We start from the raw sequence: 54,924 nt of genomic DNA on the forward strand, positions 1-54,924 counted from the left end.
TATATATTAATTTAACAATTTTATACCCATAAAAACTATAATAATTATATATATAATTAAATATTAAAAATTGGTGACCATTGGATCGGCTTAAATATACATATCATTCAATTTCTTAAGTGTTATACGTACAAAATAAATAAATTTAAATCTACTTAATAAATATATATATATATATATATATATATACACACACCATTGAACTTGATGGGATACGAATTCTACGAAACTAATTCCAACGATCCAACCATCAAACTTATTTGTATATGCTTCGAAATCGCATCAGCAAAAAATCTCAAAATATAAACATTCAGAGATCAAGTAACGGGACAAAACTTTTCGATGGCTATCAATGAAAAATCACGATTTAACGGTTATTTTAACTCCAATTTTGATGATTTTTTTACAGCTACACTCCTTGACCCTATATGAATACAATGAATGAACTCGATCTTCAATTTAAAATATTTACACTATCGGATACCACAAAATCTTATGTTATACTTAATGAAAGTATGAATAAACTCTTAAGTATTATTGAATATATTGTTTTGATGGGATATGCATTTTACAAAACTAGCTTCAACAATCCAACCGTCAAACATGTTTGTATATACTTCGAGATTGCATAAACCAAAAATCGCAAAAAACAAACATTCAGAGATCAAGTAACGGGACAAAACTTTTCGACGGTTATTAACGAAAAATCACGATTTAACGGTTATTTTAACTCCAATTTTGATGATTTTTTTACAGCTACACTCCTTGAACCTATATGAATACAATGAATAAACTCGATCTTCAATTTAAAATATTTACATGGATACCACAAAATCTTATGTTATACTTAATGAAAGTATGAATAAACTCTTTAAGTGTTAGTGAATCTATCATTTTGATGGGATACATATTCTACAAAACTAATTCCAATGATCCAACCATGAAACTTGTTTGTATATACTTCGAGATCGTATATGCTTCGAGATCGCATAAGCTAAAAATCGCAAAAAACAAATATTTAGAGATCAAGTAACAGGACAAAACTTTTCGACGGTTATCAATGAAAAATCACGATTTAATGGTTATTTTAACTTCGATTTTGATGATTTTTTACAGTTACACTCCTTGACCCTACATGAATACAAAGAATGAACTCGATCTTCAATTTAAAATATTTATACTAGTGGATACCACAAAATCTTATGTTATACTTAATGAAAGTATAAATAAACTCTAAGTGTTAGTGAATCTATCGTTTTGATGGGATACGCATTGTACGAAACTAATTTCAACGATCCAACCAAAAAATCGTATACGCAAAAAATCGCAAAAAACAAACATTTAGAGATCAAGTAACGGGACAAAACTTTTCGACAGTTATCAACAAAAAATCACGATTCAACGGTTATTTTAAATCCGATTTTGATGATTTTTTACAGCTTAACTCCTTGACCCTATATGATTACAATGAATGAATTCAATCTTTAATTTAAAATATTTAAAATCTTATGTCATGATGATCGATGAAAATTGAGGATTTTGTAAAAAGAATAACTGCAAGCTTTGAGTTCCATTGGCAAGGTTTAAACTTTCGAGAAAGACTTCACAACCTTGAAAACAAGAACTCTTTCATTTTGCATATCCTTGCATATTTAATATTTTGTAATAGACTAGTAGTGTATGGATGCTTGTTTATCAGACTCTTATTTTCAAGTGTAGATGTAGTACCTAAACGACAAATGTGTTTTAATGTTTTGAAGTAATATTTATGTGGCAATGTGTGGTATATGCAAATTTAAGAAAAAAAATATATTTTTCTTAATGGGTCATAACGGGTGTGATACGACACGACCTATTAAGATAACAAGTGTTACACGAACACGACAAACTTTGCAAATGGGAAGTGTGGTCCATTTTCTTTCCATCATAGGCCTCAAACTTCAGCAGCTGTTAAATCTCTGGGACGGTACCTGGAGCATGAGTTCAATACATAAGAGGATTCGGTTAGTGATCAATGTGGCCATGTAATCTCTGCATATGCGTCTCCAGATGTCGATGTTGGTGCATAACCTGTTTTGACCTAGGAATGTTCATTCTATGCATATGTAAAGGGAAATGGTTAAAGTGTAGTCGTTGCAGATTTTTTAACAGGTTATCTGCAATTTCTGTTGTTTGAATTTTTGCCCAAAATGAAGGAATCTATTCCTTTTTTGGTTCACCTTATCTTCGATCTTAAAAAATTCCTATCACGTTGAAGTTGTAATGTTCTTCACATTTACTCTTTGGTTAAACGCTCTTGCTGATTAATGGGTGCTTTATGATTAAGTTTGTTGAGCTGGCTATTAATTGTTGCAGTAAATATATCGACATTCATATTCCATCATACCTTGAGAGGCAAGTAATTGGTGCTACAAACTTACTCTTTTCATGTCCTTAGATAACCCAAACCCAAAAGATGAAACTTTGGGGGCAGAATCCAACTTTGCATTTTTACTTTTATTCAACTCCGCCTAGCCGTCTAGGCACTAAGCCCTAACCCACCACCCGACTAGCGTCTAACATCTTTTAGAATATTGTCCCCATCTCACATGTATTTTGGGGCAGTAAAGTTGTAATGCTGTGATTTTTAACAACTAGAAGAAAAAGGGGGAACCAAATGTAAGTCCACTATGATCACAATGAGATATGTGACTGGTATTTTGATCTGTAATCGGTGTTTGGAGCTGTGTTAGTAATTTTCTTTTTCTGTACGAAACAAATTGTCTGCAAAACAATTCTTCAGTTCACACGAAATCTTTCATTAGACCACAAGATGCAATCTGGCACGGTATACTCAGATGGCATCGTACAATTTTTGAGTACTTATATGAATTTCTGGGGAAGAGATTTAAAGAAGCCGAGAGATTAGGCACGGAGTTTTCCATTTAAATCAGTAAATGGAAATTCACTGAAATACAATCTTTGTGTACAGAATGCATTCGCTTATACTGGATAAACTCATTCGTTAGAGCATTAGTCTACAGCTTCAGAAGGCCCTCCCATACTAGATGAGCATCTCTCCTTCCCCCTTTTCGCTCTGTATTTCCGCTAGCACTAGAACATACATTGGCAGCATGCAATCGAACGATTGGAATGGAGCAAATACTGGTATCAATGGATCATTACGCATGTCAAGCCGTGTCACATTATGGGAAAGGAAACTCAACTATTGTCTTGTTCTGCAGGTCTACTTTGCAGGGTCTTATATACCTTCCACTTGAAAGTTTCATTGAACATTCGTGAAATCCGAACCGGGAGAGGAACTGTTTACATTCTGCTTGCTGTACGTTGTGTTGGTGATCCAGTTGAGTAACCTTACTGCGTTGTCACAAAAGCGCATTTTACATAAGCATTCACAAACGAGCTATGACAAGAAATAATTTAGAGTTGCTATGAGGATAAGAAACAATATGGGTATATTTTGCTATTTTTTTTCAATTAAGAAAATTAATTAATCCAACTCACTATGTGTTACTAATAATAATCTTCTTGTTATGAATATTATTTAGTATATGTGATTGTGCAAATCCTAAATATATTAGATTTTAAAGTACCCATTATTGTTGTAATTCTTTCCTTTTGAATTTATTCTTATTTTTATTCTATTAAGAGAACCCTTCTTATCAACTTTTTTCCTCCCTTTTTCCTATTTTGCCCTCACTTGTGATATACATTATTGACAAAAGGAGGGCAAAATAGTATTTTTGTACATTTTGACAAAATGACAATTATATCTCTATTTTTCCTATTTTACCCTCTTTTTTTAGGAAATGACAATCATATGCTTATTTTTCCAATTTTATCCTCACTTTTGATATACAATATTTACATAATGAGGACAAAACAGTAATTATGTAATATTAAAAAAAATATGCGCTTATTAAGAGAAATTGAATAAGAGAAATTGTTCACACACACAAAGTTGTTGCTCTCTACTAGTTATATTTACTTGAAGACAAGTTATTCTTTCCTCAAGGGGCACCATCTCTCTTCCCCTTAGAAAATTAGCCACAACACATTATCTTCACGCTCCTACGTTGCACTACGGAATCTGAAAGGAATTTACATAATATGATATATTTTGGGGTAAAGTACAAAAAATTACCTCAACTATTGGGGTCACGACAGTTTCATACCTCATCTTTTAAAATTGACAATGTCATACCGCATCTTACGAATTTGTGACAATGCCATACCTCTGTCAATTTTTCTGTTAGTTTTTCTGTTAAATGTTGACGTGGCAAGAGACGAGGACCACTTTCTATTAAAAAATTATTAAAATTTATTAAAAACTAAAAAAAATATTTAATATTTTTTAAAATATTAAAATAATAAATAAAAGTAAAATTAAAAAAAAAAAGGTAAAGTACAAAAAACTACCTCAACTATTGGGATCACGACAGTTTCATACCTCATCTTTTGAAATTGACAATGTCATACTGCATCTTACGAATTTGTGACAATGTCATACCTCCGTCAATTTTTTTGTTAATTTTTCTGTTAAGTACTGACGTGGCTTGATTCGAAACATACTTTCTATTAAAAAATTATTAAAAACTAAAAAACAATTATTTAATATTTTTAAATATTAAAATAATAATAAAAAGCAAAGGAAAAAAAAAAAAAAACCATCAGTTTGTCCCTCCCCTCCCCCTCCCCCTCCTCTCTCTTCTCCCCATCTTCATTTTCTTCCCCCCACCTGCAAACCCAAAAAAATAAAAAAAATAAAAAAAATTTGAAAACCCAACAACCCCCTGCGGAAGAACAAGAAGGAGAAGGAGGAGGAGGAGGAGGAAGAAGAAGAAGAAGAAGAAGAGGAAAAAAAGGAGGAAGGAAAAAAAAAAAAAAAAAACTCCCCCTGTTGGCGCAAAACAAGAAGAAGGGAGAAGGAGAAGGAGAAAGAAGAAGAGGAAGAAAAGGAGGAGAGGAAGAAAAAATAAAAAAAAATTTGAAAACCCATCAACACCCCTGCGGAAGAAGAAGAAGAAGGATTTTTTTTTTTTTTTTTTAACCATCAACTCCCCTGCGGAAGAAGAAGAAGAAGAAGAGGAAAAAAAGAAGGGAAAAAAATTTTTTTTTTTTTGAAAACCCATCAAACCCCAAATCCACCACTTTCATCCATTCTCCACATCCTCTTCCGCACCCATCCTCCACCTTCTCTGCTCACCCATCTTCCCGCCGACAGGATCTAGGATTTTTTTTTTTTTTTTTTTTTTCTTTTCTGGGTTGCAGGAGGGAGAAGGGTGTGGGTGGGTGTGGGTGTGGGGGGAAGACAAATTGGATTTTTTTTTTTTTTTTTTTTTTTTTTTTTTGTTGGGATTTGCAGGTGGGAGAAGAAGATGAAGATGGGGAGAAGAGAGAGGAGGGAGGAGGGGGGAGGGGAGGGACGAAATGAGGGGTTTTTTTTTTTTTCTGCTTTTTATTATTATTTTAATATTAAAATAATATTAAATAATTGTTTTTTAGTTTTTAATAATTTTTTAATAGAAAGTAGGTCCCGAATCAAGCCACGTCAACACTTAACAGAAAAACTAACAGAAAAATTGATGGAGGTATGACATTGTCACAAATTCGTAAGATGCGGTATGACATTGTCAATTTTAAAAGATGAGGTATGAAACTGTCGTGATCCCAATAGTTGAGGTAGTCTTTTGTACTTTACCCTTTTTTTTTTTAATTTTACTTTTATTTATTATTTTAATATTTAAAAAATATTAAATATTTTTTTTAGTTTTTAATAATATTTTATTAATTTTTTTAATAGAAAGTGGTCCTCATCTCTTGCCACGTCAGCATTTAACAGAAAAACTAACAGAAAAATTGACAGAGGTATGACATTGTCACAAATTTGTAAGATGCGGTATGACATTGTCAATTTTAAAAGATGAGGTATGAAACTGTCATGACCCTAATAGTTGAGGTAGTTTTTTGTACTTTACCCTATATTTTGAGTATAATGCAAACACAATTTGAGAAGAATCTATAATTTGTAATACGAAAAGTTGGGTTCATGTACTATGGTGAAAGCTCATGCAATCACGACTGAAAAAATATCAACAATTGAGACCATGTTTTAGAAGAACTGGATTGAGTGATGGTAATCGTGAACTAGTTTGTAGTAGAAATTGATATTGTGAAGAGAGAGAGAGAGAGAGAGAGAGAGAGAGAGAGAGAGAGAGAGAGAAAAGGTTTTTTTGAAAGAAAAAAAAAAAGAAAAAAGAAAAATCCAAGTGAGTCACAACTAGTAGCATTTACGCTTCCAAGACCTTAAGTTTGTGAATGAATACTATTGGAACCAAATTTGCACACCGCCGCAGGTGATAGAAATGCACAAATCTAAGTAACTTGTAAAAGAACAGACAACTGTGAGCTAGCCAAAACCTAGGGGTGTGTGTGTGTGTCAGTTAAAGACTCTAGGACGGTCAAGTTAGTAAGCAATATAAGACTCAAGTAGTGGATGAGATATTAAGTATGAAATAATTGCGTTACCAGAGATGAATCTAGAAGGTGTATTTATACCAGTCGAGAAGGAGACCTTTTAGGATAGTATAATCCTTATTAAACCGGGAGAATCCCAGAAGATATCTAGGAAGTAGATATTCCATCCTCTTGTGAATGTGATTACTTGAGTCGCACACCAATCCTATATTGTAAGGACTTCAACATTGTAGGGAACCTTCTGATTCCTTATTGGATTAGGTTTTCATATCCTGCGAAAAAAGCATGATCAATCTCAGCGAAGTCGTCGGACTTCATCCACTGATTCCGGAACAGGAAGATTGTGGCATCGATGGTCCGTTTATTTTTTCAGGTTGTACTATGCCATTAGGTATTAACGTGAACTTTGTTTGAACTTTAATTTTAGTATGATAAACTTACTTTTTTCAATTGGGTTGTACTAAAGTAATGTCAGACCATCTCCAAAGAAGATGTCAAATATGGTAAAGACGATTAAAAGATATTCATGTGCTCTCTAATGGAGTTGCCATATATGATGTGGTTAAGTCATTTGACTCCTTGCATTTTAGCTGTCTTTTTTACAACATACAAAGGAGTTAAATATATTTAATTTATTTTTTTAATGCATGGCTCCCATTGACAATCAATAGAATAAAAACTAAAAATCAATTTTATTAGTTTTTAATAGTTGATGTAACTATGGACTCAATATAATAATAAAATAAATATTTGACACATCTATTGGAAAAGAAGAAGATTTAACATTTGTATTTAATTGGCCGCATTAGCCATCAAATAATTTTTTGACATATTTTATTTGACATCCCCTTTGGAGATGTCCTCTCATAAGGCATTTTGATGTTGAACTTTGATTCAAGTTGAATTTTAGTATGGTGATTATCATGATTTTTCTTCAATTTAGTTATATTAATAGCATAAAGCATTTAGTTTGCAAATGACTAGATTTTGAACTCTTGAGTTTGTTTAAATGTTGAACACTCATTAATGCCAATTTTTAAACGGGTCTACAAGTGAGGCACAAACCGAAACCAAAACTGTTTGAAACCGAATCAAACCAAAACCAAATGGTTTGGTTTCATTTCAGTTCTTACCCTAAAACCGCACCGAACAAAATAGAAATAAATTTCAGTTCCGATTTTGGTTTTATCCTAAAACTGCACCGAATCAAACTTGCTCACCCCTAGTTATGTGGGAGACTGAAAGAGTTTTACCAATTTGTGAGTTAACCAAACCACTGGTTTTGGTATGTCGGGCTTCCAATATTTCGTTAATGGTTTGGGCACTTGATAAGTCAATTGAGACGTGCGAGTAATATAAACACTGGGTGGTTTAAATTTGGTCTACACTCGGAATGTGCCTTAGCTTTAAAGCCCTCCTCAAGAATCGAAAATATGTTCTTTACCGTACAAAGAAATGGAAAAGTTAGAGGTAAACGAATCCTGATCTTCTGTGGATTTGTCCCTTAGGTATCGTTTAGTATGCAGACGGGACAGGACGGAACGGAATGGAACGGGATGGGACGGGACAGGATGGAACAGAACGGAGCGGGAGCAAAGATGCCCTCATATGGAAACAAGGAGGAAGAAGAAGGAGACGGAGAGGTTATAATTTTGTGTTCCACGGATGTGGAACGAGTCGTTCCAGAGGGGTGAGGTGGAACGAAAATTCACCCAAAACACTCGTCCCGTGGAACAGTTCGTTCCACCCGTTTTAGGCGCACCAAACGTGGGACGGAACGTCTTGTCCCACTATGTTCTGTCCCGTCCCACGTACCAAATAGTACCTTAAAGTCAGCATAGTTTGTCGATCACATCACGTGTGAACCTTTCCTGCTCGGAATGTGGAAGAAAAATGTAGGAAACTTTTATTAGAGTTGCTTTCTGATGCGTCTCTTGAAATCTCACAGGCCGTGTTTCTGAAAAAAGAAGAATTAAATATCCTAATTTCACTCCAACCAATACCGAAGTCTTTTGTTATAAAACCGCACACTTATTTTATTATAGGTTAGAAACAATATCGGTGTTGTTGAAAGTATTCTGTTGTACTGGAGCAAACTTGTACGTATTTGTGATGGGTGGGTCCTCTTTGCCGCCCATGATAATAGTGGGTCCTTTCGCCCTGATTGCCAATGTGTGAATCTCCCACGTGTGACCCACTAATTAGGTCTTGCGTGAGGGGCGTGTTGAAATCCAACATCAGTCGTGTCTCTGAGAAAAGAAGAGTTTAATATCGATGTTGTTGGAAGTAGACATTTGACTCGTCTCTTGGATAATTCTACAGTGTCTTATTATTTGTGTTTTTGTGCCGACCACTACCTTGTACAATTTGGCATGGACAACCTTGTTTATGAAACTAGGTGGATTAGTTAAAAGACTTGGATCAAATAAATAACACTTACTTGGACCAATTCCAACAATTATTATAACTTTTGAATCTATAACAATTTCTCTATTGATTTTTTCTGCTGAGTGATATACTTTCCCACCATGCAATTGCATTGCAAGTTAATTCACATGGAAAAATATTCATATGTGCAGACTAGAGACGGCTAGCTAATCACTAATCATTCACACCCCGCCGTATGCTGCTTCACAACATTGTGGAAAAAAAAACAAAACAAATCAAAAGAAAAGAAAAGATTATTCTTAATAATAATTCATATATGCATTCGAGTCTGTGAGTCACGAACTTTGGAGTACTGACTAAGCACTTGACTTTTTGTTTAGTGAGTGAACGCACTAATTAACTGCTGTCAGATGTTTATGCTATGCTTGTAGTGATAGTGCGTGTTTGGGATGTTAATTAGACCATCTTCAATCAAGGGTATGTGGTACAATTAGCTGAATAAGGATCCTCTCTGTCTCTTTTTGGTGGGGATTCTGGGAATCCGTGTATCTTATCCATCATTCATACATTGTGCAGTTAAAAATCATTTTAAATTTTATTATTTAAAATTGAATACAAATAGGAACTGAGAAAAACTGACCACACGATATACAATTCACGGATCCTCAAAATTCTCACAAAGAGAATCCGAAGAAGATCCAAATTCCAATTAGCCCTAAAATTGAACAAAACAATCTCCAACCAAAGAACATTTTACAAATTTACAAATGGGCGTATTTTAGGCCTCAAATCAATTCGCAGAAGGCCTAAAAAGTGCCAATGCTCAGCACTCGGTAATATTTTCCACTCGTGAAGCTCACCACTTAATGGCTTGGTAAAGAGGTACTTGGGCATACTAAAAAGTAATAAAAATATAGAGGGGTTAATATTTAGCTCTCTATGAATTGAAGAATATCAAAGGATATCACACCTCTAAAAAAATTATATTTTTGAGAGCTAAAATTGTGTCCAGAATATTTGTTAACCCTTCATAGTTAAAGACGGCCTTATTTCAAGTTTTTGTGATTGGAGTGGTAGTGTTTGGTGCTTGGAGTGGAATGTGAGGAGGTTTGTGAAGGCCGGCCAAACAAGGGCCAAGAATAACCTCTTGGGGAAGGAAATAGAGGGAAGGCCAAGACTTGAAAGTTGAGATGATGCTACTTGAAACAGCATTGTACCCCTTCCACGACGTCAAAAAGTGATGGTGGATTGGGCTGGCGCTGGGGCTCTGAGCGCGTGTGTGAGGCCTGTCTGGAAGAGATGCTTGCACCAGCATAGGCTCCTACTGCAGTTGGTGTTGCTCTTTCTTAGGCCAGGCGGATAGGTCAATGGGCACCGACTGAGAGCTGCGAGGCTGAAGTCAGTGCAGATTAAAGTCGCATAACTGAATTGCCGTGGCTGGTGAAGCTAAATACGGAGATTTCTATGGGATTTCTAGAGACTAGCATGCATATTCAATTCGAAATTCATATACACAAGCAATATAAGCATATTATCAAAGTTATAGTCATGCGAATCCCTTTCAAAAAGCATAGGTTCATAGTTAATGCATCAAAGAATCAAATTAAAAAAGAAAGAGTGATTTATGTGTTATATCTTTGGACCTTGCTTTGAATCCAATAAGTGACCACCTTCAAGATCTTTCCTCTTAGAACTGCTTCCTTCTTGCTTCCTGCACCTTGAAGAACTTGAACTCCTTGATTCTCCTTGAGCTCCCAAAATTGAAGGCCGCTAATGATCCACACCCACTAGTGTAGTGAGATGGATGAAGGAATAATCAAAGAGATATGAAGGCTAGCACTTTTCTCTTTATGGTGACCGGCCTATGTTTGAGGAAAGAGAGAGTGTTTTTGTTTCTTTTTAGGTCCTAATTAGAGAGGCAATAAGGCGATTGGTATCAATCTAATTGATAGATGGTTTAAATATGACAGATGATAACCCAAAATTTACTCATTTTATCATGCCTATAAATATAAATATACATTATAAATTTGACGACTCTTGCAGTTTCTTTGCCCAGAGTACTTCGCGGAAGGTCTTTTGGGGACAGACAGACATGCATCAAGCCTTGCCATATCTCGTCCATGACGGTATCGATCTTGGGGTTTTCGCTGTGCACTGGGGCGTACAGTTGGTCGCGGTGTGATTTGGGAGGAATCTCCATTGAGGTAGAGTGATTTGGTCAGGAGGAATATGAGTTCATTCTCAACAAAAGCAGTAATAGTTTGAACAAATTTGCGCACCGCCATAGATGGTGAAGGCATAAACTCGAGCAACCTATAAAATAGAAAACAACCATAAGCAAGCCTAAGATCAGGAGGGGGTGTGGGTGTGCCAACCAAAGGCTCTCAAACGGTTAAGTTAGTAAGTAGCTTTAGACTCAAGCAGTAGGCAAAAGAATTAGAGTATTGAGATTGCGTTACCAGAGATGAACCTTAGATAGGTATACTTAAACCGTGGGGAGAGAAACCTTTTTAGGATAGGATTCTTGTTCTAAGCCAGGAGAATCTTAGATGATATCTAGAAGTAGATATTGCACTTTCTTAGGAGTTGTGATTACTTGCAGCGCACGTCAATTCCTAGATTGTAGGAACTCCAAGACTTAGAATCTAATTGAATCCATATTCGGATCGGATCGCGTGTCTTGCAGAACAAGCATGATTATCTGGCGGAGTCGCTCGGACTTCGTCTATTGCCCCGGAATAGAATGATGGTGGCACCGCTGCTCCGTCGAATCCAACTTCACTCAAAGCTGGTGAGTCTATGATCGTACTCCTTAGATAATAGTATTTGAATCAGCCTTACTTTGACCCTAAAAAATCATGGTCCCACAAGTGGTATGGGATATTTATCTTTGATAGTCAAAGCATTTAATTCCTTATGGTCCATGTACATTATCCAAGTCTCTTCTTTCTTCCTAACCAACAACATTGGGAAGGAAAATGGGCTGACTAGGCCTAGTGAAAACAAACTTGCAACAATTCTTGGACTGGTTTTTCAAGCTCTGTTTTTTGTGGGGACTATAGTGTAATGGCCTGATATTTGGTGGCTTAGCACTAAGTATCAATGGGATCTTATGGTCATGGTATCTGATTTGAATTTTGGATAAATTCTAGTTAATGCTTAAATTAAGTAGTTAAAATTTTATAGGTGCAATTATAAAGGTTACAAATAAGGACGAGGCACCTATTAAGGATTATGCTCACAATTCGGTGAGTATATCCCTTCTAAAATCTACGTTTTCAATTAAACGTTTTTGATAAATAATTTATTTACCTAGTCTTTGCATGAGACTTATATGAATTTTAGAAAGGTGAAATTAAACATTTTTGTGCTAGCTAGTCTCGGATGAGACTTACTTAGCTATGGTCAGATGACCAAATAATTAATGTAGGGTTTGTTGGTGAATTATTTTCACCACATGGTCTTTTATATGCCTTGTCTATCCTCGACAGTAGATTATTTGTAGGTATTATATTTCTTGTAGATGCTAGGAATAATGTTATTACCAGTAGAGAATTTAGCTAGTAGAGGCTAGCATACCCTGCTTGTTATACTTATGCTAGTAGACGCTAGTGTGATTAATTGAATACAGGTATGATTTTTGAACTATTGCTCGATTGTTTTCAATTGATGATTTGATTGTGATTCTCATTTACTATTATGGTAGTAAATATTATTATGTTGTTTTCCAACTATATATGTTTTACAAAACGGGAGTTAGTATGTTGAAAATGATTTTGACTTGATAATTAAATATGATCCACTCACACATTGTTTTGCGCCCCTCAAGTCCTAGCAAGTGCAAGGCGTACGTTGAGATGGCTGAGTGAGCATGGCAATAATGTAGACTTCCTACGTAGGGTAGTTTGACTTTTGTTTAAACTCCATTGAACTCTAATCAATTGTATGACTTTACTTTTGATTATAAATGATTGTTATGCTCTCATTGATGTGATCTAAAATCGGAATTAGATCTAGATTGTGTCCCCAAGTGGGGAGGTTGTGCAAGGAACCTAGATGTTAGTATAAAATTAATAGTTGAGCCTTCCTATTTGAAATATTTCACATCACAATTTCCTTACTCATGGCTTCATCATTAAGTTGATGATATTTCGTCAAATTGGTGATGGCCATCACATTTCCACCCTTAGCTGGAAAGCTAATCGAGTCGGAGTGTGTCACTATCACTTTGTAAGGGAGAGTTCAACAAGGTCATCTGGAAGTGGCTTATATACCTACTGATGATCAAACATCTGATGTCTTAACAAAGGGTCTTCACAATCCTTCTTTTGTTAAACATTACTACAATCTCAAGCATGGAAATCCCAGCTGAGATTGAAGGAGGGAGGATGTTGACTATCATTGACTGAGCAGTTTGCAGTTTGCCAGTTAACACTGTTATAATAGTAACTGTCTAGCTAGTGCTTAGTTTGTTAAGTTTGTTAAAACATAATTCCTTAAAATGTAAGAAAGCTCTCTAAGCTATCTCTGTTGATCTTAATTGAGTGAAAATACAAGAGATTAAGCCTTTCAATTCTCTACACTGCTCTTAACAGATATCCAACAGCTGATCAAACACGAAGAAAATTAGAATTGAAATAAACGGCCAACTTGAATAACTAGTTAGTTCCACCAAGACATATAAAATGTACGGGTTCTGGGGCACCGATTCTTAAAAACCCTAGAGAAGTCTATAGGGCAACAATTTCCAAAATTGCAAAAATATTGATCAATCTTGCACATAGTGCAAGGATTATTGCATCTTCCTAGAGTCCTTAATTGGTTCGGTTACTGCCAATTAATATCAGCCGTGCACTTGATCCCCCTAGTGCACCCATTACACGTGGGACTAATGTCCATAGGTAAATAAACCCATTAATAAAAGAGACGTCAAAGAAATCCAAGTTGTTATATTGACTAAGGGCATATTCGGCTATGGTGTTTGGAGGTTGACCCTAACCTTGGCGCCACAATCACCTGTTAGGCATCGGCCATGCCATGCTTTATCAAAGTTGCATCCAGTCCAAGCCCACATGCGAGCCTTTTTAGTACGGAACACACATCCAAAACCCTAAAACCCAGGGTCTATGCTGAGCTGTTGGCCACCACCTGGTACAGCGGCTACTAGATAGATGGTGTAAGGACTGTTATTTCGGTTGTCAAATCAAGTTGCATTGGTCGATACAAAGAAGAGATTGGCAGATAGAATGGAGAAACAAAGAGGCTTTTGAGGTGACTCATTGTGGGAGCTAATTACGAAACGTATACTACATTTTTTTTCTTATAAATTTTTAGATGAAGAAAATTTAGGCGAACTTAGCATTTTGACAATGGTGGGGTCACTGGCGTGCCAGGCACTACCATTCTTCAAAGAAAAGAGAATAATTACATCCAAAAATTCCTTACCGGCGCTATTCCACACTTAATAAATTTTATTAATATGTTGGTTGTTGGTGTGGTGGTGAATTTTGAATCGTGAAGAGGTTCATGAGGTTATATTTTTACGTACATGAACTTACACATGGTCACCAAATGACATCATTTTCTAGGCTTGTTAATTTCCACCACTGGCAACAGGAAGACCAATATTTCTTCTCTCCACTATTTTCCACAAGATAAGGTGTGAGAGATAAGGTGTGAGAGACTTTTGTACTGGCAACAGGAAGACCAATATTTCTTCTTTCCACCATTTTCCCCAAGATAAGGTGTGAGAGACTTTTGTACTGGCAACAGGAAGACCAATATTTATTCTTTCCACCATTTTCCACAAGATCAGGTGTGAGAGACTTTTGTACTGAAAGGGAAAACTTTAAGGGTTGAATTAAATTGACCGCACTGATTTGTGCCAAAGGAAAATTAATTGTTGATTGACTAATTAGTCACATCGAGTAAGAGAACGACACGTTTGATTATTGGCATGTCAGATTTATTCTTGACGTTATGAGCAAATTTATCACACTGAACTCTAAATGCAAAGTTTTGGTTATATCTAACATACCAGTTCAAACAAACATAAACTAATTTAATTTGTGGTGTGCCAATTCATGGATTATTACTTCATGGTATAAAATCATGACTCGTATAATCTATTTGTTCATATTTTGTGTTTTCAACGCCAACATATTTTGTGACTTTCCACACTTTCATGATTAATCTGTGGCGCCTCGGGTGCACGGGTTGCTGTCTCGGATTTGTAGGTTTGGACGTTTGGATCCAAGCTAACCCAAAAGAAAAGGAACAAATTAAGGGTTTGATTGGTATTCTATTAAAAAAATTTCATCACTTATATCAAAATATTTTTTAAAAATATCTCTTAAAAATAATTTTCTTTAATATTCAAAAACTTATTTGGTATGATATTTAGAATTATTTTTAAATCTTAAAACTTAAACTGGACAAATAAATTCAAGGAGAGTGGATCGCATGAGAGGGAGAAAGAGGAAAGAGAATGAAAGAAAGAAAGAAAGAGGAAATAAGCGAAAAGAAAGAGAGAGAGATGATTGGATGAGAAAGAAATAAGAGAAAGGATCATAAAATATAGAAAGAAGGGGAGAGAAAAGTCCTATCAAACGAATTTTTAAGACTTAAAACTTGAAAAATAAATTTGAATTTTAAAAATTGTATTCAAATAGAATACTAAACAGCCTTACCTACTTCGAAGAATATCTATTAAACACTTTTATCATCCAAATTATGGCCCAAAAGACCAGCATGCATGCACGCATATAGAAGATGGCTATAGCCCTTGGAAGGCTCAATGTTGTGAGAAGTAGAAAACTGCTAGATGGCATTTTTAAATATGGTTTCTACCACTTAGGTCGCTGCCTTTGAAATTGGCATAAACAGCTATTCAATTGGTATTGCCATGCACAGAATCAGAATATTTTTCCAATTCTAGGAAGGCTTTTGATTTGAGAGGAGTGCTAGCTTGACCTGCTAGCTAGTAGCTAATCTAGCTAAAAGAAAATTAAACAAGTAATTAAGAATACGATAAAACTCTGTGAAGCCATAGTTGCTATTACATAGTTGCTTGGATGACATTACAACTTACAAGTACTGTGTTGTGTTACATATATAATGCACACCATAACATGTGTTGGCAAAGCCTTCAATCTAATTTTATTGCATCACAAGCTTGTTGTTCATACGTACGCCATACCATAAAGTAGCCGATATATATGCTTCAATTATGGGCAGAAGACAACCCTGTAGTTAGTCCCGCCAGGGCATGTAAATGTGCTGGTTTGGTCATCCTTAGGGTAACTATAAGCATCTGGGCACCGGCCCTTAAAAAACCTAGACAAGTCCGTAGCGCTACATCTCCCAGAATTACAACAATACTGATCAGTCCTAAACACAGTACAAGGGTTGTTACACCCTCCTGGAGCCCTCAGTTGGTTAGGGCACTGCCCATTAATATCAGCCGTGCACCTAATCCCCCTAGTGCACCCACTAGACGTGGGACTGAAGTCCATAGGTACATTAAACCCATCAACAAGAGAGATGTCAAAGAAATCCAAGTTGTTATATTGATTAAGGGCATATTCAGCTAGGGTGTTTGGTGGTTGACCATAGCCTTGGCATTGGAGGGCACCCCCGCAATCACCTGTTTGGCATCGGCCACGTCCTGCTCCATCAAAGCTGCATCCTGTCCGACCCCAAATGCGAGCCCCTGTGGTACCGGCATTCACATCTAAGGCCCATGATTGGCCGCTATTGAGCTGGCGGCCACCACCTGGCACTGCGGCTGCCCAGACAGTGTAGGCGCAGTTGTTTCGAATATCGAATCGAGCTGCATTGGTTAATGCAAAGAAAAGAGTGGTACATAAGATGGAGAAAACTAAGAGGCTTTTGAGAAGGCTCATTGTGGAAGCTAAGCAATACTAAATCTAATAGATTGGGTTTTGTTGCGTTGTGTTTTGAAACTCGAGGAGGTTCATGAAGTTATATAGAGCATTGGTGGTACTTATGTAACATGTTCGTCACCTAATGACATCGTTTTATTAGCTCATCATTTCCACCTATGGGTATAGGAGGCCCAATGTTTCTAGTTTCCACAAGAAAAAGTGAAAGAGTTTTCCACGAAATGATAAATATCGTTTAGTTGTTGATAGTGAAATTATTTTTTGTTAATTTTAAAATTACAACTATGACATGCAGGTCTAAATAATTATGACCTAACTGCATTCTTCGGTGGCTTGAATGCTGAGCGGGCATGTCAATTAATTGCTGAGCTTGGCCAGGTGAATGTCTTGTTTGATGGATGTGGTAAAATGCGTTGACTTTTGAATCTCAAGATTTCGGCCGAGGAATAAACACTCTTGGCCTTGGATTCTATAACCTAAAGACAAGATTATGCAAATAGTTGTGATATTTAAAATTGGTTCATCTATCTGTGTGCCAAACTCTGAAAATAACCTGAAAATAATACCGAGAAGGCTGATGAAGTCACCTCTTTTGGCTAAATAATCAAAAACACTTTGCCGGATAAGACTTTGGATAACTTAGCCAGCCACAGACTTGGGAGAATCCCCATCTATCTAGTCAATTGAGACCCCTAAGCTAAACTGACTATACAACTCTATTTCTAGTCATTATCCTTCAATTGTTCATGATTTATAGTTTAGTTTGAGGATCCTCCTTAATATCTATGATGTCCTTTTCCAGGACTCTTTCTTGTACTTGAGTTTGAGTTTTCAAAACTATCGTTCATCTTTCAAAAAAAAAAAAAAAAAAAAAAAAGGGTAAGGACTAGAAACAGATATTTCAAAATCAAAGCGTAAAATGTAGCCAAACCTACCCAGTTCGTAAACAGTTTCAAACACATATACACTCTTTACAGATTAAAAAGAATTTAACTACCCTAAAAAAAGAATATTGAATTAAATTATTAATGATAGGGTTCTAAGTTCAGATTATTAGCGCGAATTACAATATTTTTATATGATTGTGTTTTGGTATCAGCTTCTCCTAGTTGATGTTACTTAATAGAATTGGTAGTTTCGTAACTTTCAGCCAACATTCAGAATCCAATCATCCTCTTCTCAATTAATTTAATGAGCTTAATTAGTTCTAGAGTTGGAGTAAGTGGGCTCAGTTATATATTACTCTGTGTTTCTTCTATTTTTGGCTTTTAAAATCCTCATTTTCGATTTCATACATATCAAATTTGTGATTTGTCTGTAGGGAATGAACTGCAATTTTAAAGTCAAGTACTTTCTTTCGGGAGATGGTTGAATTAAGTTGTCCGCATGGTGCCAAGGAAAATCCACCGGGTGCAATTTTGTTCACCACTTATGTGTGACATAGTTTATCTTTAGCCTAATTGGATAAATAGTCCTGTGATAATAAAGTAGTTGGAAAATAGCTCTGATGGTGAAAAAATTAGAATTTATATCCTTACGGTGAAGTCGGTTAGGATATACGCTCAAAACAAAATTTCCGTTAGTTCTCCTTTAATCCCATTGGCCATGGCTCTACACTTAACAACCAAGCTTCTTTACCGGCCACTGTCAATGGAGAAATTAGTGACAGATGAAGCTCATTCAAGTCTCTTCGGCTCAATCCAAAGCTTCTCTCAGATTTCTGCATTTTGTCCATGGCGGAGTGACCTCTCGGATTCCGAGCCACGCGCTGCTTCCTCCGCAGCTCCCAAAGTCAGAGCCTTTAATTCGAGCTGTCTCTCAGGGATTAAATCTCTCCCTCAAGTTTGAATTACGTACTGCTAATGATTAGCAGCTAATCATTTTGGGTTTTGCCTCTGAAATCGAATTGGGAGAATGGGGGAGGAAGTTGAGCTTTTTGGGTTTTCTTTTTCTTTTCCTAATTAGCATTGTACTTAGAGTTAGCTGCATCCTCTCTTTTTCTTGTTTTCGAATGTTTCACTTTGTGAATACCATGAATGGAATGATACATTTTGGAGGAAAATGATAGCATATTGAAAAATCAGGGCTCGAAGACCCTAGATTCACCATTGCTGTCATCTAGGATTGTTCGAATTCAAGCTTGTTCTTGGTTATATTGAGCTAGCTTGTTGGAGAGGTCGCGCTATCTAACCCATGCACTTTAAGGAATAAAAAAAAAAAAAAAAAAAAACTTAACAGAGGAACTAACGGAAATTTTAATTTTGGGTTTAATTCCTAACGGATTTTATCACAAGGGTTTAAATTCGAATTTTTTTGACCACATGGTCGATTTTCCGAATATTTTATCACCATGAGAATCATTTATTCAATTAGGCCTTTATCCTTATATAAATTTTGATATTAAAATGCATTGAGCGATAATTAATAGGATGATAGTGCTCAGTATATTGGCGAACAAACATGCACCCAAGAAAACCTTAAAGAGCACTAGGTAGACAACATTAATGATGATTATTACATTGTAGATTTTTCAACAACTCTTTACTCAAACTTCTTAACCCATAGATTGGTTCCAAATTCATGAACCATCCCCATAATTTTTTTATTAACCACGCCATACTAGCCACAGAACAGTCTCAATGAGTGGAGATTACTCTATACTAAAAGCCAGTTCTAAAAACATTGTTTACGCACAATGGAATGGCAATTTTGCCCGTATTTTTACTGTGTTGATAACTCACCCCGCTGTCTTATTTCCCCACCCACCTTTTAATATTAATTTTACTCTCTTGTAAAATGACATCTAAGACCAAAGAAAAGAAAAACCCCTGCTCTCTAGGTTGACAGGTTCATTCTTCCCTATCTTCTAGAACAACCCATCTCTCTAAATCTTCAAAAATTCAAGTCCCCAATGCCTTTGGCCTTTTTAATTTGATTTGGTTGTTTTTGTTGTCAATACCTTATTTTTACAGGGTTGATTTTCCGAATACTTTTCGACGGTTATTAACGAAAAATCACGATTTAACGGTTATTTTAACTCCAATTTTGATGAATGTTTACGGCTACACTTCTTAACCCCATATGAATACAATGAATAAACTCGATCTTCAATTTAAAATATTTACACTAGTGGATACCACAAAATCTTATGTTATACTTAATGAGAGTATGAATAAACTCTTTAAATGTTAGTGAATCTATCATTTTGATGGGATACGCATTCTACAAAACTAATTTCAACGATCCAACCGTCAAACTTGTTTGTATATGCTTCGAGATCGCATACACCAAAAATCGCAAAAAACAAACATTCAAAGATCAAGTAACGAGACAAAACTTTTTGACGGTTATCAAAGAAAAATCACGATTTAACGGTTATTTTAACTCTGATTTTGATGATTTATTACAGCTACACTCCTTGAACTTATATGAATACGATGAATGAACTCGATCTTCAATTTAAAATATTTACACTAGTGGATACCACAAAATCCTATGTTATACTTAATGAAAGTATGAATAAACTCTTAAGTGTTAGTGAATCCTATGTTATTCATACTCTTAAGTATGAATAAACTCTTAACCGTCAAACATGTTTGTATATACTTCGAAATCGCATACGCCAAAAATTGCAAAAAACAAACATTTAGAGATCAAGTAACGGGACAAAACTTTTCGAAGGTTATCAACAAAAAATCACGATTTAACGGTTATTTTAACTCCAATTTTGATGATTTTTTACAGCTACGCTCCTTGACCCTGTATGAATACAATGAATGAACTTGATCTTCAATTTAAAATATTTACACTAGTGGATTTAATGAAACTATAAATAAACTTTTAAGTGCTAGTGAATCTATCATTTTGATGGAATACGCATTTTGCAAAACTAATTTCAACAATCCAACCGTCAAAATTGTTTGTATATGCTTCAAGATCGCATACACCAAAAATCGCAAAAAAAAAAAAAAAAGATTCAGAGATCAAGTAACGGGACAAAACTTTTCGACGGTTATCAACGAAAAATCACGATTTAACGGTTATTTTAACTCCGATTTTAATGATTTTTTACAGCTAAACTCCTTGACCCTATATGAATACAATGAATGACTTCGATCTTGAATTTAATATATTCACACTAGTGGAAACCACAAAATCGTATGTCATGATGATCGATGAAAATTGAGGATTTTGTAAAAGGAATAACATGCAAACTTTGAGTTCCATTGGCAAGGTTTAAACTTTTGAGAAAGGCTTTACAACCTTGAAAACAAAAACTCTTTCATTTTTCATATCCTTGCACATTTAATATTTTGTAATAGACTAGTAGTATGTATGGATGTTTGTTCATTAGGCTCTTATTTTCGAGTGTAGATGTAGTACTTAAACGACCAATGTGTTTTAATGTTTTGAAGAAATATTTATATGGCAATGTGTGGTATGTGCAAATTTAAGGAAAAAAATATATTTTTCTTGGGTAAAGTGACCCGATCTGTTTAGATAACAAGTGTGACATGACATAACCTATTAAGATAATATGTGTTACATGAAAACAATAAGAACACAACAAGCACGACCCATTTGCTAGGCTTAGTAATAAGAGGGGAGAGACTCCTACTCCCTCTCTCAACGAAAAAACGAGAAGCCTCACTCAATCACTCACTGCAATAGGGCTTTTACAATATGCCATCAAGTTGAGACCGACAACTATGAATGGTTAAGAAATATTATATATATATATATATATATATATATATATATATATATATATATATATATATATATATATAAGAGAAATTAAATACATTGGACAACATCGTTCATTCTCAATGTTTTTTTTTTAAATTTCTTTTCTTAATCTATTTTTCCCCTCATTTTGCTGCTGTATTCTTGTTGAGTCTCATATTGGCTAAACAAAAAGAGAAATAATAGTTTAAATATCATAACCACACTCCAACTAACATCGAGACCTTTTATGATAAAACTACATACCTGACGGATTATGCAGGTGATAAAAGTTAGGAACAATATTAGTGTTTAGAAGTGGGTCAAGGGCCCATCTCTCTGATAATTCTACAATGCTTTTATTTGGTTTCAATTTTCCTACAAGTTTTTATCTAAAACGAAAATACTTCATTCTTATGCATTCTACGTAGCTGCTCAAGTAACAAGTCTTTTTCTTTCTTGGTTTTTTGTTTTTTTCTTACTCAGGCATTGTTTTCTTTTTGCTGTATATTGAATCTCCTGTTTGGAAATGCTTCTGTTATTTTTGCTTGAAATTATTTTCTTTTAGTCTGGGTTTATATAGCTTTCCACTTCACAATCAGACACTTCCTCTGTCAACTTTCTAAGTGCCTTTTCTTTCTTTCATCTTATTTGCTTTGTCCAATTAATCCTCTGTCTACTCTTTCTAATTTGAACGCACTCAATTAGTCATTCACATTGTATCCAATAGTCCAGATCAAACCTGGCATTCATGTCGTGTTTCCTATGTTCGTGTCGTTTTCGTATCATACCCGATATCTTAACGGATCGTGTTGTGTAACACCATTAAAATAAATTGATAAAATGACCCAACCCGATAATATTAACGGGTAATATAACCCAACCCGTAACCCGTTAAGGAAAATATATTTTAAACCAATAAATAATCAATTGAGTGAAAAAAGGTTGCACTTCCACGCCCAGTGGGACTCTGGAACCCACAATTGCTTGATTAGAACCAAAACACAAATCAATCTTCTAGCCGTGCAAGAATGGCACAGGCCACCGACGAAGACTACTCTTGCTATGTGCCATGCCTATAGGCACTAACAATAAAGGAGATCAGACTTCAGACGAGACTATATGCAAGGGATCCCACCTTATTGTGAGTGTGATGCCATACACAATGGACATAACCTAGACTTTCTTGCGTCAACTAGAGCCAATCTGTGTACACGAATTTAATTCACACCCATACCCCTGCTTCCAAATAGTAATATTATTTGTTGGTATAGTGATGGTCTCTCATAAAATAATTGGCAACTTTATTCTGTCTGTTTAATTTTTGCGTTTATTAAGGTAAAGTGACGAGGCTATGCTCCATATGCAGCATAGCAAAGGCCATCTTGAAATCACGGTGGCTTGCAAAGGCCATTATAATCTCCACGGACTCCTCATCGTTTACTGAATCTAAATCTCTAACATCCATTGCTTCTGTAACAAAATGGGTATAAATTAATTAATAGCTTTTTAAACAGGTAGGATATTACTAACAGTAACAATGGATATTAATAAGCAATAAAGCATTCAGCATTAGACAAGATAATACCAAGTTTTCAATGCGGTGCACTGAGTGCAATTCAATTGGTATACTTGTCAATATATAGGAACCATTTTGAGGATGGAAGCAGTTCAATACTTATTGTCTCCACCAAGCAGTTCAATACCATTTTGGGCACTTTGTCTTTGCCCTGTTTTTTAAACCCCACCTGCGCACCAGACTACCAAAGTGAACACTGAACATGGTGCTCTGTGCTTTTATTAACTTTTGGTGCTTCTTCCAACCAAAGTTTTAAAAGCAAAGTAAATGAATTAAATACACGTTAAATATTTTTAATTTTGATTTAAGACCAGTTCGTAGTACATTGTTCGTGTTCTGAGGTCAAACATTAAGCAGTTAGCATCAGCATGTTGAAATTGCAGACTTACAAGTTTTTTGAAGGCACCAACTACTACTAACTTAAATGAATTTCAAGAACCATTTTATCAGCAATTCACAAGCAGTTCAAAGAAATGTAGCACCGAAATCTAACAAACTCTTATAAGGTATACCAGCACACGTATATATACATGATCAAATTTAGCTGCAGAGAACACTAGCAAAAAATACTCATCAAGCAATTTTCGAAATTTACCTACAGAGGTTATAAACAGCTAGCATCATACTCTATAAAATTCTACACAAAATTTCCCACATAAAATTCTACCACTCCTTTATAGAAATTTACAAAGACACAGTGGAAATATAAAACAATCCTTCAATTAATCAAGTATATAGACCACTTCCACCTACAAAACCATATAAAGTTCAAACTTTTAGGGGTGTGTTTTGGACATAATTGAGCAGGCATCTATGGACTGATTTGCCCAATGTCTTTTCGAGGGTATTTGATTTGGAAAAGCGCATATCTGTTTATATCTAATATTTCAAACTACAGCAAGCTCATCAACAATTCTTCCCCACACTTAACCCATGTGTGCTTAAGGTCTCTTAAACCTAATCCCTATAAATATTATCTATGCTCAAAATTCTTAACCTAGTTTTGCAAACCCAGAAAGCAAAAGAAGTTCTACACATCATTGAATTGAAACGAATTAACAATTATGCACATTGTGCAAAGGATCATTAGATTACATTCAACAACACGAACTAAGCTTAATAGTTCACCAAAACCGTACCACCGAATGAAAAAGAAGAAACAAAAACATAAGATTTATGAAGATACAACATTAAACAAATGAAAAGAACAGAGATGTAGAGATGTAGAAACAAAATCGAACCTGGAGTGGAATCTGGAGAATGCATAGATGTAGAGACGACCAGAGCAGAGATGACAAGATCAAGAATGATTCCGTCCAGGCGTCCACTGTACGAGGGAGGAGAAAAGAGATACTAAGAGAGGCTACCGGAAGAGCATACGGCGGGAGAGAAGGGCTAGGAAGAACAGGCGGCGGGTTGGGAGAGAGGGTTACGGGAGTGGGGAGATAGAAAGGGATTAGGGCTGGCTTTTGTTTTGACTTTTGATCATATCAGATGGTAAAATTGGAAAATACAACGGGTTTTTTTTATTCCAAAAATTTCTAATAATATAATTGAAATAGAATCCAACGGTATAGATTTATTCTCATTTATTTTATTGCTGTTATTTAAGTAAAGTCTTTAATAGTTTTTTAATTAATGTAAAAGTGTAAAAAATATAGAAAAAAAATATATAAACGCTCGTAATAACAAGCTTTACAACTTTCGTGAAGAACTTAACTTCGAAATTCGCCTCTATAATCATATAAATCGTAAATCAAAATTTAATCGTTAATTGTTGTTTACATTTACGCTTCATTTTTCTCATCAAATTTTGTTTTTTAAGATTTTTTTTTTTTTTTTGAAAACATGATATTTTAGAGGATGCAAGAAGATGAACGGTTTAGATCATTAATATTATGTTCAGAGTTTTACGGTTAGTGAAAATATTACTTGATGTTTATAAAGTTTCTACAAATTATATAAAGTTGACTCATATTTCAATTAACCGTAAATATAGAAACATGATATCAAATATCTGAACCGTTCATCTTCTTACATGTGTCAGATGATCATGTTTTCAAAAAAGAAAATTTTAAAAATGAAATTCAATAACAAGAATAAAGCGTAAATGACAATCGACGGTTAAATATAAATTTAAGGTTTATGGATTATAGTGTTGGATTTCGAAGATGACCCTTTCATGAAAGTTGTAAAGCTTGTCATTATGAGTGATTGTATATTATTATTATTTTACATTTTTTACACTTCTACAATAATTATTATTAATTTTTCCCTCAAATAAAAAACATTATTCATGAGGGTTTGGAGAATTTTAAAAATCTAAACGATAATGTAAGTGTAACCAATATCTACTCGTGGAGGAATAATGATGAATCACGAGTGTTTATATATTCTTTCACATTTTTCATACTTGTATGTATATCTTCTTAGTTCTTACCTATACAAATACTGTACTAGTTTATTTTAATTTTGGACAACAACATGTTAAGTCAAATTTATCCTAGTAATGATAAAAGGAACTCTCATAATAAAAATAAATAATGACCAAAACTTTTTTTTTAAACTTATATAGAATAATAATACAAAACTATATAATATATATTTAATATAGAATATATTGTATATATTAATATGGCTATTATATTTTATAATTAATCTTTAAGTAATTAAACTTTAAAATTATCAAAATAATTTTTTTTCTTAACGGGTTGAAACGGGTTACCCACATGTTACTCACGTGTATACCTGTTAAGAACCCATTATTAATGGGTTCTTACCGTGTCACCCGATAATGCCCGATTAGTTATCGTGTTGACCCGAAACCCGTTATTTTCGTGTTGTTTTCGTGTTGTGTTATCGTGTCGTGTTAGAAATTGTCAGGTCTAGTCCAAATGAAAGAAGAGGAAAATACAGATTTTATATACACCTTCCTTATCACAAATAAACTTTATCTTAGCTTTACTTATATGTCCCGCATTTGTTTTCTTATATGTCCTACTGTTTTGAGTTAAATTTGACTATCCATCCACACTAACAGCTCCCTATTTCAAAACTTCTATAGCAACCAGCTGGAAACCAGTGCTGAGAAAAATTCAGACGAGAAAACACCTCTACATAAGGAAGATGAAGATGAGCCCGAGAACAATGAAGTAGTAAAATCTACATTCCGGTGACATATTCATATAATCTATTCACAATATTTTTAACAATAAGCAGTTCGGTACTGCCAACCTTTTGATCATTGTAATATGCTGCTAATTTAGGCTTCTCAAATTATATATGAAAATATTATCATCTTAAACAGTCTTAAAACCCACAACATCACGCGAGCATTTTTACTAGTTAATTTGAAGCATCAGAATAGCCACATAATAGTACCTCACGTCGACACAATTCGATCGACTCGACCATTGTTGCTAGGTCTTATAAGACAACCAAGTAAAGTCTTTCCTTAGGTCCACAATTTATTTGTGGTGAAGGTGCATATAAAATCCGTAGGAAAAAGCTTGTTGGTAGAACTTTGGCATATAGCCTAATCAAGTGATAAATTCCATTAGACAAACTTTAAAGAAATCATTTTTATTAGGAAAAGGAGATGAACGATTGTAGAAGTAGAAGGATCATAGTGTTTATAGTTCTTAGCAACGATTAGGTTTGCAAAGATTAGGGTTTGTGTGGACGTAGATATTTCTCTTTTATTCTTTTTCAAATAATAAAAAATTAAAAAGGAAGAGGAAGTAGGGTTTGTGTGGGTGTACATACTCCTCTTTTGTTCTTACCAAAAATAGGGTCTATATGGGTGTAGATAACCCTAATTTGTATCAAATTTGTTATTCACCAAATTCGAATTTAGAACTTCTTACGTACAAAAGAAGATAAACACCATTAGATTGTACGTAGTATTAAATGACAATTTTTTTTAGTGTGCTAGGCTAATAGGGCTCCTTAACCCTTGACTTATAGTTATGCTCAATTTGAGATCACTCTTTCCACCATTATTCATCAAGTCATAGAATCATATGAAAAATTAAAAGGAAAAAAGAACAAGTACGCACGGTATCCATATGAATCATACAACATAAAATGCGCATAATACTGCATTTGCACTTAAAGCCCTCAAATTTTCATTACACTAGAAACTACTGCGTACATAAAACCTTTTTAGTACTTTTTAGCCTATTCCATGTCTCACGAGATCGAGGGAGGAACTAATTTCAAGGGCAGAACACAACCTTGTAATTAGTCCCACTAGGGCAAGTAAAAGTACTTGTTGGATCATCCTTTGGATAACTATAAGTATCCCTACACCGATCTTTAAAAAATTTGGACAAATTTGTAGGTCCACACCTCCCAGAATTGCAACAATACTGACCCTTTTTAAACACAGTACAGGGGTTGTGACACCTACCTAGAGCCCTCAACTCATTTGGGCATTGCATGTTAATATCTTGGGCACATTTGATCCCCCTTGTGCACCCATTTGACGTGGGACTGAATTCCATTGGAACATTGAAACCATCTACCAGTGAAATGTCGAAAAAGTCCATGTTGCCGAATTGGTTTAGGGCGTACTCGGCTAGGGTGTTTGGGGGTGAGCCATAGGCTTTGCATTGGAGGAGTCCTCCACAGTCACCTGTTTGGCATTTTCCATGACCTAAGTTGTTGAAGGCGTAGTTTGTTCAGGCCCAAATTTGCGCCATTATTGTTCCCGTGTTCACGTCTAGGGTTCAGGTTTCTCCACGGTTGAGTTGCCTGCCACCGCCAGGTATTGCGACTACCCAGACGATACAAGGGCAGTTGTTGCGGATGTCAAACCTCGCTGCATGGGACAGGGTAAAGTGGAAAGGGATGAGAAGGAGGAGGAAGAAAGTAATGGGGATGTGCTGGATGAAACTCATTTTTGGGGTTTGATTTTCTATTATGGGGTTTGGTTTTCTATAGTAGGGTTTGATGTTGGGATTGTAGGGGGTTTATAAAGAGGGTTTGCCGTTTAGGGTTTGGGGTTGTTTTAGGGTAGGTGTGATTACGTGTTTTTGATATTTGGTAGGGGAAAAAAAAGAAGAGATGAATGCTTATCATGTGGTTTTACACGTTTGAGATGTTTTTGGCTTGAACTTGAAGATTGAAAACATATGCTCACTGAAAAAAGGAAAACAGGCCACCTGGATTTTGCACCGAATAGTTCATCCTTATTAGTATATCATGACCTCAGAAATTATGTCTTTGTATGATTTTGTTCATGTAAGCTTGCAGCTGGTCAGGGCCGACCCTGAGAAATTGGGGGCCCTAGGCGAGCTTTCGAATGGGGGCCCTAAAATTCTTTGACACCCAACTCGTTGTACATTTATATGTATAAGAAAAGGTTTCGCTAAATATATGAAAAAGTTCATTTCTACATCAAAAATCATTAGAATTCATATCCAAAGAAGAAAGATATGCAAACATTACTTAAATATTACACGTCTTACGTTTTTAGACGCAAATGTACTAATTAAGTTTACATAATCTAACTTTTCAACCAATTCTTTTTCAATTGACAAAATAGCCAACCCATTTAATCTTTCTTGTGACATAGTTGATCGAAGATACGATATGATCAACTTTAATTTGGAGAAACTTCTTTCTGTAGAGGCAACTGTAAATGGTATGGTTAACAAAATACGATAAGCAACCCATGCATTCGGGAAATAACCATCCATTTGTCTTATATATTTCAGCACTTCCATTGCCCAATTTATTTCCTTCGGCAAAGTTTCTCTCAAGATTCTTAGCTCTATAAATAAGTCATTTCCATCAATATCATAATGCTCACCATGTTTCAGAAATCCTTCAAGATTGATGCAAAAACTCTTCAAGCTATCATTGTCTACATCTTTTAACTTCTTCAAATTAAATAAAAGCCCAAAAGTTTCTTCGTATTTCTGAAATTGTTCAAACTTGATATGAAATGAAGTCCGAGCTTGATCAACTATATAAATGAAGTAATCAACTCTAAAAGCTTCAATTGCTGATTGTGTTGCCACTTCACTAGCACTCTCATCAAATTGTTTCTTTCTTCGAATGATGCGTTTCTCACGAAAAACAGGCTCAATCTCCATCTCACTTGCTATTTTCTTAGCTTCATTCATTGCCTCTTCAAATCCAATTTCTCTATACTGATCAAGAACGGATATAAGCCCTTTCAATTGATCAATAGCAACATCAATATGCATGTCTTCTTTTTGAAGAGTTTTGCTAACAGTATAAATAGCAAACAACAATTCATGCCAAATAACGATACCTAACAAGAACTCATAATTCTCCAGCTCATGGAGGGATTCGGCTTCACTCTTTGACTTAGGATCTTCACTAATATTTGCCAAGTGAATCAAAGCATCTCTTATCTGTTGAGCACTTTCTCTTATGGGTTTAACACTTTCAATATGACTTTCCCAATGAGTTTGTGACAACGGTTTGAGGGTGTGACTTCCTTGCACATGATCTGTAAAAACTTTCCATTGCTTTTTTGAGGATGAGAAAATGTATATATACATTGTACCACTCCAAAAAAAAGACATAGCTTTAGGACAACAGTTGACCATATCACAAAGTGCAAGATTAAGGATATGACAGCCACATGGAGTGTAGAATGCTCTAGGATTTATTTCAAGTACTCTGCTTTGCACGCCTTTATTTTTGCCTTTCATATTTGAATCGTTGTCATAACTTTGTCCCCTTATGTCATCAACATCAAGTTCAAGAGTGCTCAATGCACCTAAAAGCACATCAAATAGTGCACGTCCTGTTGAGTCATATACATTCAAAAATTCCCAAAATAATTCTTCAACCTTTATTGGAGTTTTTGTAACATCCACACACCTTATTATAAGAGACATTTGATCTTCGTGACTCGCATCTGGAGTGAAATCAAGTATCACTGAAAAATACTTTGCTTCTCTGATTCTTGCTATGATTTCACTTTTGACCTCACTTGCCAACAGTTGTATCAATTAATTTTGAATCTTGTGACCAAGATAATGGTAATGAGTCTCATGTGTATCAATACGCCGAATGTGCTCTTGCATTGTAGGATCAAATTCAGCAATCATTTCAATCATATTTAAAAAAATTCCATTATTCTCTTCATACAGCTTCTCATTGTCTCCACGAAATGTCAAAGTAACTTTTGCAAGTATTTTCACAATAGCAATTATCCTCCATAACACTTGTCTCCAATGTTCTTTCTCTTTGCTAATTGTTGCACACTTTCATCAATTGTTTTATATTTTTGCAATCTTCTTTCCAATTCAATCCATTCACTCATGTAGTGAATGTGTTCTTTGCTAGTTTCATGAGTTGTAAGCCTGTGACCAATATTCTTCCAATCTTTAAAACCCTCATTATCCAGGTAAGTCTTGATTCCAATTTGCTTGAATAACTTGCAACAAAAACAAAATACTGTATCCAAAGAACATGAGTACACTAGCCACTTCCTATCTTGTGTCTCCCATTAGGCAATTTTGTAATGTAATGTACAGAAGAAAAATGCCTATCTGAATTATCTTTTGGAAATGCGACATCATCAACTCTTTTAGGACTTTCTTCCACTAACATGTCCCTAAGATTTTGATCAATCTTATCCCAATTCCCTGGATCATCAATATTCAAAGGAAAGACAATTTCATTATCTTTACCATTCTCATTAGCTTGATCATGTTCTTTAATGTCAGTCTCAATCAGAGGTTCATCTTCTTGCTCTTTACTACCATCGTCAGATATCACTCATCTTGCTCTTCGTTATTAGTCTCAGTTATGAATTCATCTTTTTCCCCATTATTGTCATGATTTCTTTGTTCCTCATTCACTGAACCGTCATCTTGTTTCTTGAAAAACTTACTAAGAGATCCAGCTTGAGACTTTATTAATGCTTCTTCCTTTTCCTTATTTCTTCTTTTTGAGATCCAGAGAGATACTTTCTGTTTTTGTTAGTGGGCTTACTATTTCTAATAGGAGGCATGATAATCAACTCTTTTTCAATCAGGAAATCACAACCCCACAATCAACAATCAACTCAATATTCTGTAAACAACAAATTGACAGAGAAACAAACTAAAATTCAAATTTCACCCACTACCCAACAGAAAAGTTTGATACAAATGACACAACACAAAACAAGGCGCATAAAAAATACGGTAAAATTCAATATTGAAACTTTGAATTATCTTGAACCAAAACTAGTGAGGAAGCAAAAGTAACCAACCTTGTTAAGTGCATCCATAATCCAATTATCTTCTTGAAGGGGTTTAACCACTTTGTTAAGTGCATCCACAAGTTCGAATTTCATAACTGCAATATGGACACTTGACAAGTGAATACTCTAATTTCGCATAAACAATAAGCATTAAAATAAACAAATCTTAAACCCTAGAAAAATAAAAAATCCTAATTATATTTACGAACACTTACAAATTAAATTGTAGAAAAAAAAAAGGCATAAGAGAATAGAAGCATTGATCAGTGAGGTTACCTATCCTCTGCAAGTGGGAAAGAACTGATTCACTGCATTCGCAGGGCAGGACCGGCAAGAGCATAGTTACAGATTGCCTTGCTAGTTGCTGCGTTAAATCCCAAAGAAAAGGGTTGAATTGTTGTTGAAGTTCTGCACCCCACCCAAGACATTTTGTACACCAAGTTTCAACTTTCAAGACTATTATATGATTTTATACTTAAATATTTTATTAAATTCAAACTCTAATATATATATATATATATATTATATACACATACTTAAGAAATATTTTGGGCCTTCCGGCCCTTCTCGAGGCCAAAAGCTGCACAGCAAGTTCCAAATTTTTTTATTTATAATTTCATATTGAGATATTTTACTCAAACTACAAAATTATATATATATATATATATAATTGTTATTGGCATTCTAAAATTCTAGTGAAGTACGTTCCAAACTTTTTATATTTGAAAAAAAAAATATACTTGTAAAAAGTGTAGGACGAGATTTTTAAAGTGTTAATAACACTTCTCTATATATAAAAAAAATAAAAATAAAATTGGGGGCCCCCCCAAAGTAGGGGCCCTAGGCGCCCGCCTACTCGAGCTACTCCCAGGACCGGCACTGCAACTGGTGAGTATACAATGAGTATACAATGTTCTTCATCCCACAAAAAAAAAATGTGATGAGACATATATTGTGTGTGTGTGTGTGTGTTGTAGGGATGATCTATAAGATGCAACTAGAAAAAATAGACGGTTCGAAATCATTAAAGTTCTACGTAGAGTCGGTCCCACAACTAACCCCAATTTTTTAATTGCTTCGATGGAACATGAATTTTTTTTAATTGGAATTAAAAAAAGTACTAAAGGGGACATATAACGAGCACTAGCAAAATCACTGTTCTAAAATTCCCCACCTAGGCGTTGGTCGGCTGGCCACCGCCTCGATTACTTCCTAGGCATTTAAAAATTAAGAAAAGGCATCCAGACCCGCCTAGGCACCCACCTAGGTCGCAACTCTCACTTAGACAGAAAATAGATAACTTTCATTGTACATTTTATTTTTTCAATAAATTGTAATAGAGTTCTTGAATGCTTAGATGAACACACATTATATTCCTCATGTTTTCATTATATCCTAATGCTTTACAATTTGTGCCATTATATTTTACAATTTATGTATCTCAATGCAATTATGCATTTTTTAAGTAAAAGCATGAAATTATATATACGATATATAATAAATTTATTTCAATCCTAGGTGCTAGGCCCCAGCTCACCACCCAAGTAGAGTCTAGCGTCTTTTAGAATCCTGAGTAAAATAGATCAATGATGATGTGTTTTCAAGTGTAAGTAATTGGACAAATACTAGTATTAGACTTATTATGTTTAAAAAAGGCCCAAAGCCAATCCCAGAGAACAATGAAGCTTCATAGGGTCCTTCTGTCCAGTTGCAGATCGTTACACCTTTAATGCGGATCAGAACTTAGCCAACAAGGAATTTGCTACCTTTAGACCATTATTGTTATACCTATCTAGTGCGATGTATGGAATGTATGGAAAAGGTGGAGTGTTAGAGTAGTTTTATTGATCAGTCATGTCATATAGGCCCAAATCGGATAAAAAAAAAGGATCTTGTCAACTTGTTCTGACCTAGGATAACAAGCTCATGAGCTTAGTCTTACTTCACTATCGAGAAACGAAAGAAGACTTTCATCTTCAAGTTTAACTCAAACATAGCCCGCTTCTTTTTGGGTGTGAAGCAGTGTAATTAAATATTATGAATACAAACTAATTGAGCTCATTTTCTAATTAATATAACGTATTATGCCTCTCTTCTGAATTAACATTGTTCAAAATATGCTCGTTCAATTGAGAGCAATAACTCAGTGGTGTCTATACAATGCTTTCATGTGACGCACTAAAATGGGACCTCAGCGCAGACTGGGAATTTATGTGGGTTTTGATTCACCATCTATCATTAGATATTTGGAACCCTTGACAGGTGATATGTTTACAACTCATTTTGCTGATTGTCACTTTGATAAGACAGTCTTCCCGTCGTTAGGGGGAGAAAAAACCGTTCCAGAAGAACGGTAAGAGCTGACATGGGTTGTTCCCACCTTGTCTTATTTTGATCCTCGAAGCATGAAATGTGAAAATGAAGTGAAAAGGATCATTCACCTTCAAAGTATTGCTAACCAAATGCCATACGCATTTAATGATGCTTCGAAAGTGACAAAGTCACATATACCAGCTGCAAATCCACCTACAAAAATTAATGTCCCCGTTGGACAAAATAAAGTGGCAGCGAATGATTCATCTAGTGCACGCCTGAAGCATGGTAGACCCCCAGGTTCAAAAGATTCAACCCCTTGAAAGAGAAAGATGAAAGCACAATTGAACCCAAATGAAATCATTTAGGAGAAGAAAATGAATGATAAATCCACAATTCATAATTCTGTACTTCCAGAAAATGAAAATGTCCTTGATGAGACATTTGTCCCTGAAGAGACAGAAGTACATGAAAGCAAAGAAATATCCATAAATTATGCATGTACTAATGAATTGTGGGATCGAAATGAAATAATCATTGACGACATGTTTGCATTTGCAATAGCCACTGAAATTATATTAAGCGATGACATTGAGCCCCGCTCTGCTGAAGAATGCAAACAGAGACAAGATTGGCCTAAGTGGAAAGATGCAATTCAGGCAGAATTAAATTCCTTGGAAAGGCGAAGTGTTTTTGGACAAGTAGTCCAAACCTCACCTGGTGTAAATCCCGTGGGTTACAAATGAGTATTCACAAGGAAACGCAACGAAAAAAATGAGATTGCAAGATACAAAGCAAGACTCGTTGCACAAGGTTTTTCACAAAGACCTGGAATTGATTATGAAGAGACATACTTTCCTGTAATGGACGAAATTACGTTCCGTTACTTAATAAGTTTGGTGGTTTCAGAAAAACTTGACATGCGACTTATGGATGTCATCACCGCGTATCTATATGGAGAATTAGATACTAACATATATATGAAGTCCCAGAAAGACTTAAGTTGCCTGAAGCAACTAACAAACCACGAGGTATGTTCTCAATTAAATTAAGGCGATCATTATATGGGCTGAAACAATCTGGACGAATGTGGTACAATCTTCTAAGTGAGTATTTGATTAAAGAAGGATAAGCCAACAATGTCATCAGCCCTTATGTATTCATTAAGAAATCAAATACTGGATTTGCTATAATGGCAGTATATGTCGATGATATGCACCTAGTTGGAACCCCTGAAGAGCTCAATAAAATTGCTGAATATCTGAAAAGCGAATTTGAAATGAAAGACCTTGGGAAAACAAAATATTGTCTCAGCCTGCAGATCGAGCATTGTGCTAATGAAATTTTGGTTCATCAATCAGCTTACATTGAAAAAATATTAAAGCGATTTGGCATGGACAAGGCTTATCCACTTTGCAGCCCAATGGTCGTTCGCTCTTTGGACATTAAGAAAGATCCCTTTCGTCCAAAAGAAGATGATGAACTGGTCCTCGGTCCAAAAGTACTATATTTGAGTGCAATAGGTGCTTTATTGTATTTAGCACAATGTACTAGACCAGATATAGCTTTTTTAGTCAACTTGTTAGCAAGATATAGCTCTGCTCCAACAATTCGTCATTGGAAGGGAGTCAAAGATGTTCTACGATACCTTCGTGGGACAACAGACATGGGTCTCTTCTACTCAGACAAGTCTACAAATGACCAGATCCTTGTTGGATATGTAGATGCTGGTTTCCTCTCTGATCCGCACAAAGCCCGCTCACAAATTGGATATGTGTTCAATAATGGAGAGACTGCAATTTCATGGCGCTCAACAAAGCAAACATTAGTTGCTACATCTTTCAATCACTCGGAAATAATTGCTTTGCATGAAGCAAGCCGTGAATGTTCTTGGTTAAGATCAATGATCCATTACATCCGGAATTTATGTGGTCTACCTTCAAAAATAGACACTCCAACTGTCATCCATGAAGATAATGCAGCCTGTATTGCCTAAATGAACGAAGGATTCATCAAGGGTGATAAGACTAAACACGTATCTCCAAGATTTTTCAGTCCACATGAGCTTCAGAAGGCTAAAGTTATTGAAGTCAGACAAATCCGTTCCAATAAAAATTTGGCAGACTTATTCACCAAGTCTCTACCAAAGTGCACATTTCAGAAGTTAGTGCAGGGAATCAGATTACGTTGGCTTACCAATTTGAAGAATGCGGAATCAAGGGGAGATAAAATTCATGTGAATCTCCCATACTAGATGAGCATCTCTCCTTCCCTCTTTTCGCTCTGTATTTCTGCAAGCACTAGAACATACATTGGCAGCATGACATCGAACGATTGGAATGGAGCAAATACTGGTATCAATGGATCATTACGCATGTCGAGCCGTGTCACATTATGGGAAAGGAAACTCAACTATTGTCGCCCTTCTTATATTGCTTGTTCTGCAGGTCTACTTTGCAGGGTCTTAGATACCTTCGACTTGAAAGTTTCATTGAATATTCATGTCAGCAAAGTGGTCCTGCGTGAGGGGCGTGTTGAAATCCACCATCAGTCGTGTCTCTGAGAAAAGAAGAGTTTAATATCGATGTTGTTGGAAGTGGACCTTTGACCCGTCTCTCGAATAATTCTACAGTGTCTTATTATTTGTGTTTTTGTGCCGACCACTACCTTGTACAATTTGGCATGGACGACCTTGTTTATGAAACTAGGTGGATTAGTTAAAAGACTTGGATCAAATAAATAACACTTACTTGGACCAATTCCAACAATTATTATAACTTTTGAATCTATAACAATTTCTCTATTGATTTTTTTCTGCTGAGTGATATATTTTCCCACCATGCAATTGCATTGCAAGTTAATTCACATATAAAAATATTCATATGTGCACACTAGAGACGGCTAGCTAATCACTAATCACCAATGACAAAACGACTTTCACACCCCGCCGTATGCTGCTTCACAACATTGTGGAAAAAAACAAAACAAATCAAAAGAAAAGAAAAGATTATTCTTAATAATAATTCATATATGCATTCGAGTCTGTGAGTCACGAACTTTGGAGTATTGACTAAGCACTTGACTTTTTGTTTAGTGCGTGAATGCACTAATTAACTGCTGTCAGATGTTTATGCTATGCTTGTAGTGATAGTGTGTGTTTGGGATGTTAATTAGACCATCTCCAATCAAGGGCATGTGGTACAATTAACTGAATAAGGATCCTCTTTGTATCCTTTTGGTGAGGATTCCGGGGATCCGTGTATCTTATCAGTCATTCATACATCGTGTGGTCAAAAATCATTTTAAATTATATTATTTAAAATTGAATACAAACAAGAACTGAGAAAAACTGACCACACGATATACGATTCACGAATCCTCAAAATTCTCACAAAGAGAATTCGAAGAGGATCCGAATTCCAATTAGCCCTAAAATTGAACAAAACAATCTCCAACCAAAAAACATTTTACAAATTTACAAATGGGCGTATTTTGGGGCTCAAATCAACTTGCAGAAGGCCTAGAAAGTGCCAATGCTCGGCACTTGGTAATATTTTCCTCTCATGAAGCTCACCACTTGATGGCTTGGTAAAGAGATACTTGGGCATGCTAAAAAGTAATAAAAATATAGAGGGGTTAATATTTAGCTCTCTGTGAATTGAAGAAATATCAAAGGATATAAATTAATAAGAGATGTGTAAAAAGTAAAAAAATATGTGGATATCATACCTCTAAAAAAATTATATTTTTGAGAGCTAAAATTGTGTCCAGAATATTTGTTAACCCTTCATAGTTAAAGACGGCCTTAATTCAAGTTTTTGTGATTGGAGTGGTAGTGTTTGGTGCTTGGAGTGGAATGTGAGGAGGTTTGTGAAGGCCAGCCAAACGAAGGCCAAGAATAACCTCTTGGGGAAGGAAATAGAGGGAAGGCCAAGACTTGAGATGATGCTACTTGAAACAGCATTGTATCCCTTCCACGACGTCAAAAAGTATTCGCCTCAAATTTGGACACAGTGATAGAAAATAAGGCCACTTGACGCCCATTTCTTCTTTCTTTTTTATTCGAATACAACTTGACACCAATTGGAACTAACAATCAAATCGTCAACATCCACGTTATTTGGTTTACGAAATATGGTTTAGAAATTTAGTCTTCCTATTAGTGACACATCATTTGGTTTGCAAATTTGGTTTAAAATTGTCTCCCTAGCATTACTAGAATGATAAACTTCAAAATTTTAATTAAATCTAATGATTGAAAAAAAAAAAAAAAGTGTATATGAGGTTATAAGGGGTGTACAAAAATCATTTTCCTTATTGCTAATATGGAGGACCTACCACTTAATAATATGGTCTAGTGATATTCGTCCTCACTTGTAAGTGAGAGGTTTTAAGTTTGATTCTTGCCAAAAGTGAATTTAAACCACATTATCATTAGTCCATTGTAAGGCTAAGACCTCCTTTCTAATATAGATAATATCGTTTGTTTAAAAAAATATCGGATACCTATACTCATATTTCACTAATAAATAATTTCTTACGGTATTTTTGTAGGTTTTATATAAACATCATAGAAACGTTTTGGGTGTGTACTGACACTTCATGCCTATATGTGGCTCTGTCCCTAACTTTAAAAATGGAATGTACGTTTTTGTAACCACATGAATTAAACTTAAAATAACTGGGTGTAGCGGCGGATCTAGGAAATATTATTAGGGGGAACAATAAGAATAGATTTTTTTTTTTAACAAAAATAGCATGCAAATCGTTATCTCATCGAGTCTTGGTAGGTCTAAAATTATTTACAAAAGCATATTGCACACATGTTAAGGCCTCATTTGCGTGCGTGAGTAACTAACATGTTCCAAGGTTGCTCCGACATGAATGCTTAACAAAGGAACACACTTATCTTAAACACGCTAACAAATTGAAAATACATTATATCCCATTAATATTTTTGTTCAAGAATGATGATGCTTTGTTCATTCTCTGAGATTACCATTTCATTTACATTGCATTTTTTTACGTCTTTTACTTCGTTTTTTTTTTCTTCCTACAATTGTAATCACAACCAACAAACAAGTCATAGGTAAATACTATTAGGACTAGATTGTGAAGGGGCATCACCTCTCTAACGCATTTTATCAAGCAGTTGGAGAGCATATATGAAGGGCAACTCCAACCTTCGAAAGGGCAGCACCGAAGTCTTCCATAGAGATTCACCAGAGTTCGGAGGGTTAGCTAACCCTTGTTGCCCCTAAGTCAGTCCACCCCTGTCTAGGTGTCTCCATATAGTGAGTATGTCTTAGTTATTATTAATAATACTTTTTAATACAACGATTGACATATCCCGACCCGGAATGTCCACTACAACTCCGAATCAATCTGTGCTGGCCCACACCTGGAAGGTGACGAAGCCATAAAGTGTAGTCATGTGGAAAATGTGTATAAATTTAAACCTAAAAGTGCCTAAATATAAAAGTGCTCTATGAGCGGGAATGAACTCATTTCACATGTGATGTCAGAGCCTAAGTACAATACAGTAAAATAGGGTGAGAATTATACCATTGGGGTAATCATCTACACCAAGATTTGTCAAGAATCTCAGTCGATACAAAAGCTCAGCTACTAAAACCTGGAGGGGCGAAAAACAAGGGTGAGTGGGCCTGAAAATAAAGTTTTAATAAAACCTTTTTGAAAACATTATAACCCCTTGCCGTAAAACAAGTATAGTTTCCAAAATATATATACTACTTATAGTAAGAAAATACTTACCATAGCCTGCAAAATCTCAAGAATGCCATACGTCGCAATATTGCATAAACGAACATATAACAACCAATATCACATAATCTCGCATAAACAAACATATCATATCGAATGCTCATCGACACATGTTGACACATGAGTTTATACAGAGGTATTCTAACATGAACTGGACTGAACAATAATATACGCTCTAATACTACAATCACGTGAAGACTGGCGCTATGCGTAGCACATACAAGTCGGAGTTGCCTATTGCAACCTGTATGATAGAACTGGCACCTACAATAGATCCAAAGTCAACGTAGAGTGTGACGTGCACATACACGTGAAAGACTGCCCCTAATCCGGGCGAGTGCCAACACCGGTGCAGCAAACAATGAGGAAATAACATAATTATAATCATGCCATAGTCATTCAACAATTCTAGTCAATATCATATTATTCATGACCATAAATATAATCAAGGCATCCCCTTATAGTAAGCTTACATGTGCATCCCGCAGGATTATTTCATCATTTCCCAACAATAAGGCATTTCTTGTAAACGTTAGTTTAATCATGGCAATCCCGTAGAGAATTTATTAATAATTGTATATATGGAAACTAACCTATATATATATATATATATATATAAACACACATCTCAAAGAAAAGACCCGCTCACAGATCATGTCGTCAAGTCGAACCCGTTTGAACTAGAATAGTCGAAGTCACCGATAATAATCGCACCTAAGCATAATATTAGGACCCATTAGTAAAACTCCACTAAAACAATTAAATTTGGGAAAGCATAGTGCGAATTTGGAATCAGGGCGTCGAAATATGCTAAGGATGGTCCTTAGCAAATTTTGTAAAAAATCAATAAGAAGGTTGACAGTCAACCCTAAAAAGTCAACCGAGCTGCCCTAGTGGTTAACTATGTTAAAACTTCGGAATTTCACTAAGTGGATGCCAAAAATGAACTTAGGGCATCAAAATTAGCCTAGAAGGCATATCGAGAAAATTTTGCATAGTAGACATAAGGAATATTCCAAGAATATTCTAAGAATTTTTAGGCCGGGTTTGGCCCCAAGGTATTTTTTTTTTTTTTTTTTTTCCCCCATCTTTTTCTTCGGCCGATTGCCACTGCAATCGTAGAATTCTGGAAATATATTGGCTAGAAAACTTCAAGGGCTTATAATGAGACTAAGGCTCAATCATTTTCAAACATTTAAAAATCAAAATGAAGTTAGGGAGATAAGGATTTGGATTATACCGTTGTGGACTCAGTCATGGCCGGAAAAAGGGCCTGCAACACACCGGTCTACCAGAAATTCTGGGGAATTTTCCCACGAAGTGTTTCTCTATGTCAAACGCTATAATGAGGCCAAAAACAACATGGAATTGTGATCTAGGATGACCCACATCGATTTTGAGCTTACCTTGCTCGGAATCTTGAGAGTTCATCGAGAACTCATCGAGGAAGATGATGAATAATGGCGTAGCCACAGTCGGACGTCGAGACTCCATGGTCTTGGCCTGGGTTCGAGACGAGAAGGGTCAGACGATGGTGGGGGTCTAGGTTAGGAAGTGTAACTCGTCGAAGACAGTGAGTGGTGGTGGTTCTGTCACATCCCGACCCGAGCTCCACCACATCCTGGGCTCGACTCCACTGTAGCACAATATTGTCAACTTTAGGCCCCAACCATGCCCTCATGGTTTTATTTCTGGGAACTCACAAGAAAACTTCCCAGTGGGTCACCCATCTTAGGATTGCTCTCGTGCGAACTCGTTTAAATTCGGAGTTCCGATGGAACTCGAAGCCAGTGAGCTCCCAAAAGACCTTGTGCTATATGGAGGTGGGTAAAGATCCACTCTCCTTGGCGATGTGGGTTCTAACAATCCACCCCATTTAGGGGCCCCACGTCCTCGTCGGCACACTTCCGGCTAGGGATTGGCTATGATACCAAATTGTCACATCCCAGTCCCGCTTCGCCACATCCTAGGCTCGACTCAGCTGTAGCACGATATTGTCCGCTTTGGGCCCTGACCATGCCCTCACGATTTTGTTTCTGGGAACTCACAAGAGAAATTCCCAATGGGTAACTCATCTTGGGACTGCTCTCGTGCGAACTCGCTTAACTTCGGAGTTCCGATGGAACCCGAAGCTAGTGAACTCCCAAAAGGCCTCGTACTATATGGAGGTGGGCAAGGATCCACTCCCCTGGGCGATGTGGGATCTAACAATCCACCCCCCTTAGGGGCCCCACGCCCTCGTCGGCACACTTCTGGCCAGGGATTGGCTCTGATACCAAATTGTCACATCCCTGTCCCACGTCGCCACATCCTGGGCTCGACTCAGCCGTAGCTCGATATTGTCTGCTTTGGGCCTGACCCTGCCCTCACAGTTTTGTTTCTGGGAACTCACAAGAGAAATTCCCAATGGGTAACTCATCTTGGGATTACTCTCACGCGAACTCGCTTAACTTCGGAGTTCTGATGGAACCCGAAGCCAGTGAGCTCCCAAAAGGCCTCGTGCTATATAGAGGTGGGTATGCACATATAAGGCATAGAGGATCCACTCCCCTAGGCGATGTGGGATCTAATAGGTTCGAGCCGATTGCACCTCTCGATGCTTGCCAGGAAATAAGAGAGGGAGAAAGTGAAGCGTTTGAGAGAGAAGAGAGTACATGGCCGAAAATGAGTGGTCCAGGAAACTTGAAGGGGAACACAGCAGCAAGGGAAGAATGGGGTGTGGGCCCCATAGTTAGAAAATAATGTTTAAATAATTAAAATATTCGAAAAATAATAACATACTAATCTAAAATTTTGAATAAAGTGTGAAATATAAAATAATAATTTTTACCAAAGTATTTTTGGATTCATAGCTCCTTAAAATCTTCATAGTAGCTCCAAATTCGATTCCGTTTGCACCTACGCGTTCGTACCGTTGAGTACCTTAGGAATACGGTGAAATAGTAGCTCGTACGCATCACAAAAAAATGGTCAACGAAAGTCAACACCGTTGCCTCTAGGAGCATTTTCGTCAATTCACACATTTAAAATTACCAAAATTGTAAAATTAGGGACGGGTTGTCACAATCTACCCACCTTAAAAAAATTTCGTCCCCAAAATTTATAATCATTTGCTATACATAATATACTCTAAAAGGTAGGAAGAAAGTATATATAAGGAAGAAATCAAGTTAATATATAAGGAAGAAATCAAGCTAGAGCGATTGCATAAAAGAGAACGTCATTCCGTTGCGATCGGAGTGCAGTTATTCCTCTTTCATGCCCTTAAACTCATACTTTCCTTCTCCTTCAACACAATAATATAATACTTTTTATGAAAACATAAAGTTGAAAATATTTATACATGTATTACATCCCGTCAAAATACATATATATAATAACATAAAGTTAAAGTAATTGTATTGAAATTAAAACTAAACATAGAATATTTTTCACCTACGCACTCGTTGCGTCACGTACTCCGAAGGTAAGTGTGTAGTATCCTTGCGTCAAGTCCAAACAATAAATAAATAACTAAATTTATAAATAAAAAAAAATACTAATGTAGACAGACCTAAATTTCCACTTGCTTAACAAGTTCAACAATTAAGTTCTCAATATTAGAGTCTGCAACCTGCAATACCAACAACTCACTGTTGTCAATATTAGAGTCTACAACCCCCAAGGATGTAATATTACCATCATGCCCCACATTGGGAAATACTCATACATCGTCTGATCAAAGCCTCGATCGTGCTCACGCACTACCCTCTCAGGCAACATCGTCAATATTATAAAATTTTCTATATCGTAATCTCGGTCATTCAAATACCTGTTTGCAATACTCTGTTGTCAATCATATACTATGCATGAAAACTTTATACCATGTCTCAAATGGTGTCATACTCAAAAACCGAAAGTGTAACCGCAATTACACACAACCCTAACAAAATAAGTGTCTACTACAATAATGCTAAACTATAGAACAAATAAGCACAACATGTCCACAAAAGTCTGGATAATTCGTTTCGACTGGCTGTTAGTCCAAAGGTGAAGTGTGGTATTGAACAACAACATGTATTCATAGCCTTCAAGAAGACTTCCTAAGGCTTGGAAGTGAAACACGCATCATGATGACATGCATACCGTGAAATTGAACAATTTAGTTCACAATGCCTTAAGGAGCAACTTCATATTGAATTTCAAGGTCAAACAATTCTCTTGAATGATCTGTCTGTATTGAAAATAATATGAAGTGTAGTGGGGCCAAACACGTACCCACTGTTGACTAAAATGCCTTCCAGCACAAGAAGGTGAATATGGAATTACAGTAAAAGTAGATGTTGATCAAAACGCCAAAAAATTCAATAAATTCAAGAATAGGTGGTTTTACCAAAAGATCTAAAATATAGTCCATCTGGACCAACGGAAGGTAAGTTGACTTGTTGACTCGGTCAATAATCATCGAACATTTATCATATTCCCCACATGTATGAAATGCCTAGTACCAGAAACTTATGGTGATATTTCCCCATCTCCATTTGGATACAATAAGTGATCATAACCACTCAAACGATCCTTTGATAATTTTGAAATAACATCAATTTAATGCTTGTGAACTCCAACTGGAATGGGATAGGGAAAACTGGAAATGTTCAAGTGTAAAAACATTTTTTACTAGTGAACAGTAATTACGTTTACACAACCGGGGTAATACACGATAGTGCAATCGTAGGTGTTGATTTGGTATCTCCATCATCGTTGTCAGAAGTTTAGCATTGGAGAAGTTTGTGAGATTGGTGAAAGTTTTGGACATGTTTCTCTACAAAGAAATGTCATCTGGTTTTCCAATGAAGATTATGACAATTGACTCTAGGTCATGAATAAGATGGTACATGTCGAACGGTTCTACATGTTGGGAAATATAAGCGATACTCTGCCATGCTGCCTCTACAGAGCCGAAACATCCAAGAAAAATGTCACTGTGGATTTCACATTGATCCATGTCATCGAAAGGTGTAAAATAAAGTGAGGTGACACAATCAGAAATTCTATTCATATCTAACATCCTAACTAAACTAATTCTCCTCGGTCATAAGTGAGGAAAGACACTATAACCGAAAAATCGCCAACGAATTTTCGATAAACTCGACAAGACCAAAGATATCTCGAATTTCACAACACTTTGTGAGATTTTCAACTTTCTTCCCCTACAATATTTTGGGAAAAAGAAAAGAGTATCGTTTATTGAGATCACGTCTCCCGAGAAAAGTACCAATTTAATCAAAGTTAACATTTGAGGAATTGGCATAAAGCTAAGTGTTAGTGTTTTGAAAATTTGATTTTGATGCTGAAGTTGGTGAGAAAGTCGTCGGTAAGACTACTAAAAATTCATCAGGCTATGAAAGAAAACTCAGGTTCCAAAATTTGGTCGGGTAGACCATCAATTCAAGGTATGGATTAACGGTTTTAATCGTCACTCGATTGTGTTGCTAAATTCTAGGTACGATCCTAAGGTTCAATCTTTCGTGGATAGGTTTGAGATTCCCTAGACAAAGTGTTTGGTTAGGTGAATTCCTAATTGGTAAGCCTTAGTAGCTAAGTTCTCTTAATAATGTAGGACTTGTTTGAAAAGTCACAAGGCAAACTAATGTGGTATAAGAAAGTAGATCAATGGTGTATTTAACTTCCCGCTTTAATGGAATCCTAAGTAAAATTTTGGGAAACGACACTAGAGATATACGTCCTCAAAATGTACGATACTACTTCCATCTCTACGATACGTGCTAGGTCTTCACTGCTTTCTCAATATTCAATTCACTCTGACAGTGAAGAATCAACTCGTACTTCGATTCTACTGTCTACTGGTGGGAGTGATAAAAAATGTGGCTAGTCAAAGAGGTTTTGTTTACCTAGATGGGTAATAAGGTAAAAACAACTATGAGTTTACTGTCCTAATACAAAGCTTGCTCCTAAGTTTCTTCGGCTCAGGTAGTCACTGTTAATCGGTCTATTAGTCGCGCCGTTAATTAACGCACATATGAAATTTTGATATGGTTCACTACCCATAAACTGTAAATCGACATTCTGGCATAAGGGTATCACTCCTAGATACAAGTACATGTGTCCGGTATCAAAAATCATATTGCTTGAATACTGGTTGACAGTTCTTGAATATTGGACAATATCGTCAATTAGTAGCGCCACCATAGGCTGATTATAGGTTAGAGCCTGCTCAGGTAGATGGTTTTAGATAATTGATAAGGAATTGGTCCTATGAGATGGTTTCATGAATTATAGGGAAAATACTTACTACTTCAAGGATTTCTACTAACAGTAGGTATAACAATTTGTACACCTGTGCCTATGCTAGTCGAAGTGATAAGTACATCACCAAAAGAATTTCGAAAAACTAGTACTGGTTGAAACATCCTAAAGCCGAAAAAGGAAGTTGTTACTAATCTACTTTAGAACGGACTTAAATAGAAGTCGATTTTCCTTTTGAAGATCCGGAATGATCACTAGTGCGTTTTGAAAAGATTAATGTTATCGGGGAACATATGTGATTGTTCCAAGATGTTCTTCCCTTGAGTGCTACCACTTTAGCAATAGATTGTCGATCAAGACATTTCTAGAATCTCGACGAAAATAAATTTCATGGGAATTCCAATAGATGGTATACTAATGGGTACTGCCAAGGAATCAAAACCATTTCTCAAAAGGGTTGGTACAAATGATTAGATGGGAATTAGTAGGTAAATCCCTCGTGATGCACAACTATCGATATAGTAGTTCTGCTTAAGGGCCATCAACTTGTCTCAAATCTACATCTCCTTGGCAAGGAAATTCTTCACTTAAAGTTTAGAGGCGGTCACCAAGGTGTTCTTATAGACGGTCGATAAGTCAACTAAGTCACTCAAAACTTACAAAGAATTAACACATTTTTCATGCCCGACGAGGTGGCAAGATTTGAAAATTAGGCTAAAAAATCGAGAATGATTATATCACAAGTGTGATGAATGCAATACTGCCCAAACTTATACTCTAATGCCAAACTGACACACCTCAACTCAGAGTGTCCACTAAGACTCCAAATCGAGCTGTGTTGGTCAACACCTGGAAGGTGACGAAGACATAAAGCGTAGTGATGTGGACAATGTGTATAAATTTAAACCTAAAAGTGCCTAAATATAAGAGTGCTCTATGAGCGGGAATGAACCCATTTCACATGTGATGTCAGAGCCTAAGTACAATACGGTAAAATAGGGTGAGAATTATACCATTGGGGTAGTCGTCTACACCAAGATTTGTCAAGAATCCCCGTCAATACAAAAACTCAGCTACTAAAACCTGGAGGGGCGAAAAACAAGGGTGAGTGGGCCTGAAAATAAAGTTTTAATAAAACCTTTCTGAAAACATTATAACCCCTTGTCGTAAAACAAGTATAGTTTCCAAAATATACATACTACTTATAGTAAGAAAATACTTACCGTAGCCTGCAAAATCTCAAGAATGCCATACGTCGCAATATTGCGTAAATGAACATATAACAACCAATATCACATAATCTCTCATAAGCAAACATGTCATATCGGGTGCTCATCAACACATGCTGACACACGAGTTCATACAGAGATATTCTGATATGAACAGGATTGGGTGTAACAATAATATATGCTCTAGTACGACAATCACATGAAAACCGGCGCTATGCGCAACACATACAAGTCGGAGTTGTCTATTGCAACTTGTACGACAGGACTGGCACCTACAATGGATCCAAAGTGAGTGTACGGTGCGATGTGCACATACATGTGAAAGACTGGTCCTGGCTCGGGCGAGTACAATACCGATGCAGCAAAAAATGAGCAAATAACATAATTATAATCATGCCACAGCCATTCAACAATTCTAGTCAATATCATAATATTCATGACCATAAATATAATTAAGGCATCCCCTTATAGTAAGCTTACATGTGCATCCCACAGGATTATTTCATCATTTCCCAAAAATAAGGCATTTCTTGTAAACGTTAGTTTAATCATGGCAATCACATAGAGAATTTATTAATAATTGTAGATATGGAAACTAACCTATATATATATATATATATATATATATATATATATATATATATATCAAAGAAAAGACTCACTCACAGATCATGTCGTCGAGTCGAACCCGCTCGGACTAGAATAGTTGAAGTCACCGATAACAATCGCACTTAAGCATAATATTAGGACTTATTAGTAAAACTCCACTTAAATAATTAAATTTGAGAAAACGGAGTGCGAATTTGGAATCAGGGTGTCGAAATACGTTAAGGAGGGTCCCTGGAAAATTTTGTAAAAAGTCAACGAGAAGGTCAATGGTTAACCCTAAAAGTCAACCGAGCCACCCAGGTGGTTAACTATGTTAAAACTTTGGAATTTCACTAAGTGGATGCCAAAAATGGACTCGGGACGTCAAAATTAGCCTACAAAGCTTACCTATAAAATTTTGAAAAATCGACGTAAGGAATATTCCAAGAATATTCTCAGCTCATTTAGAAATTGGCCCGGGATGGAGTAGTGACCCAAAGGTTTGCGTCAAAGATTTTTGGGCCAGGTTTGGGCCCAAGACCCTTTTTTTTTTTTTTCTCTCTTCTTCTCCTGCCAGTTGCCACTGCAACTGCTGGATTCTGGAAATATATTGGCTGGAAAACTTCAAGGCTTATAACGGGACCAAGACTCAACCATTTTCAAACATTTAAAAATCAAAATGAAGCTAGGGAAATAAGGATTCAGATTATACCGTTTTGGACTCAATCATGGTCGGAAAGTGGTCGGAAAAGGGGCCTGCAACACAAAGGTCTGCCAGAAATTCTGGGGAATTTTCCCACGAAGTGTTTCTCTGTGTCAAACGCTATAATGAGGCCACAAACAACATGGAATTGTGATCTAGAATGACCCACATCAGTTTCGAGGCTTACCTTGCTCGGAATCCTGAGAGTTCGTCGAGAACTCATCAAGGAAGACAATAAACAGTGGCGTAGCCACCGTCAAACGTCGAGACTCCATCATCTTGGCCTGGGTTTGAGACGAGGAGGGTCAGACGGTGGTGGGGGTCTAGGTTAGGAGGTGCAGCTCGTCGAAGACAGCAAGTGGTGGTGGTTCAAGCCGATTACACCACTTGATTCTTGTCGGGGAATAAGAGAGGGAGAGAGTGGAGCGTTTGAGAGAGAAGAAAGTCGGTGGAAACAATGGAAGAATGGGGTGTATGACCCATAGTTAGAAAATAATGTTTAAATAATTAAAATATCCCAAACGGAGCCTAGGGATCAATTGATCCCAACCTTTCAATTTGATCCTGCGGCCAAGAAATCTTTCCCACACCTGTCCCTCTCCACCCCCTCTTCTCCCGCACCTCTCTCGCACTCTTCTTCCCCCTCATTCTCTCTCTCAACGCATCCAAGGAAGAAGCTATCAAATTATTTCACGCAACCCATATGGGATTGAAGACGATGATGAGAAGGGTGAAGAAGATTACGCCGATGACGATGGCAATGATGGTGAGGCCGGTGAGGAAAAGGAGAATGGCACCTGAGACGAGGAGGGTGAGGAAGTTGACAAGCTGGGCAGAGTTGGGTGCATTACCTTGGAGTTGGGTGCACCGGAGACGAGGAGGGTGAGGAAGCCTACGGTCGGCCATGGATGCATTGAGAGATAGAAGGAGGGGGAGGGGGAGTAAGACAGAGGTGTAGGAGAAGAAGGGGTAGAGAAGGACAAGTGTGGGGAAGATTTCTTGGCCACATGATCAAATGAAAGAGCTAGGATCAATTGATCCCTAGGCTCCGTTAGGGCTAGCTCAGGAGAGGATCCAAGTCCAAAAATAATAACATACTAATATAAAAATTTGAATAAAGATGTGAAATATAAAATAATAATTTTTACAAAAGTATTTTCGGATTCGTAGCTCTGTAAAATCTTCATCGTGACTCCGAATTCAATTACGCTTGCCCCTACATGTTCGTACCGTCGAGTGCTTCAGGAATATGGTGATATCGTAGCTCATACATATCACGAAAAGACGGTCAACAAAAGTCAACGCCCTTGCCTCTAGGAGCATTTTTGTCAATTCACACATTTAAAATTACTAAAATTGTAAAATTAGAGACGGATTGTCACAACGATATATTATAATAATAGGGTGGGGATCAACTAAGTCACGCAATGAGTCATCCACATAAATCTAACCTAAAACCTCTCATTTAAACATAAAGAGAAATAGCATTAAAAATTGTAATACTAAGTGACGTCTTATTATCAACATCCACAATAATTAGATTGTTTCAAATTCTATTATTCTTTTAGGTTAATCAAACAAGAAAATTCTAAAAAATAAAATTACATCATTTTAATATTCTTTAGTAATCTTAAACTTCCATATCTAACTATGTTATGATTGAGAAACTTGTAAAAATGACGAGGGTCACTTTCAAATGAGTTGGCATGGGTATGGGAAGGAGGAAAACATCAAAACTTGTCACCCAAGTTGACTAGGCAAGCGGGAATATATAGCTGCACATATATCCACCCCTTCAATTTCCATATCCATTTCCCCATTCTATACATATTCCACAGGCTCCAATATATAAGACACCCTGAAGCTCCAATATATATTAATAATCTTTATATATATACATATTTATGTAGATATAATATATCACGATGTTGCAGCAGTACAACCACCAGCCACTGATGAAGATGGAGATCACTGTGCTATCAGCCCAAGGCCTCAAAACCACATCGCCCTCTCTCTTCTCCAACAAAATCAGACCCTTCATCACCCTCACCACTCTCCCACGCACTATTGCTCCTCCATGCACACCCAAAACCAACGGTGATCACACCTTCCACGCGTACAAAACAAGGGTGGATGATCAAGGAGGCGTCAACCCTACATGGGGTGACAAATTTCATGTCCCTATTGATACAACTTTCTTCAACAACAGGTATTCTTGCATACATCTCCAGCTCTTCACCAAGAGGCTCATAATGGGCCGCGCTCAGCTGGGCTGGTGCCAAATCCCCGCCCATGATATTGGGTTCCCGCCGGGCGGTTCAGCTCGGTTCTTGAGTTACCGGCTACGGGCTAGAGACGGCTCCAGAACTAATGGAATTGTGAACCTTTCTGTGAAGTTGGAGAATTTAGGTCCGGTCACCGATCACCGGCCTTTAAACTCAACGACTGCATCGGCTTTTGATATGTGTGGCACGGTCATTGGTACGCCGGTGACAACCCTACTGCCACCATTGGGTGAGTGCTCTGTTAGTTGTCGAGGGCAGAGAGGTCAGATGGGTTTTGGTTGTAAAGAGGCAGATGACTGGGACCATGTGTGATTGAGTTGAGGAGGCAATGAAAAGATTTGGGGACCTCAGACAAATTTCATGTCTTTACTTTGGTGGCGTTTATTTGCAGATTAGGTTCTTTAGGAATGTAACTTTCATGTCTATTTTCCGGAGACGAGAATAAGAACTTATTATTCCTTTGCTTGGAAACGATGTAAAAATAGAGAAATTTTTAGTTGTGATGGAAATATAAGTGGTATACGTGTTTTAATAGGAATGGTAAGAAATTTTATTTGGAAATTGTTATTGGCACTCCAACAATCTCATTTTATACTCCAAACTTTATATATTTGGAAAGAAAAATACACTTATGAGGAGTGTAGAATGAGATTTTTGTAGTGCCAATAACACTTCCCTTTTATTTTTTAAGTTATTAACTTTTTAGCACACATATCTCACCATTTGTTTAATGACACGTGATGTACCATCCCGTATATCGATCACACTGAAAAATTTCTCGTAAAAATGGGATGAAGATTTGAACTTGGATTACGAGCTAGTTGATAGAAAAGATTTTTCTTTTCATATGATTTGTATATGGCTTACAATAGTTAAAGAAATGCATTCCTATTTTAGCAAGTGTAAATTGATTTTTGTATAAATCTAGTTTTACTCGAAATGAATTCTGGAAAATTGAAAGGTGCGCCCTATAAAAGTTTTGAAGTTATAATTTTATTATAAGAGCTCTATATAAAACTTCTATTTGAACCCGTATATTTTAGTTCAGAAAAAAAATTTCTTTTTTATGCTAGCCTATATCTCTAAACGTGTTACGCTACACTGAGATTCTAAACGTAATAAAGAATTTTGTTTTCGAGAAACAAATATGTTGTCTTTTCTTGGTTGAGACTTTAAGGGTGCACATCAAATGCCCAATGTTGTGAAAAGATAGACACTTGAATCAAATATCGAAGTGAGGAGAACTTTCTTGTGGTTTCCTTTCTAACAAGTTGTAGTATTTGAGACGTTAGAAAAACAAAAGCCACCATCTATTGTCAAGTATATCCAAAAGTAAAGAGTAAAAGCTCATGAAATCCAATCAAGTAACGTGCCTGCGTTGGCAATTCATCTTTCCACATTGGATAAGCGCAAAGCCGAACTCATAGACTAAGTAGCAACGGTTCTTCAACTTTAATTTAATTAGAACAGTAGTTCTTAACTAAAAATTATGACTAATGGTCATTTAATTCTTCAAAATGTGCAGCTATAATCTTTTTTGTCAATTTTGTTAGAACTTTAATTAAAACGAGTCGTGTTAGAAGAATTATTGCTATAATTGGATTAAATTTTGAGGGACCATTGCTCCAATTGGATTAAAATTAGAGAACCATTTCTCCAATTGGGTTAAAGTTGATGAGTCATTTCTACAATTTTTTTTTCATGTAGTTTTTCATATATTGCCTATTGATTCTAACCTTACGTATCTGATACATGACTCATTTTGACGAAAGTTTTAACATAATTAATGAAAAGAATTATAATTACACATTTTAATAAATTAAAAGATCAATAATTATAAATTTTTTATTAATAGACCATTATAAAATTAAAGAACTTTTGCTTCAATTTTCTCTTTCCAAAAGTAGAGTAAAAGCTCATGAAATCCAACCAAGTAACTTTCGGTGCGTTAGCAATTCATCTTTACACATTGGATACGGATACGTGTAGATACATGCCGACTTCAGACATTAGGGGATCCCACACGTTAATTATAATCATTGCAATCTTCAAGTGCCATCTTTTTTTCTTTTTTTCTTTTTTTTTCCGGTCAAACAATTAATTTATTAAATTAAAAAATCACGAAATTTGAATTGACATTATAATACAAGTACAATACTCTTCCCGATTACTGTGATAAAGGAATATTTGCAACCCCATTATTTCGTTTAGTTGATTTGATTGTGATGGGCCATCTAACTCTCAACCCCATTATGAGTGCTAATTTTAAAAAGCATATTAAAAAGTGTGATCGTTATCAAATCATGTGGAAAATGGAACGGAGGCAGATCTGCCCTCCTGTTATCGTAACTTTCTCATTCTCTTTTATTTATACGGTTACATCATGTTAATATTTTATATAAATTTTTTAATAAAAGTAATAAGATAAAAAAATAAAAAAATAAAATGTTAACGTTATTTAATTGTGATCATACAAATAAAAAATGCACGGTAACAAGAGGGCAGACAATCTGCACTCCAAATGGAACACGCCAACTGATGCAAAACAGATAGTGCTGAGTCATTTGGCCGATCCAATTATTGTTCTCAAATTACGTCAGTGGTCCCGTTTTGGTGGACCGAATGAAATTGAACTTTAGAGATATAGTTGAACTGGTAGGAATGGATTTACATAACTAGGTTACATAACCCGTTATGTTTTCTTTTAGGCTAAATATCAGCTTCTACTCTCAAGTTTCATAGTCTTTTGCTACATGAAAATTTTTTTTTATCCCAAAATCATACCTAAAGTATTAATTTTGGAACAGTCTCATATATCTGTTAATTAAACTGTTAACTCTGTCATTAATTAATGATGTAACGTCTATATAGACGATAACTAGACATCACGTGTCATTAAGAGATTCATATGGAAATTAAAAATTCAAAAAAAAATTAAACTAAATATTAAAAAAAATAAAAAAAAAACTAAACAAAACTAAAAAACCAAAAAAACCCACCCGCACCCAGATCCTTCTCTCTTCTCTCCTCTCCACTACGCCCACCCCAAACTCAGCCATGGCTTCTCCCTCCCCTCACAACTCCAAGATCTACAACTCCCACCCCTGTGCCCACCCTCCCGTCGTCTTCCCCTCGACCCGTGTCCCTAAGAAAAAATTCAGATCGTCATCCCCAAATCCCCCCGTGCCCACCCTCCCACCCACACCCAGATCTTCCCGTCGACCCGTGTCCCTAAGCAAAATTCACGCCCAGCAAAACCCAACTCAAACCCATCATCTAATGGCTCTGAGTCTCTTTGGCGGACGACAAAGCAACATCTTCGACCCTTTCTCTCTGGGAAGAGGATCCTTTCCTGAGCTCAGGATGAGGATCTGACCACGAAATCTAGATCGTTCAATTTTAATCCAACGGCTCTAAACAGGGATCTCCTAAAAAGTTATAATAATTACCACTGTTGGATTAAAATTGAACGGCTCTGATTTCGTGATCAGGAGGATTCCCATCCTATGCTCAGGAGAGGATCCTCTTCCTTCTCTCTGGACATCTGGTACCCATTTGAGGGGTTCGGGGCTCTGGCCAACATCCCCTCCTCCGCCCGTGAAACCACCGCCATCGCCAACACTTGCATCGACCCCGAAGGCCCACATCTTCAAGGCGGACCTCCTGGGGATAAAAAATGAGGAGGTGAAAGTGGAGGTGGAGGACGCGAGTGTGCTGCAGATCAGCGGTGAGAGGAGCCGAGAGCAGGAGGAGAAGAACGACAAGTGGCACAGGGGTGGGAGTTGCAGATCTTGGAGTTGTGAGGGGAGGGAGAAGCCATGGCTGAGTTTGGGGTGGGCGCAGTGGAGAGAGAGAAGAGAGAAGGATCTGCGTGTGGGTGGGTTTTTTTGGGTTTTAGTTTTGTTTTGTTTTTTTAATTTTTTTAATATTTAGTTAATTATTTTTTGGAATTTTTAATTTCCACATGAACTCTTAATACATGTGGCGTCCAGTTATTGTCTATATAGGTCCCACATCATCAGTTAACAGTTTGATTAACGGATGTATGAGACTGTCTTAAAATAAACACTTTAGGTATAACTCTGAGACAAAAAAAAACTTCATGTACCAAATGTTAAAAACCACGAAATTTGAGAATAGTAATACCTTTTTTTTTATTTTGAATTTATAGCCAATTCAATCTGTATTATAATTTTTCTCACTAAACATTGACTGGACTACAAGTCTAATTTAATTAAAAATATCCAATCTCATCACGCCCACCAAACACGGTTGTACAAAACATGGTAGCCAAAACAGCATAAACATTTTATGTTAACAACTTATCAAGAGAATATTTTCCTTTGATAGTGATACGAACTTAGTTGAATCGAGGTTTTAGGAATGTATTGTACTTGCGCAAACGATTGACAATTGTTCGTTGAGACAACTTCTTTAGGCATTATTGGTCACTGCATACTCAACTTT

General features: G+C 36.2%; 2 protein-coding genes, 1 long non-coding RNA gene and 3 pseudogenes across 3 annotated transcripts; 1 reads left to right on the top strand and 5 right to left on the bottom strand.

Moving 5' to 3' along the window:
• Positions 1-13,530: 13,530 nt before the first annotated feature.
• LOC148696297 (thaumatin-like protein pseudogene) lies at positions 13,531-14,071 on the bottom strand (annotated as a pseudogene).
• A 1,822-nt stretch (positions 14,072-15,893) lies between these two features.
• On the bottom strand, positions 15,894-16,813 carry LOC137711678 (protein P21 pseudogene; annotated as a pseudogene).
• Positions 16,814-22,663: 5,850 nt separating this feature from the next.
• LOC137711445 (uncharacterized) lies at positions 22,664-24,576 on the bottom strand. The gene is made up of 2 exons (XR_011065058.2): positions 24,318-24,576; positions 22,664-22,970 (listed from the first exon to the last, which is right to left on the bottom strand). It is a non-coding gene; the product is annotated as an uncharacterized LOC137711445 (long non-coding RNA).
• Positions 24,577-27,200: 2,624 nt separating this feature from the next.
• On the bottom strand, positions 27,201-27,977 carry LOC137709774 (thaumatin-like protein pseudogene; annotated as a pseudogene).
• Positions 27,978-28,523: 546 nt separating this feature from the next.
• LOC137710038 (uncharacterized) lies at positions 28,524-29,612 on the bottom strand. The gene has a single exon (XM_088695181.1). It carries the CDS (start codon positions 29,610-29,612, stop codon positions 28,524-28,526), a length of 1,089 nt encoding a protein of 362 aa, XP_088551307.1.
• A 20,387-nt stretch (positions 29,613-49,999) lies between these two features.
• On the top strand, positions 50,000-50,991 carry LOC137711481 (uncharacterized). Its single transcript, XM_088695788.1, has one exon. The coding sequence runs from the start codon at positions 50,098-50,100 to the stop codon at positions 50,767-50,769; it is 672 nt and encodes a 223-aa protein (XP_088551914.1). The 5' UTR covers positions 50,000-50,097; the 3' UTR covers positions 50,770-50,991.
• Positions 50,992-54,924: the final 3,933 nt, after the last annotated feature.

This window comes from Pyrus communis, chromosome 6, assembly GCF_041283825.1.
Source record: "Pyrus communis isolate YQ-2024b chromosome 6, ASM4128382v1, whole genome shotgun sequence".
Taxonomy (NCBI): Eukaryota; Viridiplantae; Streptophyta; class Magnoliopsida; order Rosales; family Rosaceae; genus Pyrus; species Pyrus communis.

Excerpts from the sequence above, each read along its gene's own strand:
- LOC137710038 (XM_088695181.1), bottom strand. The coding sequence starts at position 29,612 with ATGTATATATACATTTTCTCATCCTCAAAAAAGCAATGGAAAGTTTTT.
- LOC137711481 (XM_088695788.1), top strand. The coding sequence starts at position 50,098 with ATGTTGCAGCAGTACAACCACCAGCCACTGATGAAGATGGAGATCACT.